A 72,089-nucleotide genomic window follows, 5' to 3' on the forward strand; every position below is an offset into this window, starting at 1 on the left:
AGACATGCCCCCTGCACTCTTACACGCTCCATGTAAGATTAAGAGCACAAGCAGCGTGCCTCATTAATATGTATGGCATGCTGCTATCAAGACATGCCCCTTGCACTCTTACACGCTCCATGTAAGATTAAGAGCACAAGCAGCGTGCCTCATTAATATGTATGGCATGCTGCTATCAAGACACGCCCCTTGCACTCTTACACGCTCCATGTAAGATTAAGAGCACAAGCAGCACGCCATCACTAATATGCATGCCACACTGCTCTCAGACACACCCCCTGCACTCTTACACGCTCCATGTAAGATTAAGAGCACAAGCAGCGTGCCTCATTAATATGCATGGCACGCTGCTATCAAGACACGCCCCTTGCACTCTTACATGCTCCATGTAAGATTAAGAGCACAAGCAGCGTGCCTCATTAATATGCATGGCACGCTGCTATCAAGACACGCCCCTTGCACTCTTACATGCTCCATGTAAGATTAAGAGCACAAGCAGCGTGCCTTCATTAATATGCATGGCGCACTGCTGTCATACTCCTAAATGGCCACTTTCATGCAGGATTAAGCTAGTCCTGCACAGAAGAATAGTAAATCTGAGGGCATATGTTCAAAGTCTTAAAATTTCGAAACTCTGAACGAGGATCGGCATACACTGCAGACTGGGAGATTTCCCTTGTCCTTGCTGTAGTACGATCTCAGAGTTGGTATATTTAAGTTGCGGGGAGTGTGGGGGGTGAAGGGGGGCTTGCCCCCCGCTATACACTGTTTATTTTTTGTTGTTTGTGTTTTGCAGGTCTATTGTACATTTTCAAACATTCAAATGTTCGATCATATGGTCTCGGCCATATGGAATTCGAACATTTGAACGTTCGATCATGTGAAGTAGACTCATAGAGAGAGAGATGGGAATAGAAGAGACACCATCTGAAAAGGGGGAATACGGGTGGTCCAGTGAACAGTAACACTTTCTTTGAGATGTTTTTTATTCTGCAGCTGCAAAGGCAATTGTCTTCTGTTTCATCTGTCAAATGCTTGGTGATGCTTATCATCCCTGTTTCCTCTCTTTTTTATATGTAGAAACATATGGGTCTGCCATTGCATGACCACCTGCATGTGGTAAGCACACCTTCTGTGTTTGTATTAATACCAAAATGGTAGATGTATGTGTAAATTAAAGTTATCTGATTTCATTGCATTAGCATCTTTTAAGATGTAAGACATGTTTCACATAACAGGTTTGATCATTGTTTATTCTCATTTTTTTGTTTGCTTATTTGTTTTCATAACTGATCCTGACAGTGGCACTTTGGTACTCCCAATGCCTAATGTCAGGTGGTGATGAAGAAGCACAGCCTGGGGGTGCAAAGAGTCAGTCTAACATTGAATTTGTGCTGCCAACATCTCCTGCCCATATTTCCGACACAGTCAGTATGTCTGCGCATATCCATGATACAGACACCTCAGATATTAGACAGGTTGAGGGTGACACAGTTGATCAGGGTAGTGTGCCGACTCCAGTTGCAAAACTGGTTGATTCACCCAGTAGCCATCATGAAGGTGAGGTGCCACACGGGAGAATTCATAGAGGTGCTTGGAGGAGACCTGCTGTCCACCCTGCTCTGGATGTTAGTGTGTTAATAGACACTGCATGGTGTATGCACAGGGCCAACATGGAGGCACAGGCACATTATACAATGACCTCAGAAGACATAGTGCGAGTACTAAACATCATGCATTCTGACATGTGGGACTGCCTGAACCATGTGGGTGACTCCTTTAACAGGATGAATGACACAATGGATCGGCAACATCTGCTGGTTTATGGTCAGCATCCATGTAGCCCTAAAGATGATAATCATCCAGTCTAAGCCAACATGACCATGCAAGATCCCACTCTCATAGTGAAACTACTTCCTCTGCTCAGTCAGTGATTGTGATGTCCATGGCCAGATGTGGTAGGCCACAGAATCATGGTTCTGGACATGGCTGTGAGGAGAGGTCATTCAGAAGACATCACTCACATTCAGGTAACACCCTGTCTGCTAGCCAGAGCTATGGAACTAGCAGTGTAACTCCTGGCAGAGCTGGGTTTCATGTTTGGAGGTGACAGTGCTGAACTCACTAGTCCAACATGCATGGGCCACACATGTCCAAGATTCCAAGATGTAGGGCATGCATAGCTCACACATGTCCAATATGCCAGGATGTAGGGCATGCATGGCTCATACATGACCAAGATGCCAGGATGTAGGCCTATCACAATGTTGATTGTGTTCATGCAGACACACACATTTAAGAAATACTTTACACATACTGTCTACTTATTTATTTAATTAATTAATTTATTTATTTAACATTTGTTTATCAGGAAAGTCCAATTTGGTACTGTTGACTACTAAAGAGATCTTGCTACTGGTCATGCAAATTTGAGTCGTATGGAATTAATTTTTGTTAGCCTTGCTCTAATGTTCCCCTTCATCCTTCTGTTATCCCCACCACACACACCCACACACATAAACATCCTCTGCAAGTGATAACTGTGGTCTGCCCTTTGCACTTTTCTTTGTGACTTTGAGTTACTTATATGTCTAATGCACAAAGTAGGTAGCTAATTCCTGTTTACTCTGAACCATCCTTTAATGAAAATGTATTGCAGAATAAATACTTTATTCAAATAAGTTGTGAATAATTGCTTCTGTAATTGCTGACTCTCACTGTATTTTTTATAGTTTTTAATCATGCAGTCAAAGAAGATATTTAAGTTTTGATTGCTGTTATACTTGTGCAAACAATGCTACTCTTGACCTACTTACTGGTTTATATACAGTGGCCAAATTAAATATGTGATGCATGTTAGTAAGCAAAATCTATAGCTGTGTGTTGCAAACATCAGTCATAAGGTATTATTGACATGTGACTGTAGATCTGAGACATATAGCACCTTAAGGTCATGTGAGAATCTGCATAACACATATATCTGTACAAATGTATTGTGTCTTATATACATGTTCCACACTTATCTATGTAATAATGTAGATATGAGAAGTTTTCTTGGGGGTTGCCTGGGTCTGATCTAACTGAATACAATTATTGTCTGGTTATATAAAGGTTGCATTTTGTCAGGCATCATTTTAATATCTGTATGTGGAAAGCTATCTAGGTATTCTGAGTGTGTGTGTGTGTGTGTGTGTGTGTGTGTGTGTGTGTGTGTGTGTGTGTGTGTGTGTGTGTGTGTGTGTGTGTCTGCGCTATCCTTTGCCTCTTAACCATCACCATGACCACTGTGCATGCCTATGTCTGCAGCTGGTGGTTCACCCTCAGACTCCTCATCTTTATTTTCTACAGTTGCTGGCCCTGCCTGTGGTATAGGAAACTGTGGTCCTGCTGCTAGTTGTCCTTGTTGAAGCTATCTCCTGAGAATGATTTTATGCAACATGGAACAGACAGTATTTTGGCAGAGGTGGCTGGGTTGTACTGTAGGACACCTCATGAGGTGTCTAGATACCAGAAGCTTGTTCTGTGACACCTTTAGTTTGAGCATGGGCATCATTGTATCCTTGCTCTGTGTGGTTGTGTGCATTTTGTATAGGTGTCATGAGCTATGGTCCCATGACATAACCTGCATCTCACACTAGATGCCCTTGTTGAAAGTCACTGCTAGCATACCTTGTCTACAGCTCACAGATGTACCATATATAAATATATACCTTGACAAAAATGAACACAAACACATGGAGTGTTCAGAATAGCGAGAAATAACATCGCAAGATGAAACATCGGCTATTCTGAATGTCGGCAGTTGACACGTTGAAATTCGATGCCACCCAACCAAATACTGGACCTGCACCCCCCTTAGGACCCATGGTAGCACTTGTTCCTGGGTCCAGAGCAGTAGGGAATTCCGGTGCGTTTACGTGCTGGATTTGTTATGCAGGTCAGTTCGATACTATGTGTTTGTGGGGTTGTATGTCACTGTTGTGAGTGTGTCCTTATTAGTTTTCGAAAATTTGTTGTTCGCACATACATCGTGCGACTATTTATAGATAAACATATATATATATATATATATATATATATATATATATATATATATATATATATATATATATATATATATATATATATATATATACATATATATATATATATATGTATATATATATATATATATATCTATAAGCCATGAAAATTGCCCGGGTTACCTGTAGAGACATTATAGAAGATCACTTGGGCATTACAGGCAACCTGACAGTTTATAGAGGGGTATCTTTTTTTGAGGCTGTCCCTCCTTCCTTGCTCAGTGGGTAGGGATTTTATTCCTATATTTTGTGCAATCTATAGCCCCCAAACCTTCAGTGAAGTGTGACATTGTTGAAAATGTTTGCATGGCTCCTGCATGGCTCCTGCATGGCTCCTCCATGGTTCCTGCATGGCTCCTGCATGGTTCCTGCATGGCTCCTGCATGGTTCCTGCATGGCTCCTGCATGGCTCCTGCATGGTTCCTGCATGGCTCCTGCATGGTTCCTGCATGGTTCCTGCATGGCTCCTGCATGGTTGCTGCATGGCTCCTGCATGGCTCCTGCATGGCTCCTGCATGGTTCCTGCATGGGAAATGGAGATGCTCTCTTGCATGTTCTGACATTGCATTTAGAAACTAATGTAATATTCTGGACTCTGAGGCCTATGAAACCCCTAATATATCCCCTGTGGGTCTCTGAAATATACCTGTATACATAATGCTACACATGCCTTTGTTTTCACTGGGATGGATTCACCACAATTTTCCTGGGGCCTCAGTTGGGTGTGGCAGAGGTTGCATATTTCCTCTAGTGTTTCTCTGTCCACCCAGTATCACTCTATAATTTCTGTATCATGAAGTCCATGATAAGTCAAATAGGGTTTAAACACTCCCTCCTTCATCTTGACTAAGACCTAACTGCAGCACATTGAAGTAAAGCCTTTTGTACACACAGCTGAATGATGACAGCAGCAACTGATAGCATGTTTTTTTTTCTGAGTGGAATCGTTGCTGTAATCCAAAAAGTTATGGATTTTAGGGCAAATGGCTACACCGAGATTACACAGTTGATTTATAGATTCCTGAATAGCTGTGCCATGTTGGCTTGGTTAGTTAGCACGTAGTTCAGCTACCTATGCTATCATAGTCTGCCATTCACCTTTGTTTAGCTGCTGGACACTTAGTGTAGGACTGCTTAATGCATACTAAATACCGCGTGACTGTGGGCCTGCAGCACTGCGCTGCCTACATGATAGCTGTACTCTGTGTGGGTGTGAATGAATACCAATCATTATTTGTTACAATGTCGGTATTGTGGAAAAGAAAGCATGAAGGTTTATTGCATAACAAAAACAGAAGGAATGAGGATGTATTGGCTGAAATAAAAAAATGTTGGTAGAAAAAGCATTGGTGATAACATGAAAATGAAAGAAACTGGAATGGAAGAAGTATGTACTAACACTGTATTACTGATGAAGATATTTTAAATCATTTAGCAATGATATATATTTTATAATACTTGGTTGTCTATTGGAATTAAATGAAGAAAGTGGGAAGAAGTAAACGGAGCATCTGTTGAGTGTGATGACATCATTGCGCATGCACAAAGGTGCTGCAATGACGACGAACACACTTTTTCATTTCTAACATTTCTAACTTTTGGAAATGGAATATAACACAATGAGGGTGTAATATAAGTATATCTTAAGTGGAACACACTCACTGAACAAGTTTAATAGTTGACAATGTGATGGGAAGAACAGTCATAAACATATAAGATCCACAGTAGTTAACCACGGCACTCAACCTCTGGAACCACATGTCAATAAAAACCATGGGCACAAACCAAAACAGTGGTTCAACGCTTCGTAGATTCACACTTCAATAAAGTGAATTCTGTATAAAATCCCACTGACGCGGACTTCTGAAAGCAGTCCAAGTTTAATAAAAGTTAGCGCTTTCACCTTACAGGCTTCATCAGACATCAAGTGAACAAATCTAACTCATCAACTTAAATAGTACATAAACCATGCCCATAGGTTAAAACACTTGTGACATCATGTAGAAAATCATTAAACTAATTACAAATATCCATGTTAGAAACCATCCATATAAAAACAAATTATGAAAATACAATATATAAACATAAAATGCAATATATAAAAACACATGTATAATATAAATATATATATAAAATGCCTGCTAAAACACTAACCTCACAAAGCTTATGACTGAACATTCCTTATAGTATTAGTTCTTCTCCTATTAGCGGATAGTCTCCTACCCTTTAAAATGGGTTTAAGTGGTACCTTGTCACTGAGCCCAGGAGAAATGTCCGCTCTGAACCTTATAATCCACTTTCTGTGTCCCTAAGTCTCTTATCAGATTTTCGGTGTTTAGTGTACTGCCACCTATGTGGTAATTCATGGATACATGTTTTTTTCCAAAAGGGGAATACTATACATTTCTTGGCATTGAGCTTGAGCCCATGGCTCTGGCACCAAGCATCTGTTTCTGTGAGGCCCTTTTGTAGAGTATCCACATCATTTGGGGATTCAATAATGGCTCCCAGTTTGCAGTCATCTGCAAGCTTTGTTAGCCAGAGTCCCTTAGTGTTAGCCTGTACTTCAGAAAAGTAGATGCCAAACAAGAGAGGTCCCAGGACTGAACCCTGAGGTACTCCACTTGTCACTTGTCGGGAGCTGGATTTGGAGTCAGCTACTTTTATAGTGTGGGTTCTGTCAGTAAGCCAGTTGGCAACCCATCGAGTGACATAGGGATTAATGCCCAGCTTAGTAAGTTTATCTATGATTCCAGATATATAAAAGACTGGCTGTGCTCCTGCTACTCCCCAGGTTAATCTTTTTTTCCCACTCCTGTTCCACCTCTCTCACCTTACCTTCTAACTTTATCCTACCTACTATCAAGTGTTTTTGCTTATCTGCACTGTAATTGTACAGACCTACAGATGGTATTGTGTCTTCTGCCACTGGCTATTACTGTAACAATAACTGTTTAGTTCTACTGATTGTATTATATTTAATGATACCTGATTGTGTCGTACAACTGATGGTGTTGTACTACTATGGATTTTTTTTCTCCCTGGGTCTTCAGTATTTAACAAGACCTTGCATTTTACTTTTTCTTGATGCTGTAAATAATTGTACTGTACTAATGTTTGCTGTTACTACATTTTTATTTGCTGTGATGTATTACTGTGGAGCTTTTCTCCCCGTGTCTCTGCTGAAAACAGTCCTTTGGCCTAGATGAACATACCCAGTCAACAAATGTAATAAATAAATAAATAATTACATTGTAGTCTTGCTACAGTTCATGATTCCTTTTTTGGTTTTAAGGAGGGTCAGACATCAACTTCAATGCTCAAGAAGCACCAGGTTTCTCTGTGGTTTAAATTGTATTTTATATATATGCATATCTGCATATATGGATAAATATATAGGTATATATATATATATATATATATATATATATATATATATATATATATATGTACACATGGGTGCACTATAGAATCCCGAAATACTAAACCCCGAATTTCAGTATTTCGAAATTCTGTAGTCAAAACCTTTAAATACCGAAACCCCATAACTGCGAAATTTAAAATTGCGAACCTACAGTACGAATACAGCACACACATACACATACACACATTCTCCCCCCACAATCAAACAAATGATCCTACACTATGTACAAGCAGGGGGGCAAGCCCCCCCTACACCCCCCATGTGGGGGGCTGTGCCCCTCAACACACACACACACAAACACACACACACACACACACACACACACACACACACACACACACACACACTCACACACGCACACACACATATATACTAACTCCGAGATCGCAAAACCACACACACAAAGGTAACTCACACACCCATGTCACAGGCCCTTGCACACACACATCACAGCCAAAACACACACTAACATACAATAAAGCTCATTACCAAGACACTCATACGTACTTACCTACACATACACCTATGCATTCACACACTGCAACACCAGAAGCTCCGAACTTCGTCATTTTGAATTTCTCGCTTCTGGTGTTTTGGAATTTCAAGGCTTTCGTATTATAATTTCTAAATACTGAAATTCAGGATTTCAGTATTTTGAAATTATAAAGCAAACATATATGTATATATATATATATATATATATATATATATATATATATATATATATATATATATATATATATATATACAATCCCAAAGAAACAATAAGGTGCGCGGAGCCAAAATTAGGTGCCCGGACTGAAAAATATATTCCACAATCGTTCCAGCACTCAAAAAATGATGAAAACTATAACAGCAGGAAAGTTCAACTGTTTATTGGCAAATCTGCCCACAAAATACACAGACCGGTGGCCGGTTTCGCTCGCAGCGTCTTCAGTGTGCGAAATATCCTTGCAAAAGCCCGGATTATATACGTTAGTTGCTGCATATATTTAAAGGAGCAGCAACTGTTCTTAAACCACATATTGTGTATCTATCTGGATATCAAGTGCTGTGCCCAAGAATAAAACTAAAAGAACTTTTAAACTTTAAACTACCCTAATATACAAACCATAGGTGTAAGTAAATATCAACCCAAACTAATGCTACTATAATGTGAATACATAATTATTAGTGAATCTATTACCGATGTATGGCCCCTAATGTTACCAATAAACTAAACTATTGAATTTATGACAATAGGGATGAATAAATGACCATAAAAACCAATTAGTGTCAATTTGTTAACTAAAATAATTACCAATGGTCATTTAAACCTGGCTTAAACAAAGCCCCTAGGTTTACTATCCACCTTCTTTCCTTTTGTGTCAAAATAACATGTCTCCTGTGATCACTAATACTTGGTATATCCACCATATCCAGTCCTATAAAAATAAAGTGTGCAGTTGCATGTACTAATTTATGTTTGTATAGCGCACTCCTAGTGCGTTCACACTTAATATCGCTGATATGTAGGGCAATTCTTTGTTTGAATGAACAAGAAGTTTGCCCCACATAAAAAGCGCCACATTTGCATACTGCCATATATATTAACCAAGTACTGTTGCAAGTGATGAAGTAACGTATATCAAACACTCGTTTCGTATTTACTGAAGTGAAAGACTTTGTTTTTGCCATGACTTTGCAATATTTGCACATTCCACAAAAAGTGCTCCCCACAGTGACTGTGTTTTTAACTTTGTTTGATTCACCTTTCTTAAATGTAGAAAAGTACTGCCCCAGATTTTTACCTCTTCTATATCCATAATGGCATTCCTTATCCACAAATCTGCTAAAAAACCCATCAGATTTTAAAATATGCCAATGTTGAGCCAATATATTTTTAATATGGAATGTGTTACTACCATATGTTGTTATAAATCTTACATATTGGCTGTTGTCCCTAGGTTCTCTATCCATCAATAACATGGTCCTGTCCATAGATGTTACTTCCATATAAGCCTGTTGTATTTGTCTGTTGCCATATCCCCTCTTTTGGAATCTCCTCTGCTTGTCTATGGTATTGACTGTCTAAAGAGCAGATTTTTCTTGCTCTTTGAAATTGGGATTTGGGTATGTTTTGGATAGTGTGGGGTGGGTGACAGCTACTTGCATGAAGAAGTCCATTCTTGGAAAATGGTTTTCTGTATAAATCAGTATACATAGTTCCATCATCTGTTTTTCTGACTGTAACATCCAAGAATTGAACCTCATTGGTATGTATACCACCTGAAAACTTAATATCATATCTATTGGAATTTAAATATTCCACAAATAACTGCCAATTTTGTTCAACCCCTCCCCACACTATCCAACAGTCATCCAAATATCTCCGCCACATTACCAGTTGGTCCTTGAAACAATCAGGGATAGTATATATGTATTGTACTTCCAGATACCCCATAAAGAGGTCAGCATATGTGGGGGCAAATGTTGCCCCCATAGCTGTACCCTTTACCTGTATATACCAAACATTATTAAATGTAAAGGTATTATGTTCCAGGACTATCTGTAATATTTTAATCAAAAATTCCTGTTCTTGTATAGAAAACAGACCTGACTGTGACATCCAATAATGTACTGCCTCAATACCACCCTTATGTGGTATAGATGTATACAACGACTGTACATCCAAAGTACCTAAATATTGTTCTTCTGTTACTACTATATCGTCAATCAATGCCAAGAATTGTTGCGTGTCTCGTATACGTGCTGTTACATATGGCAACAGCTTTTTTAACTTATATTCTAAATATTCAGAAAGGGGTTCTGTCAAAGATCCCCTACCTGCCACTATTGGACGACCTGGTGGATTAATAACATTTTTATGTACTTTTGGGACCATGTAGAAGTATTGTGTTGTGGGGTATTCCACTGTTAACTGTCTCAATATTGACTGATTAATGATGTGTAGTTGACAAGCTTCTGCTAAATAAACATCGATCAGTTGTTTATGTTCCTTGATCGGATCTGTTGCTAAGCTCTCATAAAATTCCTTATTGGACAACTGCCTACTAGCCTCTTTTAGATAATGTTCACGTTCCCAAATCACCACTGCTCCTCCTTTATCTGCCCCTACTATCACTATATCAGGATTATTCATCAAAGATGTTAAAGCCTGTCTCTCCTCTGTATTCAAATTTTGAAAACCTGTGGTAAAAATATCTGATTGCTTAAGATGTAAATCTTTGAGGATAACCTGTTCAAATGTTTTGATAGTACTGTGATAGGGTGGCATGAATTGGGATTTTTTGAACTTAAAGCCAGTTGATTCTCCCATAACATTAGAAGAATCTTTATGTGCATAAAAATATTTTAAATTCAACTGTCTACAAAAGCTTTTGACATCATTAACTATATCATAATGTGAGACAAAGAACGAAGGTATATATCCAAGACCTTTATTTAACACACTGAATTCACTGGAGGAGAACTCATAGTTAGTTAGATTAATGACCAAATTGTTAACATCATGTAAAAGTTCTATATTGCTTTGTCCATCTAAGTCTATAACAGTAACATGTTGTCTTGAAATCTCTGTTGCACCACTGCGTCCACATCTGCGATGTTTTCTCCCTGCCCTTCTAAAGGGGTTTTATATCTTTTATTGACAGGTGATGATGCTTCAGGTAATTCGACCATCTCTGATTCAGTATCTGTATTAGACATGCTAGATGAATATTCAGAGCCACTTATTGTCGCATCTCTCCTCCTTAATATGGATTTAACCCTTTTTCTTTTGGGCCTAGGGACCTGTTTATCTTCGGTAAATCTCACTCCTTTCTTTTGTTTTTTCCAAGTATACATTGTTGCTTGCTGAAAATCTACTACATCTCTCTGGTATTTTTGCATCTTCCTTTTGGCTAGCTCTTGATTATATCTCTCAATGTCAGCTAGATATTTAGCATGTAAATTGTTATATTCAGAAGTATTAATAAATTTCTGCGTGTTATCAAAACATTGCTCAAGTTTAACCAGTAACTCAGGCAGTTGGTTTTCATAATACTCAACTAATAGCTGTATAAACATTGTCGAAGCTGTTGCTTGTATTGTCCTCCATTTTTTCATAAAACCAACATCATTGTTCCCCAAGCCTGGTTCTACATAAACACGTAAGCCCCTTGGTATTATTTTAGCAGACAAATAGGCTTTCAACAATTTACAATGCCATACACAAGAGCGTACTCGTTTAGAAGCTTCTGTTAAAGTCATAAAGCTCTCAACCGCTTCTGCCGGTTTGTTAACAGAAACATTTGGAGCTATGTTTGTATTCTTAGCGCCTATAAAACACGCACTGTCATCCTTATCAGCTGTTAGGTTTTTAATGTAATTTAAAAAATCCGTACCTTGTGCCATATCAGGGCTGATGTAAAAAATAGTTGCCACTGTCGTCGTTTCCGCTGTTATATGAATCCTGTGTTGCAACCAGGAAAATAATCCTTCTAACACAATGCTCAATGTTTTACAAACAGTCCCCAGGCCCACACTGTTGTAAGAATCCTCGGGAAAAGGTTCCAGCACCCATACATACAGTCCCAAAGAAACAAATAGTTGCCACTGTCGTCGTTTCAGCTGTTGTATAAATCCTGTGTTGCAACCAGGAAAATAATCCTTCTAAAACAATACTCAATGTTTTACAAACGGTCCCCAGGCCCTCACTGTTGTAAGAATCCTCGAGAAAAGGTTCCAGCACCCATACATACAATCCCAAAGAAACAATAAGGTGCGCGGAGCCAAAATTAGGTGCCCGGACTAAAAAATATATTCCACAATCGTTCCAGCACTCAAAAAATGATGAAAACTATAGCAGCAGGAAAGTTCAACTGTTTATTGGCAAATCTGCCCACAAAATACACAATATGTGGTTTAAGAACAGTTGCTGCTTCTTTAAATATATGCAGCAACTAACGTATATAATCCGGGCTTTTGCAAGGATATTTCTCACACTGAAGACGCTGCGAGCGAAACCGGCCACCGGTCTGTGTATTTTGTGGGCAGATTTGCCAATAAACAGTTGAACTTTCCTGCTGCTATAGTTTTCATCATTTTTTGAGTGCTGGAACGATTGTGGAATATATATATATATATATATATATGGGTCTATATTAAAATCTCGAAGTCTGACAATATCAAATACGATATTGTCGACAAAAGAATACCGAAAGTGAACTACATTGAACGTTTAAATGGAAAATATCCGTAGGGGCAGATTTCCGTTTACTTCAATGCAGTGCGTTCTTGGAGTTGGTACATTTAAGTAGGGGGGTGTGCGGGGTGCAGGGGGGCGTGACCCCTGCCTACACACTATTTATTTTTTATTTTTTTAATTTAGTATTTTTTTTTGGTTTCATTGGTTTAAGACTTCGATCACTAAAGTTCGATCTTTAGTGATTCGAAGTTTTAAACCTTTGAGATTATAATATAGACCCATATATATATATATATATATATATATATATATATATATATATATATATATTTAGACACATGTGCATGTATACACACACATACACACACACACACACACACACACAAACAATTTGTACTTTAAGTGGCAACTAGGTGGCAGCAGAGAACTACTGGTGAGGACAAACTTTTTTCCCCAAGATGAAAAAAAAATGAGAAAGCAGGCTGAAAATAGTATTTTGCAGAATAATGAAATAGCATTAACAGATTCTGGAGGAGATTGTTGTTACAGAGATAGTGGAAGGAGGTCTAGAAAATTCTGTGTTGATGGAGATGATGGACCGAGATAAGTGTAGTGAGCTGGAGTACTATGGCGAATGGCATGCTGGGAGGAGCTGGAGTACTATGGTGAATGGCATGCTGGGAGGAGCTGGAGTACTATGGTGAATGGCATGCTGGGAGGAGCTGGAGTACTATGGTGAATGGCATGCTGGGAGGGGTAACAAGGAAGGCACTGCCAGGCAAATAAGGAAATGGTGCTAGATTAACAGTGGGTTTTGGGGTAATGCTTGGTGAGTGGAGTAGTTGGTTTAAAAGCATGAGCTTTCAACAAGGTGTTATTGTGAGGAGTAAGAACACATTTGCATATGCAGGAATGCTAAACCAAGGAAAGGAGGATGCTATGAAGGAAGCTGTAAGAAGACAAGGGCTGGTGCAAGAACAAAAAAACTCCGAGAGAAGAATCAAAACAAGGCACAGTGGCACAGTGATCAAACCAAGTGCTGCTCAGCATTATTATACCTTGGGGTTAAAAACACAGATAAGCATTGATACACACTGCACACAGCACCTCTGCCATGTTACTTTTGAAACACTAGTTGAAAATTTATGAATGTAGTTTAGAAAAAATAAGTCATTTCCACCATGGAAGGAGTATCTTTTTACAACGTAGAACTAAAGTAAAGAAAGAAAATGACTAATCAGCTGAAAACATCTAGCACATGGGAAGTTCAGGTAAAGAGCTGTTTCAGTGTGTTTGTAATAAGGTGCATTAGATTAAAGCAACGTATGATGAAAGAAATGTTTGAACATACTCAGCTGAAAACATCTAGAACATGGGAACTTGGGAACTTCAAGTAAAGACCTGTTTCAGTGTGTTTGTAATAAGGTGCATTAGAATAAAACAACATATAATAAAAGAAATGTTTGGACATACGTGGCTGAAAACATCTAGCGCACGGGAACACGGGAACTTCAGGTAAAGACCTGTTTCATTCTGTTTCTAATAAGGTGCATTAGATTAAAACAATGTATGATGAAAGAAATGTTTAGAAGTACGCGGCTGAAATCCTCTAGCACATGGGAACTTCAGGTAAAGACCTGTTTCAGTCTGTTTGTAATATGGTGCATTAGATTAAAACAATGTATGATGAAAGAAATGTTTGGACATACGCAGCTGAAAACATCTAGCACATGGGAACTTCAGGTAAAGACCTGTTTCAGTGTATTTGTAATAAGGTGCATTAGAATAAAACAACATATGATGAAAGAAATGTTTGGACATACGCAGTTGAAAACATCTAGTGCACGGGAACACGGGAACTTCAGGTAAAGACCTGTTTCAGTCTGTTTGTAATAAGGTGCTTTAGATTAAAACAATGTATGATGAAAGAAATGTTTGGACATACGCAGCTGAAAACATCTAGCACATGGGAATTTCAGGTAAAGACCTGTTTCAGTCTGTTTGTAATAAGGTGCATTAGAATAAAACAACATATAATGAAAGAAATGTTTGGACATACGCAGCTGAAAACATCTCGCACATGCGAACTTGGGAACTTCAGGTAAAGACCTGTTTCAGTGTGTTTGTAATAAGGGGCATTAGATTAAAACAATGTATAATGAAAGAAAAGTTTGGACATACAAAGCTGAAAGCATCTTGCACATGGGAACAATGGAACTTCAGGTAAAGACCTGTTTCAGTCTGTTTGTAATAAGGGGCATTAGATTAAAACAACGTATAATGAAAGAAATGTTTGGACATACGCAGTTGAAAACATCTAGCACATGGGAAGTTCAGGTAAAGACTTGTTTCAGTCTGTAGTAACGTGCATTAGATTAAAACAATGTATGATGAAATAAATGTTGGGACATACGCAGCTGAAAACATCTAGCACATGGGAACATGGGAACTTCAGGTAAAGACCTTTTTGAGTGTGTTTGTAATATGGTGCAATAGATTAAAACAATGCATGATTAAAGAAATGTTTGGACATACGCAGCTGAAAACATCTAGCACAGCGGAACTTCAGGTAAAGCCTGTTTCAGTCTGTTTGTAATAAGGTGCATTGGATTAAAGCAACGTATGATGAAAGAAATGTTTGGACATACACAGTTGAAAACCTAAAGCAGATGGGATCTTCAGGTAAAGCCTGTTTCAGTCTGTTTGTAATAAGGTACATTAGATTAAAACAACGTATGATGAAAGAAATGTTTGGACATATGTGGCTGAAAACATCTAGCACATGGGAACATGGGAACTTCAGCTAAAGACCTGTTTCAGTCTGTAATAAGGTGCATTAGAATTAAACAACGTATGATGAAAGAAATGTTTGGAAATACGCAGCTGAAAACATCTAGCACACGGGAACTTAAGAACGTCAGGTAAAGACCTGTTTCAGTCTGTTTGTAACAAGGTGCATTAGATTAAAACAACGTGTGATGAAAGAAATGTTTGGACATATGCAGTTGAAAACATCTAGCACATGGGAACTTCAGGTAAACACCTGTTTCAATCTGTTTGTAATAAGGTGCATTAGAATGAAACAATGTATAATGAAAGAAATGTTTGGACATACGCAGCTGAAAACATCTGGAACACAGAAACTTCAAGTAAAGTTCTGTTTCAGTCAGTTTGTAATATGGTGCATTAGGTTAAAACAACGTATGATGAGAGAAATGTTTGGACATACGCAGCTGAAAACATCTAGCACAATGGAACTTGGAAACTTCAGGTAAAGACCTATTTCAGTGTGTTTGTAATAACGTGCATTAGGTTAAAACAACATATGATGAATGAAATGTTGGGACATATGCAGTTGAAAACGTCTAGCACATGGTAACTTGGGAACTTCAGGTAAAGCCTGTTTCAGTCTGTTTGTAATAAGGTGCATTAGATTAAAACAATGTATGATGAAAGAAATGTTTGGGCATACGTAGTTGAAAACCTATACCACATGAGAAGTTCAGGTAAAGACTTGTTTCAGTCTGCCTGTAATAAGGTGCATTAGATTAAAGTAATGTATGTTGAAAGAAATGTTTGGACATACGCAGCTGAAAACATCTAGCACATGGGAACTTCAGGTAAAGTCCTGTTTCAATCTGTTTGTAATAAGGTGCATTAGAATAAAACAACATATAATGAAAGAAATGTTTGGACATACGCAGCTGAAAACATCTAGCACATGGGAACTTGAGAAAGTACAATTGTGTACACCTACCATAAATGTAGATGTTCGAGTGACTTCACTGTTGCAGTCATAACTGTGGGCTGTTCCTGCCGGCAGGCAGCCCGAGGTCGGCCAGAATTCCAAAGTCTGGGTCCGGCTTCGGCTGTTCCAGCATGTACCCTGACGTCAGAACGCAGAGGTATAAAGCCGACAGCCGACACCATCTTCTCCAGCCTTTCTTGCCCCAGATGTCAGAAGTCCCCAGTGAACCAAAAGGTGTCCAAAAAGGAAACACAAATACACCACAAAAGAAGTGGAAGAGGAAACAAACAAGAATAAGAGGGGATAGGTGGGAGGGAAACACCGACTGCAACAGTGAAGACACTCGAACATCTACATTTATGGTAGGTGTACACAACTGTACTATGTTCTTCGTGTTTCACTGTTGCAGTCATAACTGTAGGGTGGAATCCCAAAGCAGTGAAAGAGGACGGAGGCTATGCAGAAGTAGGGGCAGAAAGAAGACCCTGCAAAACAGCAGAGGCAAAGCCTGCCCTAGACTTAGAATACAGAGGGAAGTTATAGTGCTTGGAAAAAGTATGCACTGAACTCCAAGTGGCAGCTTCCAAAATATCTTTGGTAGGAACTCCTCTGAGAAAAGCTGCTGAAGTGGCAGCTGCTCTGTTAGAATGACTCCTAACAGTACCTAGTATCTGTTTCCCATAGTAAGAGTAACAAAACCTTATTCCATGAGCAATCCATTTGGAAATAGTTTGTTTAGAAATAGCCTTACCTAGAGAACTGGAGGCATAAGAAATAAGTAATTGATCAGTTTTCCTGAAATCTTTAGTTTTGTCCAGGTAAAATTGTAGCTGTCTGTGTACATCCAATGAATGTAAAATCCTTTCCTTTTTATTTTGAGGATTAGGAAAGAAAGTAAAAAGGTGAATAGTCTGATTTAGAGCCACTTTCGAAATCACCTTAGGCATAAATGTAGGATTGGTCCTCAAGGAAACTCTGTCTTGGTGGAAGATAATATATGGTTCCACAGCCATGAGAGCTTGCAACTCTGAAACCCTTCTGGCAGAAGTCAATGCTAACAAAATAGCTGTCTTCCAGGATAAAAACTTGATATCTGAAGCCGCAGCAGGCTTAAAAGGAGGCAAAGTAAGTTTCTCCAAGACATAATTAAGATCCCAAGCAGGAACAGGGGGAGTTCTGGGAGATCTTAAATTCTTAGCCCCTCTCAAAAATTGTCTCACCAATTGGTGAGAAAAGATGGGAGGATCAGTGTTGAAATGTGCTGAGATAGCAGAAGCATGAATTTTGATGGATGAAAAAGAGAGGCCTTTAAGCAAAAGGTCTGAGAGGTAAAGTAAAATAGAGGAAATATCAGGCACAATAGGGTTAGAACCTCGGTCCTGCATCCAAATACAAAATCTTTTCCATTTAGAAGCATAAGATTTCCTAGTGCTAGGCCGCCTAGCTTCTAAAAGAACATCCAAAACTTGTTTAGGAAGAGCAGAAGGAATCAAAGGCCCTTGAAGAGCCAAGCTGCCAGGCATAGGGTCTTGAGTTGAGGGTGTAGCATCTGACCCTGATGCTGGGACAAAAGAGAAGGGTTCAGAGGTAGAATCCAAGGAGGTTCCAAGAACAGATGTTTTAAGGTTGGATACCAAAACTGCCGAGGCCAATTTGGAGCTATCAGAATGATTATCTTGGGCTTGTCCTGTTTTATTTTCAGTAATACTCGAGGAAGAAGAGGAAGAGGAGGGAAGGCATATCCCGAAAGGTTCCTCCAGCTGAATGACAGGGCATCCACTTTCCAAGCTGTTTTGTGGAAGGACCTGGTGCAAAAGAGAGGCAGCTGATGATTGAGATGGGATGCAAACAGATCTATCTGAGGACAACCCCAAACTGCGGTAATCTTGCTGAATAAGCTGGGGTCCAGCATCCATTCGTGAGGATCCAAAAGGTTTCTGCTTAGACTGTCTGCTAAGAGATTCTGTTTTCCTGGAATGAATTGGGCTTGAAGATGTAGATTCAGATTTAAAGCCGTGTCCCAAAAATTCATGGCTAGTCTGCAGAGGGGGTAAGAATGAGAGCCCCCTTGCTTGTTTATGTACCACATGACTGTGGTATTGTCTGTACGAATCAGAAGAGGCCCCGGATTTAGATGTTTTCAGAAGGCTAGAAGAGCATTTTGAACTGCCAACATTTCCTTCAAGTTGATGTGCCAGGCTAGATGTTTCTTTGTCCAAGAGCCCTGCTGGCAAAGATTTTGAAAATGAGCTCCCCAAGCATAATCCGAGGCATCCATGGTTATGGTCTGAGAAGGTTGAGGCAGACGGAAGGGATTCCCTTCGTTTAAAGCACAAGCCCTGGACCACCAAAGGAACTCCTTCTGGAGGCAGGGAATCAGTGGGATCATTGTTTCCAGACTGTGGTAATGCTGTGACCACACACTCTTTAGGTACCATTGAAGTTTTCTCATGTGAAGCCTTGCATTTGGAATCAACAGGATGCAAGAAGCCATGTAGCCCAATGCCTGCAGGAATTTCCTTGCAGTGAGCTGAGTCAGAGTAGCCAAGGTTTTGAAAATTGAGGCCAGCTGTAACTGTTTTTTCTGGAGTGAGGAAGGCCCTTTGCAAGTTTGTGTCCAGAAAAGCTCCCAAAAAGATCATTTGCTGAGAGGGGATCAAATGTGACTTTTTTGTGTTCACTGAAATTCCCAGTATAATGAGAAGACGTTGAACAAAATGCAGATGCTGAAGTAAAAGGTCTTTGCTGTCCGCCTGAATCAGGCAGTCATCCAGGTAGGGGTAAATTTGAATCCCTTGGAGTCTGCAATAAGCCACTACTGGAGCCAGGCACTTGGTAAAGACTCTGGGTGCAGTAGATAAACCAAAGGGCAATACAGAGAATTGAAAGTGCCTCGAACCTGCCTTGAACCTGAGGTATTTCCTGCATTCCTGCCTGATTGGAATGTGTAGGTAGGCTTCTTTCAAGTCCAATGTCACCATCCAGGCATCCTGGGAGAGCATTGGAAGAAGTTGTTGTAAAGTAAGCATCTTGAATTTTGGAATTTCCAGGAAGGTGTTTAGTACTGAAAGGTCCAGAATCGGTCTCCATGTGTTTTGTTTTCTTGGAACCAGAAATAGTCTTGAGTAAAAACCTTTTCCCATCTCTGAAAGTGGAACAGGCTCTATGGCTCTCATGGCCAGTAAGGCGTCCACTAGATTTAAGGCCTCTGACCACTGATGTTTTGGCAGATCTGGCCAACCGATAGACCTTGGTAGAGTATGAAAGTTGAATTTGTAACCTTTTAAAATCACGTCTAAAACCCATTTGTCCTGGGTAATATGAGTCCAATTTTGGTAGAAAAGAGAAAGTTTTCCTCCGAGAGGGGCTTCCAGGCAAAGAGGACCTGTAGCCCAGCCGAGGGAGTCATTGGGTCTGTTTCCTTTGTGACTGAGATCTGTCTTCACCCCTTCTAAGTGATGAAGCAGTCCATTGTCTGGACCTATAAGAGGCCTGTGCCTGAGCTCGACCTCTGGGGCGTCTATATCTTCCCCTTTGAGGCCTGTCAGACGTGGGAAAGGACCAATTTTTAGAGGGCCAATTCCTTGAAAATCTAGGAGGCTGAACCTGTAAGAATTCTTTCACAGTCTGCATAGATTTTGCTTTTTCTTCCATCTTTTTAATAACCTCCTCAGCCTTGGATCCAAATAGAACATCAGGCTGAACAGGGGCATCTAACAGTTTAGCTTTAACCTGCTCAGGTAAATTCTGCTCACGAAGCCAAGCATGTCTCCTGATAACAGTACCAGAGGCTGCGGCCCTGCAAGAAGCTTCCAAGGCATCAAAACCACAATGTAAACTATGTTTGCTAACTTGTTCAGTTGCATGCAATACATCCTGTAATTCCTTGTCCTCTGCACATGCAGGAAAGGTAGAAAGCCTTTGCTTTAAAACAGACAAAAGAAATTGTTGATACTTGAACATGTGAAACTGGCAATTTAAAGCTCTAATAGAAAGAGTAGCAGAAGTATAAACCTTTTTGCCCCACCTGTCCAAGGCACGAGAATCCTTCTCAGAGGGAATAGGATTTTTGGATGAAGCGGCCTTAGCAGCCTTAGAACCCTGAGAAATAGTTTCAGGATCTGCAGAAGGGTTCTTGAATAAGAATTGATGGGAATCAGGGACTCTGTAAAATCTATCAGGCTTAGAAGGAGCAGGCGGCAAGGAATCAGGATTCAGGTTAGCTTCAGAGAAAGCATCATCCACAATATCAAGTACAGGAGGAATAGCCAAAGGCCTGTGTCGAGGGAGAAGGAGAAATTCCCTAAGTCTCTTCTTGGAAGCAGAGTAATCCTGACCTTCCCAATGAAAATGCTCTCTCATCTCATGTAAGGTTTCCCCAAAAGAGAAATCTTCAGGGGGAGAAGCAGAGGGAATAGAGTCCTCTGCATCAGAATCCTCATAAGGAGGAAAAGAATAATCCTGTTCAGAGGAAGAAACAGAAGACACAGAAGCCTGATCAGAGGAATCATAAGGTAAATCCTGTCTAGGCCTTTTTTCAGGAGGAGGGTGAGAACCCCTAATCATTATAAGCAAATCCTCAGCCATCCGTAGTAATTGCTTCTGGGACTTGGGAGCTGTATCCGAAGCAGCATGAGAAGAAACCCTTGGTTTAACTGGAGTCTTTGACTTTGCATTTGTAGAAATAGTGATATGAGAAGGCCTGAAAACTCCCTCAGAAGCCGGTACCTGCACAGCGGTTCCGGACCCATCTGAAGGAGCGACGTCCGAAGGTCCTGCAGCAGCTAAAATACTAGGCCTAGATGGCTCCCCATGGGAGTCCGAATCGGCCATCGGTTCTGAAGTGGTGGACAACAGGGGCTGCAAAAGCGCCTCACTGATGACCACCGAACCCGAAGCTGGCTCCGGCTGCAAAGTATCCTGTTTGGACCTCGGAGGCCTATCCTTGTCCTTGCGTTTCTTTTGAATTCCGGTTGTCGGTAAGGTATCCGATGACATCCTGTAACTGAATCGTCTACCGAAATAATTCAAGGCCCAATCATACCTACGCTTGATAGTGCGAGAATTAAACCTGGCACAGAACCAACAGCAAGAAACGTCGTGGTCAGGGCCTAAGCAAGGTAGACAGTAAGAGTGGAAATCTTTATGAGGTATTTGTTTTCCACACAATATACAATTATTAACTTTTTCTGACATCGGAGGAGCAAGAAAAAGATTCCCCAATGGGGTACTTAGCTTGAGAAGAGAAGTAAAACTTCGACCGACGACAATCAAAGCACATTGTCCTGAATGTGCCAACCAACGACTTGCGAGCTGCTTTCCACCGCACGGCAAGAAAGACTGGAGAAGATGGAGTCGGCTGTCGGCTTTATACCTCTGCGTTCTGATGTCAGGGTACATGCTGGAACAGCCGACGCCGGACCCAGACTTTGGAATTCTGTCCGACCTTGGGCTGCCTGCCAGCAGGAACACCCCACAGTTATGACTGCAACAGTGAAACACGAAGAACATCTTCAGGTGAAGACCTGTTTCAGTCTGTTTGTAATAAGGTGCATTAGATTAAAACAACGTATGATGAAAGAAATGTTTGAACATACGCAGCTGAAAACATCTAACACATGGGAACTTGAGAACTTCAGGTAAAGACCTGTTTCACTCTGTAATAAGGTGCATTAGATTAAAACAATGTATGATGAAAGAAATGTTTGGACATATGCAGCTAAAAAACACTAGCACATGGGAACTTCAGGTAAAGACCTGTTTCAGTCTGTTTGTAATAAGGTGCTTTAGATTAAAACAACATATGATGAAAGAAATGTTTGGACATAAGCAACTGAAAACATCTAGCACATGGGAACTTGGGAACTTCAGGTAAAGACCTGTTTCGGTCTGTTTGTAGTAAGGTGCATTAGATTAAAACAACGCATGATGAAGGAAATGTTTGGACATACGCAGCTGAAAACATCTAGCACAAGGGAACTTGGAAACTTCAGGTAAAGACCTGTTTCAGTGTGTTTGTATTAAGGAGCATTAGATTAAAACAACGTATGATGAAAGAAATGTTTGGACATATGCAGCTAAAAACCACTAGCACATGGGAACTTCATGTAAAGACCTGTTTCAGTCTGTTTGTAATAAGCTGCATAGATTAAAACAACATATGATGAATTAAATGTTTGGACATACGCAGCTGAAAACAGCTAGCACATGGGAACTTCAGGTAAAGAACTGTTTCAGTCTTTTTGTAATAACGTGCATTAGATTAAAACAACATATGACGAATGACATGTTTGGACATACACAGCTGAAAACATGTTGCACATGGTAACTTGGCAACTTCAAGTAAACACCTGTTTCCTTCTGTTTGTAATAATGTACATTAGATTAAAACAACTGATGAAAGAAATGTTTGGACATATGCAGCTGAAAACATCTAGCACATGGGAACTTCAGGTTAAGACCTGTTTCAGTCTGTTTGTAATAAGGTGCTTTAGATTAAAACAACGTATGATGAAAGAAATGTTTGAACATACGCAGCTAAAAACATCTAGCACATGGGTACTTGGGAACTTCAGGTAAAGCCCTGTTTCAGTCTATTTGTAATAAGGGGCATTACATTAAAACAATGTATGGTGAAAGAAAATTTTGGACATGTGTTACACAGCTGAAAACATCTTGCACATAGGAACATGGGAACTTCATGTAAAGACCTGTTTTAGTCTGTTTGTAATAAGGTGCATTAGATTAAAACAACGTATAATGAAAGAAATGTTTGGCCATACGCAGCTGAAAATATCTAGCACACAGGAACTAACAACGTCAGGTAAAGACCTGTTTCAGTCTGTTTGTAATAAAATGCATTAGATTAAAACAACGTAATGAAAGAAATATTTGGATGTACGCAGCTGAAAACATCTAGCACATGGGAACTTCAGGTAAAGACCTGTTTCATTGTGTTTGTAATATGGTGCATTAGATTAAAACAACGTATGTTGAAATAAATGTTTGGACATACGCAGCTGAAAACATCTAGCACACGGGAAGTTCAGACAAAGACCTGTTTCAGTGTGTTTGTAATAAGGTGCTTTAGATTAAAACAACGTATGATGAAAGAAATGTTTGGACATATGTGGCTGAAAACATCTAGCACATGGGAACTTGGGAACTTCAGGTAAAGACCTGTTTCAGTCTGCCTGTAATAAGGTGCATTAGATTAAAGCAACGTATGATGAAAGAAATGTTTGGACATACGCAGCTGAAAACATCTGGCAGATGGGAACTTGAGAACTTCAGGTAAAGACCTGTTTCAGTCTCTTTGTAATATGGTGCATTAGATTAAAACAACATATGATGAAAGAAATGTTTGGAAATATGCAGCTGAAAACATCTAGCGCATGGGAACTTCAGGAAAAGACCTGTTTCAGTCTCTTTGTAATAAGGTGCTTAGATTAAAACAACATATGATGAAAGAAATGTTTAGACATAAGCAACTGAAAACATCTAGCACATGGGATCTTCAAGTAAAGACCTGTTTCAGTCTGTTTGTAATTAGGTGCATTAGATTAAAGCAACGTCTGAAGAAAGAAATATTTGGACATACGCAGCTGAAAACGTCTAGCTCATGGGAACTTCAGGTAAAGACCTGTTTCAATCTGTTTGTAATAAGGTGCATTAGATTAAAACAATGAATGGTGAAAGAAATGTTTAGACATAAGCAGCTGAAAATATCTAGCATATGGGAATTTCAGGTAAAGACCTGTTTCAGTCTGTAGTAAGGTGCATTAGATTAAAACAATGTATGATGAAGAAATGTTGGGACATACGCAGCTGAAAACATCTAGCACATGGGAACTTCAGGTAAAGACCTGTTTCAGTCTGTTTGTAATAAGGTGCATTAGATTAAAACAACATATGATGAAAGAAATGTTTTGACATACGCAGCTAAAAACATCTAGCACATGGGAACTTGGCAACTTTAGGTAAAGACCTATTTCCATCTGTTTGTAATAAGGTGCATTAGATTAAAACAACGTATGATGGTTTTAACCTATATCTAGAACCCCTATTTTTATATAGCAAGCAAAATTTGTATCATAATGCACCAATAATTTATAGGAATAAAATATTAATGTCAGCATTCGCCGATGATCTTATTATTTATTGTACAACCCCAATTTCGGACAGTGAAAAGATATTAAAGCTCATAAACAAATTTTCGGTAGTTTCTAATTATAAAATTAACTTACAGAAAACGAATATCTTCCCGTTAAGAACCCCAAAACCTTTTTCATTAATGGCCCTGATGGGGAAGTTAACTTGTAAAGAAAATATTAAATATTTGGGTATCAACTTCTCTACGGATAATAAGGACTTTTATAACAATAATGTTAAACGAGTATGGGAACACATAATAGCTGATTGTTACAGATGGAAGAATTTAAAACAACCGGTATTAGCAAAAGTATCAATAGTGAAAATTTATATACTACCACGAATGTTATACATATTTAGGTCTGCCCAATTATCAATTTCAAAAACAGTTTTTAAACAAATGCATAAAGATCTCGCTAAATTTATCTGGAACCCAAAAAGAACTAGAATATCTTATGAGAAATTAATGACCCCTAAAACAAGAGGGGGACTTGAGCTACCAAACTTTGAAGCATATTATTTGATTGTAAATGCTAATCAAATTTTAAGAATTGCTAATTATGATGTAACGAATACAAAATGGATACCAACTTGGGTGGTCTTGAATCATAAGCATATTTTGGATAGGAAAATAAATCCTAAAGCATTACCCTTTATGGACAAAATTAGTCTGATAAAATATGGGGTCATGGACCACATAATAACCTGTGTCTCATCTTTGCAAACTTTATTTCAGTCCGTAGATTTATTGCAATATATGATGGTTCTTCAACCTTTCCACAGGAATCCTAATTTTAAACTAAATAATCAGCTGATCGATCTCAGCAAATTTCCATTAATAGTTAATCTGACTCTATTTGATGTTTTTAATAAACTTGACTTATCGGCTTTACAAATTAGACAGGAAATGAATCTACCTAGAAGTTACATTGTTATAATGAGACAAGTTAAAGAACTTGCCTTGAGCTATTTTAGGAACTTTAAACCTGCAGCCGGATTTGTGGATAAGTGCTCTGAATTGTGGCAAGCTATCCAACAAGACACTAAATTTATAGCAACTGCATACAAATTAATTAAGGATTTGAAATTTCAGGACAAAATTTTGCTTTCAGAGTATTGGGTAAACAAAGTAACAGTAACAGACAATCAGATATTAAAAGCAATTGATATAACTAGGAAATCAGTTTCTTTTCAAAAACTGATGTTCACGCAATTGATGATTTGGAACAATGCATATTACACACATCTTAGATTACATAAATTTAACCCTAGGAACTCTCCAATTTGTCCATACTGTGCAGATCAAACAGCGGATCTTCTTCATATGTTCTGGAGTTGTAAATGCGTATATAAACTTTGGAACTCTCTTAAAGTACAACTGCAAAAGATAGGTTATCAAAGTTCTACACTGTCATGGGAATTTATGATTCTACACATTCCTCCAAGAGAGCTTTCCAGATCGCAAACTATTATTTGTATGAATATTTTTGCTGATGAAACTCTATATAGCCACAAATTGGCTAGAACCACATAAGACATCATGGAATAATTTTAAGCTTGTGGCTATAAAACATATACTAGCAAATAAATTACTTCTGAAACAAACTAACAAAAATATTAATAACCCGAAAATATGGGAAAAGGTCTTCAATATTATATTAGCATGATACTGATTTTAGGAATATATTAAATATAGGAAGCATTTCATGTAGATATTGTATAAATGGTTTGTAGTAGTTATAGTGTATTATGTGTGTGATGTTTATTGTATTTTTGTAATGTTTTTGGAAAATATATTTCAATAAAAATTTATTATGGAAAAAAAAAACAACGTATGGTGAGAGAAATGTTTGGACGCTAAAAACATCTAGCACACATTAACTTCAGGTAAAGACCTGTTTCAGTCTGTTTGTAATAAGGTTCATTAGATTAAAACAACATATGAAGAAATAAATTTTTGGACTTACGCAGCTGAAAACATCTAGCACATGGGAAGTTGAGAACTTCAGGTAAAGACCTGTTTCAGTCTGTTTGTAATAAGGGGCATTAGATTAAAACAATGTAATGAAAGAAATGTTTGGACGTACCAGCTGAAAACATCTAGCACTCGGGAACTTCAGGTAACGACCTTTTTCAATGTGTTTGTAATAAGATGCATTCGATTAAAACAATGTATGATGATTGAAATATTTGGACATAAGCAGCTGAAAACATCTAGCACATGGGAACTTGGGAACTTCAGGTAAAGACCTGTTTCAGTCTGTTTGTAATAAGGTGCATTAGATTGAAACAACGTATGATGAAAGAAATCTATGGACATACACAGCTGAAAACATCTAGCACATGGGAACATGGGAACTTTAGGTAAAGACCTGTTTCAGTCTGTAGTAAGGTGCATTAGATTGAAACAACGTATGATGAAAGAAATGTATGGACATACGCAGCTGAAACATCTAGCACACGGGAAGTTCAAGTAAAGATATGTTTCAGTGTGTTTGTAATAAGCTGCATTAGGTTAAAACAACATATGATGAATGAAATGTTTGGACATACGCAGCTGAAAACATCAAGCACATGGTAACTTGGAAACTTCAGGTAAAGACCTGATTCACTCTGTAATAAGGTGCATTAGATTAAAACAATGTATGATGAGAGAAATGTTTCGTGATACGCACCTGAAAACATCTAGCACATGGGAACTTCAGGTAAAGACCTGTTTCAGTCTGTTTGTAATAAGGTGCATTAGATTAAAGCAACGTATGATGAAAGAAATGTTTGGACATACACAGCTGAAAACGTCTAGAACATGGTAACTTGGCAACTTCACATGAACACCTGTTTCAGTCTGTAGTAATGTGCATTAGATTAAAACAACGTATGATGAAAGAAATGTTCGGACATACGCAGCTGAAAACATTTAGCACATTGGAACTTCAGGTACAGACCTGTTTCAGTCTGCCTGTAATAAGGTGCATTAGATTAAAGCAACGTATGATGAAAGAAATGTTTGGACATAAGCAACTGAAAACATCTAGCACATGGGAACTTGGCAACTTCATGTAAAGACTTGTTTTTTTCTGTTTGTAATAAGGTGTATTAGATTAAAACAACGTATGATGAAAAAAATGTTTGTACATACGCAGCTGAAAACATCTAGAACACGTGAACTTGAGAACTTCAGGTAAAAACCTGTTTCAGTCTGTTTGTAATAAGGTGCATTAGATTAAAACAATCTATGATGAAAGAAATGTGTGGACATACGCAGCTGAAAACATCTTGCACATGGGAACTTGGGAACTTCAGGTAAAGACCTGTTTCAGTCTCTTTGCAATAAGGTGCATTAGATTAAAACAATGTATGATGAGAAAAATGTTGGGACATACGCAACTGAAAACATCTAGCACATGGGAACTTCATGTAAAGACCTGTTTAAGTCTGTTTGTAATAAGGTGCATTAGACTAAAACAACGTATGATGAAAGAAACGTTGGGACATTTTCAGCTAAAACATCTAGCTCATGGGAATTTAAAGACCTGTTTCAGTCTGTTTGTAATAAGGTGCATTTGGTTAAAACAACTTATGCTGATCACCCACTTTCATTTCAGAAATCCATTATCAAGGGAAGGACTATCGAAAAACGGATTACATTATTAAAGTATTTGAATTAATATGCACCCAAATTCTTGGACCTATGGGTAACTCCCCAAATAAAGAGGATCTACAATCTTTCTTTAATAATCTAACTTTCCCTAAACTAACTGTGACCCAAAACCAACTTCTAGATAGAGAAATCTCAATTCAGGAAATCACCGAGGCCATCAACAGTCTTAAACCTAACAAATCTCCTGGCCCAGATGAATTTTATAAATCAGTTATTGTAAAAATTTCTAAGGCATTGCTTTTGTTGTTTAATCATATCATTCTTCATGGATTTAAGGATATTCATTTGAATGCTTCTAGAACCATCTTTATTTCAAAACATAATACTGATCCCAAAAACCCTTTGAATTATAGACCCATTTCTATAGGTAACATCGACATGAAAATTTTGGCCACAGTCTTGGCCAATAGGTTGAAAGCTGTCATCCCTTCTATAGTATCAAAGGAACAATCTGGCTTTATTCCTGGCAGACAAACTAATGAGCACACTCTATCCTTAGAAGCTATGATCTATCTCCCTTCTATTAAGAAATCCGCTAGGTATGCTTTTGCTGTTGACGTGTCCAAGGCCTTTGATCGTATCAGTACAGAATTTGCTTTTGCTGTTGACGCGTCCAAGGCCTTTGATCGTATCAGTACAGAATTTGCTTTTGCTGTTGATGCTTCCAAGGCCTTTGATCGTATCAGTACAGAATTTGCTTTTGCTGTTGACGCGTCCAAGGCCTTTGATCGTATCAGTATAGAATTTGCTTTTGCTGTTGACGCGTCCAAGGCCTTTGATTGTATCAGTACAGAATTTGCTTTTGCTGTTGACGCGTCCAAGGCCTTTGATCGTATCAGTACAGAATTTGCTTTTGCTGTTGACGCGTCCAAAGCCTTTGATCGTATCAGTACAGAATTTGCTTTTGCTGTTGACGCATCCAAGGCCTTTGATCGTAACAGTACAGAATTAGCTTTTGCTGTTGATGCATCCAAGGCCTTTGAACGTATCAGTACAGAATTTGCTTTTGCTGTTGACGCGTCCAAAGCCTTTGATCGTATCAGTACAGAATTTGCTTTTGCTGTTGACGCATCCAAGGCCTTTGATCGTATCAGTACAGAATTTTCTTTTGCTGTTGATGCGTCCAAGGCCTTTGATCGTATCAGTGCAGAATTTGCTTTTGCTGTTGACACGTCCAAGGCCTTTGATCGTATCAGTACAGAATTTGCTTTTGCTGTTGACGCATCCAAGGCCTTTGATCGTATCAGTACAGAATTTGCTTTTGCTTTTGATGCATCCAAGGCCTTTGATCGTATCAGTACAGAATTTGCTTTTGCTGTTGACGCGTCCAAGGCCTTTGATCGTATCAGTACAGAATTTGCATTTGCTGTTGACGCGTCCAAGGCCTTTGATCGTATCAGTACAGAATTTGCTTTTGCTGTTGACGCGTCCAAGGCCTTTGATCGTATCAGTACAGAATTTGCTTTTGCTGTTGACGCGTCCAATGCCTTTGAACGTATCAGTACAGAATTTGCTTTTGCTGTTGACGCGTCCAAGGCCTTTGATCATATCAGTACAGAATTTGCTTTTGCTGTTGACGCGTCCAATGCCTTTGAACGTATCAGTACAGAATTTGCTTTTGCTGTTGACGCGTCCAAGGCCTTTGATCGTATCACTACAGAATTTGCTTTTGCTGTTGACGCATCCGAGGCCTTTGAACGTATCAGTACAGAATTTGCTTTTGCTGTTGACGCGTCCAAGGCCTTTGATCATATCAGTACAGAATTTGCTTTTGCTGTTGACGCGTCCAATGCCTTTGAACGTATCAGTACAGAATTTGCTTTTGCTGTTGACGCGTCCAAGGCCTTTGATCGTATCAGTACAGAATTTGCTTTTGCTGTTGACGCGTCCGAGGCCTTTGATCTTATCAGTACAGAATTTGCTTTTGCTGTTGACGCGTCCAAGGCCTTTGATCGTATCAGTACATAATTTGCTTTTGCTGTTGACGCGTCTGACATACGGATGGACATACGCATCTGAAAATATCTAGCACATGGGAACTTTAGGTAAAGACCTGTTTCAGTCTATTTGTAATTAGGTGCATTAGATGAAAACAATGTATGATGAAAGAAATGTTTGGAAATACACAGCTGAAAACATCTAGCACATGGGAACTTCAGGTAAAGACCTGTTTCAGTTTATTTGTAATAAGGTGCATTAGATTAAAACAACATATGATGAAAGAAATGTTTGGGCATACGCAGCTGAAAACAACTAGCACATGGGAACTTGAGAACTCCAGGTAAAGACCTGTTTCAGTCTGTTTGTAATAAGGTGCATAAGATTAAAACAATGTATGATTAAAGAAATGCTTGGACATATGCAGCTGTAAACATCTAGCACATGGGACCTTAGGACTTGAGGTAAAGACCTGTTATACTGTTTGTAATAAGATGCATTAGATTAAAACAACATATGATGAAAGAAATGTTTGGACATATGCAGCTGAAAACATCTAGCACATGGGAACTTCCAGTAAAGACCTGTTTCAGTGTGTTTGCAATAAGGTGCATTAGATTAAAACAACGTACGATGAAAGAAATGTTTAGACATACGCAGCTGAAAACCTCTAGCACATGGGATCTTCAGGTAAAGACCCATTTCAGTCTGTTTGTAATAAGGTGCATTAGATTAAAACAAGATATGATGAAAGAAATATTTGGACATACGCGGCTGAAAACATCTAGCGCATGGGAACTTTGGAACTTCAGGTAAAGACCTGTTTCGGTGTTTGTAATAAGGGGCATTAGATTAAAACAACATATGATGAAAGAAATGTTTGGACATACGCATCTGAAAATATCTAGCACATGGGAACTTTAGGTAAAGACCTGTTTCAGTCTATTTGTAATAATGTGCATTAGATTAAAACAACGTATGATGAAAGAAATGTTTGGACATTCCAAGCTGAAAATGTCTAGCACATGGGAACATGGGAACTTCAGGTAAAGACCTGTTTCAGTGTTTGTAATAAGGTGCATTAGATTAAAACAACGTATGATGAAAGAAATGTTTGGACATTCCAAGCTGAAAATGTCTAGCACATGGGAACATGGGAACTTCAGGTAAAGACCTGTTTCAGTGTTTGTAATAAGGTGCATTAGATTAAAACAATGTATGATAAAAGAAATGTTTGGGCATACGTGGCTGAAAACATCTAGCACATTGGAACTTGGGAACTTCAGGTAAAAACGTGTTTCAGTCTATTTGTAATAATGTGCATTAGATTAAAACAACGTATGATGAAATTAATGTTTGGACATACGCAGCTGAAAACATCCAGCACGTGGGAACTTGGGAACTTCAGGTAAAGAACTGTTTCAGTGTTTGTAACAAGGTGCATTAGATTAAAACAATGTATGATGAGAGAAATGTTTGGACATACGCAGCTGAAAACATCTAGCACATGGGAACTTGGGAACTTCAGGTGAAGACCTGTTTCAGTCTGTTTGTAATAACGTGCATTAGATTAAAACAACGTATGATGAAAGAAATGTTTGGACATACGCAGCTGAAAACATCTAGCGCATGGGAACATGGGAACTTCAGGTAAAGACTTGTTTCAGTCTGTTTGTAATAAGGTGCATTAGATTAAAACAACGTATGTTGCTCAGCTGAAAAGCTCTAGCACATGGGAACTTTAGGTAAAGACATGTTTCAGTCTGTAATAAAGTGCAGATTAAAACAACGAATGATGAAAGAAATGCTGGGACAGGTGAAATATGGATGACACCGGATGTTATAACTGTTAATGGGAAATTGGGAACAGTGAGGGATAGGTGTCAACGAAAACCATTTTCTTTGGGGATGAGAAGTAATTGGCAAAAGACTGTAGAAAAAGATGTGGTCAATGTGGGGTTAGGGGACATAGAACAAAAATGTAGGCCTTAATTTGGAGAATGCTGAGTATACTTGGATATTTTTCATTTGGCTGTCTTTTTACTAGAAAAGGAAGGGAAAGGTTAGAAGAAGCATTTCAGAGGAAAGACAACCTAATGATAACATAACTGATGATATTGGTAGAGAAATTATTATGGGGCAGATAACTGAAGAAGAAATTGTAACTAGTATGGAGAAGTATTGTGAGAATGAGGTAAGAAATGTTTTACAAAACAAGATGCAAGATAAAAAAATGGACATGCTGCACGAGGTAGTGAAGATGGGGAAGAGGGAGAATTTGAGAGAGGAGAAAAACAAAAACAAAAAATAATAAATTAACTGTGGGATGGGGAGAATAAGGAAACTGAAAAATGGTATTAAGAAAGACACAAAAAGTGACTACACTAAATGTAAACAACATTCAAACTGATATTACATGCGTACCAGTGAATGAAAGGTGAAAACATAATAAAGACACAAAAAGGGATGGGGTAACACTAAATGTAAACAACATTCAAACTGATATTAGATGTGCGCCAGTGAATGAAAGGTGAAAACATAAAAAAGACACAAAAAGGGACGGAGTAACACTAAATGTAAACAACATTCAAACTGATATTAGATGTGCGCCAGTGAATGAAAGGTGAAAACATAAGAAAGACACAAAAAGGGACGGGGTAACACTAAATGTAAACAACATTCAAACTGATATTAGATGTGCGCCAGTGAATGAAAGATGAAAACATAAGAAAGACACAAAAAGGGATGGGTAACACTAAATGTAAACAACATTCAAACTAATATTAGATGTGCGCCAGTGAATGAAAGGTGAAAACATAAGAAAGACACAAAAAGGGACAGGGTAACACTAAATGTAAACAACATTCAAACTGATATTACATGCGTACCAGTGAATGAAAGGTGAAAACATAAGAAACACACAAAAAGGGATGGAGTAACACAAAATGTAAACAACATTCAAACTGATATTAGATGTGCGCCAGTGAATGAAAGGTGAAAACATAAGAAAGACACAAAAAGGGATGGAGTAACACTAAATGTAAACAACATTCAAACTAATATTAGATGTGCGCCAGTGAATGAAAGGTGAAAACATAAGAAAGACACAAAAAGGGACGGGGTAACACTAAATGTAAACAACATTCAAACTGATATTAGATGTGCGCCAGTGAATGAAAGGTGAAAACATAAGAAAGACACAAAAAGGGACAGGGTAACACTAAATGTAAACAACATTCAAACTGATATTACATGCGTACCAGTGAATGAAAGGTGAAAACATAATAAAGACACAAAAAGGATGGAGTAACACTAAATGTAAACAACATTCAAACTGATATTAGATGTGTGCCAGTGAATGAAAGGTGAAAACATAAGAAAGACACAAAAAGGGACGGGGTAACACTAAATGTAAACAACATTCAAACTGATATTAGATGTGCGCCAGTGAATGAAAGGTGAAAACATAAGAAAGACACAAAAAGGGACGGGGTAACACTAAATGTAAACAACATTCAAACTGATATTGCATGTGTACCAGTGAATGAAAGGTGAAAACATAAGAAAGACACAAAAAGGGATGGGGTAACACTAAATGTAAACAACATTCAAACTGATATTACATGCGTACCAGTGAATGAAAGGTGAAAACATAAGAAAGACACAAAAAGGGACGGGGTAACACTAAATGTAAACAACATTCAAACTGATATTAGATGTGCACCAGTGAATGAAAGGTGAAAACATAAGAAAGACACAAAAAGGGACGGGGTAACACTAAATGTAAACAACATTCAAACTGATATTAGATGTGCACCAGTGAATGAAAGGTGAAAACATAAGAAAGACACAAAAAGGGACGGGGTAACACTAAATGTAAACAACATTCAAACTGATATTGCATGTGTACCAGTGAATGAAAGGTGAAAACATAAGAAAGACACAAAAAGGGATGGGGTAACACTAAATGTAAACAACATTCAAACTGATATTACATGCGTACCAGTGAATGAAAGGTGAAAACATAAGAAAGACACAAAAAGGGACGGGGTAACACTAAACGTAAACAACATTCAAACTGATATTACATGCGTACCAGTGAATGAAAGGTGAAAACATAAGAAAGACACAAAAAGGGATGGGGTAATACTAAATGTAAACAACATTCAAACTGATATTAGATGTGCACCAGTGAACGAAAGGTGAAAACATAAGAAAGACACAAAAAGGGACGGGGTAACACTAAATGTAAACAACATTCAAACTGATATTACATGCGTACCAGTGAATGAAAGGTGAAAACATAAGAAAGACACAAAAAGGGATGGGATAACACTAAATGTAAACAACATTCAAACTGATATTAGATGTGCACCAGTGAATGAAAGGTGAAAACATAAGAAAGACACAAAAAGGGACGGGGTAACACTAAATGTAAACAACATTCAAACTGATATTAGATGTGCGACAGTGAATGAAAGGTGAAAACATAAGAAAGACACAAAAAGGGACGGGGTAACACTAAATGTAAACAACATTCAAACTGATATTAGATGTGCGACAGTGAATGAAAGGTGAAAACATAAGAAAGACACAAAAAGGGATGGGGTAACGCAAAATGTAAACAACATTCAAACTGATATTACATGCGTACCAGTGAATGAAAGGTGAAAACATAAGAAAGACACAAAGAGGGACAGGGTAACACTAAATGTAAACAACATTCAAACAGATATTACATGCGTACCAGTGAATGAAAGGTGAAAACATAAGAAAGACACAAAAAGGGATGGGGTAATACTAAATGTAAACAACATTCAAACTGATATTGCATGTGTACCAGTGAATGTAAGGGGAAAATATAAGAAAGACACAAAAAGGGATGGGGTAACACTAAATGTAAACAACATTCAAACTGATATTACATGCGTACCAGTGAATGAAAGGTGAAAACATAAGAAAGACACAAAGAGGGACAGGGTAACACTAAATGTAAACAACATTCAAACAGATATTACATGCGTACCAGTGAATGAAAGGTGAAAACATAAGAAAGACACAAAAAGGGATGGGGTAATACTAAATGTAAACAACATTCAAACTGATATTGCATGTGTACCAGTGAATGTAAGGGGAAAACATAAGAAAGACACAAAAAGGGACGGGGTAACACTAAATGTAAACAACATTCAAACTGATATTAGATGTGCGACAGTGAATGAAAGGTGAAAACATAAGAAAGACACAAAAAGGGACGGGGTAACACTAAATGTAAACAACATTCAAACTGATATTAGATGTGCGACAGTGAATGAAAGGTGAAAACATAAGAAAGACACAAAAAGGGATGGGGTAACACAAAATGTAAACAACATTCAAACTGATATTACATGCGTACCAGTGAATGAAAGGTGAAAACATAAGAAAGACACAAAGAGGGACAGGGTAACACTAAATGTAAACAACATTCAAACAGATATTACATGCGTACCAGTGAATGAAAGGTGAAAACATAAGAAAGACACAAAAAGGGATGGGGTAATACTAAATGTAAACAACATTCAAACTGATATTGCATGTGTACCAGTGAATGTAAGGGGAAAACATAAGAAAGACACAAAAAGGGATGGGGTAACACTAAATGTAAACAACATTCAAACTGATATTAGATGTGCACCAGTGAATGAAAGGTGAAAACATAAGAAAGACACAGAAAGGGACGGGGTAACACTAAATGTAAACAACATTCAAATTGATATTAGATGTGTGCCAGTGAATGAAAGGTGAAAACATAAGAAAGTCACAAAAAGGGATGGGGTAACACTAAATGTAAGCAACATTCAAACTGATATTACATGCGTACCAGTGAATGAAAGGTGAAAACATAAGAAAGACACAAAGAGGGACAGGGTAACACTAAATGTAAACAATATTCAAACTGATATTAGATGGGCACCAGTGAATGAAAGGAGAAAACATAAGAAAGACACAAAATGGGATGGAGTAACACTAAATGTAAACAACATTCAAACTGATATTACATGCGTACCAGTGAATGAAAGGTGAAAACATAAGAAAGACACAAAATGGGACGGGGTAACACTAAATGTAAACAACATTCAAACTGATATTACATGCGTACCAGTGAATGAAAGGTGAAAACATAAGAAAAACACAAAAAGGGATGGGGTAACACTAAATGTAAACAACATTCAAACTGATATTACATGCACACCAGTGAATGAAAGGTGAAAACATAAGAAACACACAAAAAGGGATGGAGTAACACTAAATGTAAACAACATTCAAACTGATATTACATGCGTACCAGTGAATGAAAGGTGAAAACATAAGAAAGACACAAAAGGGGATGGGGTAATACTAAATGTAAACAACATTCAAACTGATATTGCATGTGTACCAGTGAATGTAAGGGGAAAACATAAGAAAGACACAAAAAGGGATGGGGTAACACTAAATGTAAACAACATTCAAACTGATATTACATGCGTACCAGTGAATGAAAGGTGAAAACATAAGAAAGGCACAAAAAGGGACGGGGTAACACTAAATGTAAACAACATTCAAACTGATATTAGATGTGCACCAGTGAATGAAAGGTGAAAACATAAGAAAGACACAAAAAGGGATGGGGTGACACTAAATGTAAACAACATTCAAACTGATATTACATGCGTACCAGTGAATGAAAGGTGAAAACATAAGAAAGACACAAAAAGGGATGGAGTAACACTAAATGTAAACAACATTCAAACTAATATTAGATGTGCGACAGTGAATGAAAGGTGAAAACATAAGAAAGACACAAAGAGGGACAGGGTAACACTAAATGTAAACAACATTCAAACTGATATTACATGCGTACCAGTGAATGAAAGGTGAAAACATAAGAAACACACAAAAAGGGATGGAGTAACACTAAATGTAAACAACATTCAAACTGATATTACATGCGTACCAGTGAATGAAAGGTGAAAACATAAGAAAGACACAAAAGGGGATGGGGTAACACTAAATGTAAACAACATTCAAACTGATATTAGATGTGCACCAGTGAATGAAAGGTGAAAACATAAGAAAGACACAAAAAGGGATGGGGTAACACAAAATGTAAACAACATTCAAACTGATATTACATGCGTACCAGTGAATGAAAGGTGAAAACATAATAAAGACACAAAAAGGATGGAGTAACACTAAATGTAAACAACATTCAAACTGATATTACATGCGTACCAGTGAATGAAAGGTGAAAACATAAGAAAGACACAAAAAGGGATGGAGTAACACTAAATGTAAACAACATTCAAACTAATATTAGATGTGCGACAGTGAATGAAAGGTGAAAACATAAGAAAGACACAAAGAGGGACAGGGTAACACTAAATGTAAACAACATTCAAACTGATATTACATGCGTACCAGTGAATGAAAGGTGAAAACATAAGAAACACACAAAAAGGGATGGAGTAACACTAAATGTAAACAACATTCAAACTGATATTACATGCGTACCAGTGAATGAAAGGTGAAAACATAAGAAAGACACAAAAGGGATGGAGTAACACTAAATGTAAACAACATTCAAACTGATATTACATGCGTACCAGTGAATGAAAGGTGAAAACATAAGAAAGACACAAAAAGGGATGGGGTAATACTAAATGTAAACAACATTCAAACTGATATTGCATGTGTACCAGTGAATGTAAGGGGAAAACATAAGAAAGACACAAAAAGGGATGGGGTAACACTAAATGCAAACAACATTTAAACTGATATTACATGTGTACCAGTGAATGAAAGGTGAAAATATAAGAAAGGCACAAACATGGATGGGGTAACACTAAATGTAAACAACATTCAAACTGATATTAGATGTGCACCAGTGAATGAAAGGTGAAAACATAAGTATGGAATTATATGTTTATTAGATGTGAGATATACGTATGAAAAAAAGAAAGGAATTGACATAATAGGGGGTAAAAAGATTACATGGTTAATGTGGAGGGACATTTCTTTGGAAAAAGATTTTTTTTTTTGTTTTAAAAAATAAGGAAGTTTGGAATACCAGAAAAAGAAGACTGTTAAAAAATATGGTGTAAAATGGCATGAAAACTATGATAACTGGAGAAGGACAAGCAAATTAAGAGGTAAACAATGGTGTCCATTAAGCACGTTTGTCTGTCCTGGTAATGAATGCAATAAGTCAAACCTGTATGTGCGAGATAAAAGAAGCAAACTGGGAGATGGGAAAGGGGTTGTAATACCAATTTGTCATATGCAGATGATTTAGTGGGTGTGGCTAAACATAAGATGCGGATATGTGAAGTGGTGGTACTAGTGGAGGGATTGTTATATAAATCAAAGCAATGGTTAAATAAGGCAAAAAGCAAAAGGTTTGTTGAAATCTAGAAAATAAGTGGAATATATTATACTAGGAAGGAAATAACTGCATTGAGTGAAATTTAGAGAGTACATAAATGTAGCAGAAAAGTAGAAAATGTGGTTGGAAGAAATCAAAAAATACTATTATTGTGGAGAAATTTTAATCTATTGTTTAATAAAATGTTTATATATTAAAAATGACTTATAAGGAGAACTAGCATATTTGAATGTATGTTTCCAACTTAAATGTAAGGTGGGAAGTTGGCATAATGGTTAAGGTGCTCACCTTATAGACACAAGGGGTGCGGTTTAGTTCTCACATGGGGTAGTTGGTTAGGCTTAAAGCACCCCACAAGGGTGGTTACCCTAGTACTAATCTATGAACAAAAGTTTCTATATTAAAAATTATTTATAAGGCAAACTAACATGTTTGAGTGTATGTTTTGAACTTAAATCAAGAAAGAGATATTAGAAATAATTGTTATTTTTATTTAGGGATCAAAACTGAATCCAGTGATATGATGTGTGATATACCATGAAAAAGAAAAAGGAGGTTTGAATCTCAGCAATCCTATAGTATATTTAACATCTATATATTTTTTGTCCAGGTAATACAAGTAAAGAGTTGCTGTTAATGGGGGGGGGGGTATGAAAACATGATGGTGAGAAACATGGTAAAGAAGAAAATGTGCAAGGAAAACAATGAAAATAAAACTATGGAAGGTAAAAACAAATGAGACAAAAACAGAAATGTATGGTGTAACGATATTATAGAGAAATGCTACCTGGGATTCATTAACAGCTGCGTAGGAGACATGCTAAGTCAATATGATTTAAGCTCTTTAATGTGTCCAGCAGCAGCACTAATCGGTTATGCATGCTGTCCATCGCACCTACATGTTGGTCATTAATGTGCCCAGCAGCAGCACTAATCGGTTATGCATGCTGTCCATCGCACCTACATGTTGGTCATTAATGTGCCCAGCAGCAGCACTAATCGGTTATGCATGCTGTCCATCGCACCTACATGTTGGTCATTAATGTGTCCAGCAGCAGCACTAATCGGTTATGCATGCTGTCCATCGCACCTACATGTTGGTCATTAATGTGCCCAGCAGCAGCACTAATCGGTTATGCATGCTGTCCATCGCACCTACATGTTGGTCATTAATGTGCCCAGCAGCAGCACTAATCGGTTATGCATGCTGTCCATCGCACCTACATGTTGGTCATTAATGTGTCCAGCAGCAGCACTAATCGGTTATGCATGCTGTCCATCGCACCTACATGTTGGTCATTAATGTGTCCCAGCAGCAGCACTAATCGGTTATGCATGCTGTCCATCGCACCTACATGTTGGTCATTAATGTGTCCAGCAGCAGCACTAATCGGTTATGCATGCTGTCCATCGCACCTACATGTTGGTCATTAATGTGTCCAGCAGCAGCACTAATCGGTTATGCATGCTGTCCATCGCACCTACATGTTGGTCATTAATGTGCCCAGCAGCAGCACTAATCGGTTATGCATGCTGTCCATCGCACCTACATGTTGGTCATTAATGTGTCCAGCAGCAGCACTAATCGGTTATGCATGCTGTCCATCGCACCTACATGTTGGTCATTAATGTGTCCAGCAGCAGCACTAATCGGTTATGCATGCTGTCCATCGCACCTACATGTTGGTCATTAATGTGTCCAGCAGCAGCACTAATCGGTTATGCATGCTGTCCATCGCACCTACATGTTGGTCATTAATGTGTCCCAGCAGCAGCACTAATCGGTTATGCATGCTGTCCATCGCACCTACATGTTGGTCATTAATGTGTCCAGCAGCAGCACTAATCGGTTATGCATGCTGTCCATCGCACCTACATGTTGGTCATTAATGTGCCCAGCAGCAGCACTAATCGGTTATGCATGCTGTCCATCGCACCTACATGTTGGTCATTAATGTGTCCCAGCAGCAGCACTAATCGGTTATGCATGCTGTCCATCGCACCTACATGTTGGTCATTAATGTGCCCAGCAGCAGCACTAATCGGTTATGCATGCTGTCCATCGCACCTACATGTTGGTCATTAATGTGCCCAGCAGCAGCACTAATCGGTTATGCATGCTGTCCATCGCACCTACATGTTGGTCATTAATGTGTCCAGCAGCAGCACTAATCGGTTATGCATGCTGTCCATCGCACCTACATGTTGGTCATTAATGTGCCCAGCAGCAGCACTAATCGGTTATGCATGCTGTCCATCGCACCTACATGTTGGTCATTAATGTGTCCAGCAGCAGCACTAATCGGTTATGCATGCTGTCCATCGCACCTACATGTTGGTCATTAATGTGCCCAGCAGCAGCACTAATCGGTTATGCATGCTGTCCATCGCACCTACATGTTGGTCATTAATGTGCCCAGCAGCAGCACTAATCGGTTATGCATGCTGTCCATCGCACCTACATGTTGGTCATTAATGTGTCCAGCAGCAGCACTAATCGGTTATGCATGCTGTCCATCGCACCTACATGTTGGTCATTAATGTGTCCAGCAGCAGCACTAATCGGTTATGCATGCTGTCCATCGCACCTACATGTTGGTCATTAATGTGCCCAGCAGCAGCACTAATCGGTTATGCATGCTGTCCATCGCACCTACATGTTGGTCATTAATGTGTCCAGCAGCAGCACTAATCGGTTATGCATGCTGTCCATCGCACCTACATGTTGGTCATTAATGTGTCCAGCAGCAGCACTAATCGGTTATGCATGCTGTCCATCGCACCTACATGTTGGTCATTAATGTGCCCAGCAGCAGCACTAATCGGTTATGCATGCTGTCCATCGCACCTACATGTTGGTCATTAATGTGCCCAGCAGCAGCACTAATCGGTTATGCATGCTGTCCATCGCACCTACATGTTGGTCATTAATGTGTCCAGCAGCAGCACTAATCGGTTATGCATGCTGTCCATCGCACCTACATGTTGGTCATTAATGTGCCCAGCAGCAGCACTAATCGGTTATGCATGCTGTCCATCGCACCTACATGTTGGTCATTAATGTGTCCAGCAGCAGCACTAATCGGTTATGCATGCTGTCCATCGCACCTACATGTTGGTCATTAATGTGCCCAGCAGCAGCACTAATCGGTTATGCATGCTGTCCATCGCACCTACATGTTGGTCATTAATGTGTCCAGCAGCAGCACTAATCGGTTATGCATGCTGTCCATCGCACCTACATGTTGGTCATTAATGTGTCCAGCAGCAGCACTAATCGGTTATGCATGCTGTCCATCGCACCTACATGTTGGTCATTAATGTGTCCAGCAGCAGCACTAATCGGTTATGCATGCTGTCCATCGCACCTACATGTTGGTCATTAATGTGCCCAGCAGCAGCACTAATCGGTTATGCATGCTGTCCATCGCACCTACATGTTGGTCATTAATGTGCCCAGCAGCAGCACTAATCGGTTATGCATGCTGTCCATCGCACCTACATGTTGGTCATTAATGTGTCCAGCAGCAGCACTAATCGGTTATGCATGCTGTCCATCGCACCTACATGTTGGTCATTAATGTGCCCAGCAGCAGCACTAATCGGTTATGCATGCTGTCCATCGCACCTACATGTTGGTCATTAATGTGTCCAGCAGCAGCACTAATCGGTTATGCATGCTGTCCATCGCACCTACATGTTGGTCATTAATGTGTCCAGCAGCAGCACTAATCGGTTATGCATGCTGTCCATCGCACCTACATGTTGGTCATTAATGTGCCCAGCAGCAGCACTAATCGGTTATGCATGCTGTCCATCGCACCTACATGTTGGTCATTAATGTGTCCAGCAGCAGCAGCACTAATCGGTTATGCATGCTGTCCATCGCACCTACATGTTGGTCATTAATGTGCCCAGCAGCAGCACTAATCGGTTATGCATGCTGTCCATCGCACCTACATGTTGGTCATTAATGTGTCCAGCAGCAGCACTAATCGGTTATGCATGCTGTCCATCGCACCTACATGTTGGTCATTAATGTGCCCAGCAGCAGCACTAATCGGTTATGCATGCTGTCCATCGCACCTACATGTTGGTCATTAATGTGCCCAGCAGCAGCACTAATCGGTTATGCATGCTGTCCATCGCACCTACATGTTGGTCATTAATGTGTCCAGCAGCAGCACTAATCGGTTATGCATGCTGTCCATCGCACCTACATGTTGGTCATTAATATGCCAGCAGCAGCACTAATCGGTTATGCATGCTGTCCATCGCACCTACATGTTGGTCATTAATGTGTCCAGCAGCAGCACTAATCGGTTATGCATGCTGTCCATCGCACCTACATGTTGGTCATTAATGTGTCCAGCAGCAGCACTAATCGGTTATGCATGCTGTCCATCGCACCTACATGTTGGTCATTAATGTGCCCAGCAGCAGCACTAATCGGTTATGCATGCTGTCCATCGCACCTACATGTTGGTCATTAATGTGTCCAGCAGCAGCACTAATCGGTTATGCATGCTGTCCATCGCACCTACATGTTGGTCATTAATGTGTCCAGCAGCAGCACTAATCGGTTATGCATGCTGTCCATCGCACCTACATGTTGGTCATTAATGTGTCCAGCAGCAGCACTAATCGGTTATGCATGCTGTCCATCGCACCTACATGTTGGTCATTAATGTGTCCAGCAGCAGCACTAATCGGTTATGCATGCTGTCCATCGCACCTACATGTTGGTCATTAATGTGTCCAGCAGCAGCACTAATCGGTTATGCATGCTGTCCATCGCACCTACATGTTGGTCATTAATGTGTCCAGCAGCAGCACTAATCGGTTATGCATGCTGTCCATCGCACCTACATGTTGGTCATTAATGTGCCCAGCAGCAGCACTAATCGGTTATGCATGCTGTCCATCGCACCTACATGTTGGTCATTAATGTGTCCAGCAGCAGCACTAATCGGTTATGCATGCTGTCCATCGCACCTACATGTTGGTCATTAATGTGTCCAGCAGCAGCACTAATCGGTTATGCATGCTGTCCATCGCACCTACATGTTGGTCATTAATGTGTCCAGCAGCAGCACTAATCGGTTATGCATGCTGTCCATCGCACCTACATGTTGGTCATTAATGTGTCCAGCAGCAGCACTAATCGGTTATGCATGCTGTCCATCGCACCTACATGTTGGTCATTAATGTGTCCAGCAGCAGCACTAATCGGTTATGCATGCTGTCCATCGCACCTACATGTTGGTCATTAATGTGTCCAGCAGCAGCACTAATCGGTTATGCATGCTGTCCATCGCACCTACATGTTGGTCATTAATGTGTCCAGCAGCAGCACTAATCGGTTATGCATGCTGTCCATCGCACCTACATGTTGGTCATTAATGTGCCCAGCAGCAGCACTAATCGGTTATGCATGCTGTCCATCGCACCTACATGTTGGTCATTAATGTGTCCAGCAGCAGCACTAATCGGTTATGCATGCTGTCCATCGCACCTACATGTTGGTCATTAATGTGTCCAGCAGCAGCACTAATCGGTTATGCATGCTGTCCATCGCACCTACATGTTGGTCATTAATGTGTCCAGCAGCAGCACTAATCGGTTATGCATGCTGTCCATCGCACCTACATGTTGGTCATTAATGTGTCCAGCAGCAGCACTAATCGGTTATGCATGCTGTCCATCGCACCTACATGTTGGTCATTAATGTGTCCAGCAGCAGCACTAATCGGTTATGCATGCTGTCCATCGCACCTACATGTTGGTCATTAATGTGTCCAGCAGCAGCACTAATCGGTTATGCATGCTGTCCATCGCACCTACATGTTGGTCATTAATGTGCCCAGCAGCAGCACTAATCGGTTATGCATGCTGTCCATCGCACCTACATGTTGGTCATTAATGTGTCCAGCAGCAGCAGCACTAATCGGTTATGCATGCTGTCCATCGCACCTACATGTTGGTCATTAATGTGTCCAGCAGCAGCACTAATCGGTTATGCATGCTGTCCATCGCACCTACATGTTGGTCATTAATGTGTCCAGCAGCAGCACTAATCGGTTATGCATGCTGTCCATCGCACCTACATGTTGGTCATTAATGTGCCCAGCAGCAGCACTAATCGGTTATGCATGCTGTCCATCGCACCTACATGTTGGTCATTAATGTGCCCAGCAGCAGCACTAATCGGTTATGCATGCTGTCCATCGCACCTACATGTTGGTCATTAATGTGCCCAGCAGCAGCACTAATCGGTTATGCATGCTGTCCATCGCACCTACATGTTGGTCATTAATGTGTCCAGCAGCAGCACTAATCGGTTATGCATGCTGTCCATCGCACCTACATGTTGGTCATTAATGTGTCCAGCAGCAGCACTAATCGGTTATGCATGCTGTCCATCGCACCTACATGTTGGTCATTAATGTGCCCAGCAGCAGCACTAATCGGTTATGCATGCTGTCCATCGCACCTACATGTTGGTCATTAATGTGTCCAGCAGCAGCACTAATCGGTTATGCATGCTGTCCATCGCACCTACATGTTGGTCATTAATGTGCCCAGCAGCAGCACTAATCGGTTATGCATGCTGTCCATCGCACCTACATGTTGGTCATTAATGTGCCCAGCAGCAGCACTAATCGGTTATGCATGCTGTCCATCGCACCTACATGTTGGTCATTAATGTGCCCAGCAGCAGCACTAATCGGTTATGCATGCTGTCCATCGCACCTACATGTTGGTCATTAATGTGCCCAGCAGCAGCACTAATCGGTTATGCATGCTGTCCATCGCACCTACATGTTGGTCATTAATGTGCCCAGCAGCAGCACTAATCGGTTATGCATGCTGTCCATCGCACCTACATGTTGGTCATTAATGTGTCCAGCAGCAGCACTAATCGGTTATGCATGCTGTCCATCGCACCTACATGTTGGTCATTAATGTGTCCAGCAGCAGCACTAATCGGTTATGCATGCTGTCCATCGCACCTACATGTTGGTCATTAATGTGTCCAGCAGCAGCACTAATCGGTTATGCATGCTGTCCATCGCACCTACATGTTGGTCATTAATGTGTCCAGCAGCAGCACTAATCGGTTATGCATGCTGTCCATCGCACCTACATGTTGGTCATTAATGTGCCCAGCAGCAGCACTAATCGGTTATGCATGCTGTCCATCGCACCTACATGTTGGTCATTAATGTGTCCAGCAGCAGCACTAATCGGTTATGCATGCTGTCCATCGCACCTACATGTTGGTCATTAATGTGTCCAGCAGCAGCACTAATCGGTTATGCATGCTGTCCATCGCACCTACATGTTGGTCATTAATGTGCCCAGCAGCAGCACTAATCGGTTATGCATGCTGTCCATCGCACCTACATGTTGGTCATTAATGTGTCCAGCAGCAGCACTAATCGGTTATGCATGCTGTCCATCGCACCTACATGTTGGTCATTAATGTGTCCAGCAGCAGCACTAATCGGTTATGCATGCTGTCCATCGCACCTACATGTTGGTCATTAATGTGTCCAGCAGCAGCACTAATCGGTTATGCATGCTGTCCATCGCACCTACATGTTGGTCATTAATGTGTCCAGCAGCAGCACTAATCGGTTATGCATGCTGTCCATCGCACCTACATGTTGGTCATTAATGTGTCCAGCAGCAGCACTAATCGGTTATGCATGCTGTCCATCGCACCTACATGTTGGTCATTAATGTGCCCAGCAGCAGCACTAATCGGTTATGCATGCTGTCCATCGCACCTACATGTTGGTCATTAATGTGTCCAGCAGCAGCACTAATCGGTTATGCATGCTGTCCATCGCACCTACATGTTGGTCATTAATGTGCCCAGCAGCAGCACTAATCGGTTATGCATGCTGTCCATCGCACCTACATGTTGGTCATTAATGTGTCCAGCAGCAGCACTAATCGGTTATGCATGCTGTCCATCGCACCTACATGTTGGTCATTAATGTGCCCAGCAGCAGCACTAATCGGTTATGCATGCTGTCCATCGCACCTACATGTTGGTCATTAATGTGTCCAGCAGCAGCACTAATCGGTTATGCATGCTGTCCATCGCACCTACATGTTGGTCATTAATGTGCCCAGCAGCAGCACTAATCGGTTATGCATGCTGTCCATCGCACCTACATGTTGGTCATTAATGTGTCCCAGCAGCAGCAGCACTAATCGGTTATGCATGCTGTCCATCGCACCTACATGTTGGTCATTAATGTGTCCAGCAGCAGCACTAATCGGTTATGCATGCTGTCCATCGCACCTACATGTTGGTCATTAATGTGCCCAGCAGCAGCACTAATCGGTTATGCATGCTGTCCATCGCACCTACATGTTGGTCATTAATGTGTCCAGCAGCAGCACTAATCGGTTATGCATGCTGTCCATCGCACCTACATGTTGGTCATTAATGTGTCCAGCAGCAGCACTAATCGGTTATGCATGCTGTCCATCGCACCTACATGTTGGTCATTAATGTGTCCAGCAGCAGCACTAATCGGTTATGCATGCTGTCCATCGCACCTACATGTTGGTCATTAATGTGTCCAGCAGCAGCACTAATCGGTTATGCATGCTGTCCATCGCACCTACATGTTGGTCATTAATGTGCCCAGCAGCAGCACTAATCGGTTATGCATGCTGTCCATCGCACCTACATGTTGGTCATTAATGTGCCCAGCAGCAGCACTAATCGGTTATGCATGCTGTCCATCGCACCTACATGTTGGTCATTAATGTGTCCAGCAGCAGCACTAATCGGTTATGCATGCTGTCCATCGCACCTACATGTTGGTCATTAATGTGTCCAGCAGCAGCACTAATCGGTTATGCATGCTGTCCATCGCACCTACATGTTGGTCATTAATGTGTCCAGCAGCAGCACTAATCGGTTATGCATGCTGTCCATCGCACCTACATGTTGGTCATTAATGTGTCCAGCAGCAGCACTAATCGGTTATGCATGCTGTCCATCGCACCTACATGTTGGTCATTAATGTGTCCAGCAGCAGCACTAATCGGTTATGCATGCTGTCCATCGCACCTACATGTTGGTCATTAATGTGCCCAGCAGCAGCACTAATCGGTTATGCATGCTGTCCATCGCACCTACATGTTGGTCATTAATGTGCCCAGCAGCAGCACTAATCGGTTATGCATGCTGTCCATCGCACCTACATGTTGGTCATTAATGTGTCCAGCAGCAGCACTAATCGGTTATGCATGCTGTCCATCGCACCTACATGTTGGTCATTAATGTGTCCAGCAGCAGCACTAATCGGTTATGCATGCTGTCCATCGCACCTACATGTTGGTCATTAATGTGCCCAGCAGCAGCACTAATCGGTTATGCATGCTGTCCATCGCACCTACATGTTGGTCATTAATGTGTCCAGCAGCAGCACTAATCGGTTATGCATGCTGTCCATCGCACCTACATGTTGGTCATTAATGTGTCCAGCAGCAGCACTAATCGGTTATGCATGCTGTCCATCGCACCTACATGTTGGTCATTAATGTGCCCAGCAGCAGCACTAATCGGTTATGCATGCTGTCCATCGCACCTACATGTTGGTCATTAATGTGTCCAGCAGCAGCACTAATCGGTTATGCATGCTGTCCATCGCACCTACATGTTGGTCATTAATGTGCCCAGCAGCAGCACTAATCGGTTATGCATGCTGTCCATCGCACCTACATGTTGGTCATTAATGTGTCCAGCAGCAGCACTAATCGGTTATGCATGCTGTCCATCGCACCTACATGTTGGTCATTAATGTGTCCAGCAGCAGCACTAATCGGTTATGCATGCTGTCCATCGCACCTACATGTTGGTCATTAATGTGTCCAGCAGCAGCACTAATCGGTTATGCATGCTGTCCATCGCACCTACATGTTGGTCATTAATGTGTCCAGCAGCAGCACTAATCGGTTATGCATGCTGTCCATCGCACCTACATGTTGGTCATTAATGTGTCCAGCAGCAGCACTAATCGGTTATGCATGCTGTCCATCGCACCTACATGTTGGTCATTAATGTGCCCAGCAGCAGCACTAATCGGTTATGCATGCTGTCCATCGCACCTACATGTTGGTCATTAATGTGTCCAGCAGCAGCACTAATCGGTTATGCATGCTGTCCATCGCACCTACATGTTGGTCATTAATGTGTCCAGCAGCAGCACTAATCGGTTATGCATGCTGTCCATCGCACCTACATGTTGGTCATTAATGTGCCCAGCAGCAGCACTAATCGGTTATGCATGCTGTCCATCGCACCTACATGTTGGTCATTAATGTGTCCAGCAGCAGCACTAATCGGTTATGCATGCTGTCCATCGCACCTACATGTTGGTCATTAATGTGTCCAGCAGCAGCACTAATCGGTTATGCATGCTGTCCATCGCACCTACATGTTGGTCATTAATGTGCCCAGCAGCAGCACTAATCGGTTATGCATGCTGTCCATCGCACCTACATGTTGGTCATTAATGTGTCCAGCAGCAGCACTAATCGGTTATGCATGCTGTCCATCGCACCTACATGTTGGTCATTAATGTGTCCAGCAGCAGCACTAATCGGTTATGCATGCTGTCCATCGCACCTACATGTTGGTCATTAATGTGTCCAGCAGCAGCACTAATCGGTTATGCATGCTGTCCATCGCACCTACATGTTGGTCATTAATGTGTCCAGCAGCAGCACTAATCGGTTATGCATGCTGTCCATCGCACCTACATGTTGGTCATTAATGTGTCCAGCAGCAGCACTAATCGGTTATGCATGCTGTCCATCGCACCTACATGTTGGTCATTAATGTGTCCAGCCCAGCAGCAGCACTAATCGGTTATGCATGCTGTCCATCGCACCTACATGTTGGTCATTAATGTGTCCAGCAGCAGCACTAATCGGTTATGCATGCTGTCCATCGCACCTACATGTTGGTCATTAATGTGCCCAGCAGCAGCACTAATCGGTTATGCATGCTGTCCATCGCACCTACATGTTGGTCATTAATGTGCCCAGCAGCAGCACTAATCGGTTATGCATGCTGTCCATCGCACCTACATGTTGGTCATTAATGTGTCCAGCAGCAGCACTAATCGGTTATGCATGCTGTCCATCGCACCTACATGTTGGTCATTAATGTGTCCAGCAGCAGCACTAATCGGTTATGCATGCTGTCCATCGCACCTACATGTTGGTCATTAATGTGTCCAGCAGCAGCACTAATCGGTTATGCATGCTGTCCATCGCACCTACATGTTGGTCATTAATGTGCCCAGCAGCAGCACTAATCGGTTATGCATGCTGTCCATCGCACCTACATGTTGGTCATTAATGTGTCCAGCAGCAGCACTAATCGGTTATGCATGCTGTCCATCGCACCTACATGTTGGTCATTAATGTGTCCAGCAGCAGCACTAATCGGTTATGCATGCTGTCCATCGCACCTACATGTTGGTCATTAATGTGTCCAGCAGCAGCACTAATCGGTTATGCATGCTGTCCATCGCACCTACATGTTGGTCATTAATGTGTCCAGCAGCAGCACTAATCGGTTATGCATGCTGTCCATCGCACCTACATGTTGGTCATTAATGTGTCCAGCAGCAGCACTAATCGGTTATGCATGCTGTCCATCGCACCTACATGTTGGTCATTAATGTGTCCAGCAGCAGCACTAATCGGTTATGCATGCTGTCCATCGCACCTACATGTTGGTCATTAATGTGCCCAGCAGCAGCACTAATCGGTTATGCATGCTGTCCATCGCACCTACATGTTGGTCATTAATGTGTCCAGCAGCAGCACTAATCGGTTATGCATGCTGTCCATCGCACCTACATGTTGGTCATTAATGTGTCCAGCAGCAGCACTAATCGGTTATGCATGCTGTCCATCGCACCTACATGTTGGTCATTAATGTGCCCAGCAGCAGCACTAATCGGTTATGCATGCTGTCCATCGCACCTACATGTTGGTCATTAATGTGTCCAGCAGCAGCACTAATCGGTTATGCATGCTGTCCATCGCACCTACATGTTGGTCATTAATGTGCCCAGCAGCAGCACTAATCGGTTATGCATGCTGTCCATCGCACCTACATGTTGGTCATTAATGTGTCCAGCAGCAGCACTAATCGGTTATGCATGCTGTCCATCGCACCTACATGTTGGTCATTAATGTGTCCAGCAGCAGCACTAATCGGTTATGCATGCTGTCCATCGCACCTACATGTTGGTCATTAATGTGCCCAGCAGCAGCACTAATCGGTTATGCATGCTGTCCATCGCACCTACATGTTGGTCATTAATGTGCCCAGCAGCAGCACTAATCGGTTATGCATGCTGTCCATCGCACCTACATGTTGGTCATTAATGTGCCCAGCAGCAGCACTAATCGGTTATGCATGCTGTCCATCGCACCTACATGTTGGTCATTAATGTGTCCAGCAGCAGCACTAATCGGTTATGCATGCTGTCCATCGCACCTACATGTTGGTCATTAATGTGCCCAGCAGCAGCACTAATCGGTTATGCATGCTGTCCATCGCACCTACATGTTGGTCATTAATGTGCCCAGCAGCAGCACTAATCGGTTATGCATGCTGTCCATCGCACCTACATGTTGGTCATTAATGTGTCCAGCAGCAGCACTAATCGGTTATGCATGCTGTCCATCGCACCTACATGTTGGTCATTAATGTGCCCAGCAGCAGCACTAATCGGTTATGCATGCTGTCCATCGCACCTACATGTTGGTCATTAATGTGCCCAGCAGCAGCACTAATCGGTTATGCATGCTGTCCATCGCACCTACATGTTGGTCATTAATGTGCCCAGCAGCAGCACTAATCGGTTATGCATGCTGTCCATCGCACCTACATGTTGGTCATTAATGTGCCCAGCAGCAGCACTAATCGGTTATGCATGCTGTCCATCGCACCTACATGTTGGTCATTAATGTGCCCAGCAGCAGCACTAATCGGTTATGCATGCTGTCCATCGCACCTACATGTTGGTCATTAATGTGCCCAGCAGCAGCACTAATCGGTTATGCATGCTGTCCATCGCACCTACATGTTGGTCATTAATGTGCCCAGCAGCAGCACTAATCGGTTATGCATGCTGTCCATCGCACCTACATGTTGGTCATTAATGTGTCCAGCAGCAGCACTAATCGGTTATGCATGCTGTCCATCGCACCTACATGTTGGTCATTAATGTGTCCAGCAGCAGCACTAATCGGTTATGCATGCTGTCCATCGCACCTACATGTTGGTCATTAATGTGTCCAGCAGCAGCACTAATCGGTTATGCATGCTGTCCATCGCACCTACATGTTGGTCATTAATGTGTCCAGCAGCAGCACTAATCGGTTATGCATGCTGTCCATCGCACCTACATGTTGGTCATTAATGTGCCCAGCAGCAGCACTAATCGGTTATGCATGCTGTCCATCGCACCTACATGTTGGTCATTAATGTGTCCAGCAGCAGCACTAATCGGTTATGCATGCTGTCCATCGCACCTACATGTTGGTCATTAATGTGCCCAGCAGCAGCACTAATCGGTTATGCATGCTGTCCATCGCACCTACATGTTGGTCATTAATGTGTCCAGCAGCAGCACTAATCGGTTATGCATGCTGTCCATCGCACCTACATGTTGGTCATTAATGTGCCCAGCAGCAGCACTAATCGGTTATGCATGCTGTCCATCGCACCTACATGTTGGTCATTAATGTGCCCAGCAGCAGCACTAATCGGTTATGCATGCTGTCCATCGCACCTACATGTTGGTCATTAATGTGCCCAGCAGCAGCACTAATCGGTTATGCATGCTGTCCATCGCACCTACATGTTGGTCATTAATGTGCCCAGCAGCAGCACTAATCGGTTATGCATGCTGTCCATCGCACCTACATGTTGGTCATTAATGTGCCCAGCAGCAGCACTAATCGGTTATGCATGCTGTCCATCGCACCTACATGTTGGTCATTAATGTGTCCAGCAGCAGCACTAATCGGTTATGCATGCTGTCCATCGCACCTACATGTTGGTCATTAATGTGTCCAGCAGCAGCACTAATCGGTTATGCATGCTGTCCATCGCACCTACATGTTGGTCATTAATGTGCCCAGCAGCAGCACTAATCGGTTATGCATGCTGTCCATCGCACCTACATGTTGGTCATTAATGTGCCCAGCAGCAGCACTAATCGGTTATGCATGCTGTCCATCGCACCTACATGTTGGTCATTAATGTGTCCAGCAGCAGCACTAATCGCTTATGCATGCTGTCCATCGCACCTACATGTTGGTCATTAATGTGCCCAGCAGCAGCACTAATCGCTTATGCATGCTGTCCATCGCACCTACATGTTGGCAAACCCCCTTTTGCAGCCAGCAATGGTGTTTGTGACCATGCAAGGTGTTTGCAAGCACCAGCGCAGAATGTAAACAAATTGACTTTCCTGTAGGCAAACCTAATATGTGAGCATGAACTATAACCTAGAAACACTAAGGGCAACTACAGCGAATTAATTCTGAAGGAGCGAAAGTGAAATTGAGGGAAATGTGCACAAATAACAGCAGAATAATTATCAAGGGGGGGGGACATACTCAGGCAAATGTGCTGAAATGTCCACATTTGTAACATAAATACTGCCATACTGATATAATGACAATTAATCTCAATGACAGTACATATACACATAAATAAAAACTGATATGCTAACAAAGGATGTGAGAGGGACATAAAGCTATAATGTAACGATGGAGAGTTAATGCAAAAAATATGTTATTAAAATGCAGAGTTCAGGTAGCACTCAGCAGTGACAGTGGATACCTTATGGAATAAGTGCATAGACTATAGCTATTGGATATTATATATATATATATATCTATAGGGGTCTACTTCATATGATCAAAAGCTCATATGATTGATACTCATTTCACCGACACCAACATACCTAAAGCTAAAAACACTGAAAACTCATTTGATCAAAACTCATAACATCAACAAATGTAAGTCACAGCATTATGCCCTTTCCCCACTGTAGTATGACTCTGGAGTTAGAATAAATAGGGTGTGTGGGGGGGTGAAGACCCCCACAATATTTAGATAAAAATTGTCATTTTTGTTATAACGATCCACATGTATGTTTAAAATGTATTATGTATGTGGAGGGGTTTCGCCCCCACACCCCCCAGTGTGGGTGGCTGTGCCCCCCACCCCCCTATGTATTTATTCTACGTCCAGGGTCATGCTACAGTGGGGAAAGGGCATAATGCTGTGAATTTCATGTGTCGATGTTATGAGTTTTGACCAAATGAGTTTTCGGTGTTTTGAGCTTTAGGTGTTTTGGTCTGTCTGAAAAGTTTGTTGATCATATGAGCTTTTGATCATATGAAGTAGACCCATATATATATATATATATATATATATATATATATATATATATATATATATATATATATATACATACATATATATATATATATACACACACACACACATACATAATTTAGGTATGGTAAATGACACTACTGCTGTATTCTCCACTTCATGTATGCGCAATAAGAAATTAACCTTACAGCTGTAATTTTATGTACATCATAAAGAGACATGTTTTTGCAAATAAGTGTTATTGGCAGCCATAGAAAGAGGGTTATTACCTATAAACATGTAATAGACAAACATGTTGTATAGCCGTGTAAATACTACAAGGAAATATAATAACACTCAACATACATAAGTGACAAATGACAACGCATCTGATGACATTTCATAATTAAGTTTTCCATTGGTAAATGTCAACACATCTCATATGTCATCACTCTGGGCATACTCAGAAGGAATTACAGGGGAACAGTAACATAATAGAAATTCAGCAGCATCAACACTGAAGAAAGTCTCATAACAGATGCCCCACAACACGTTCTGATGATTTAGTAGCATGCCATAGAGTAAGAAACTTTTTATGGAAGCTCGCATTTACCATAAAGCTATACAGTGTGAAGGAAAGAATTGCAGTGGTAAAGAAATGTTTTGATGAAGACATGCAATGCAGACCATAATTATTTTGGAAATAAGTAATGTCTGTGAGCAATGAATGACATAATAAACATGCATCTTGTCATTTTCAAACACATGCCATGACAGATATTAGGGAGATGCATATCATTCATGGATGCCACAAAAATATGCATATCAGTGGTGTCATTAAGAACACCCTTGAAGGGCTTACAGCTCTTTTCTATCATAAGGGGGTATAAATACTCTACCTTGTAGGACATGGTATGAAAAAGGTGCCGTTTGACTGTGCCATAACTATTTTCTGTGTACAAGCTACTGGTGTTTGACAGTTGTCTGACAGATAGAAGTTACCAGACTCAGTCTCCTGCCTCTGATGCTAGGTTCTCTACAAACCTCTGTATTGACTGTGTGTGCCACAAGAGATAGCAAAGGAGGCTATCACAAATAACTAAAATCAATGAGTGAAGTATTGAAGAAGTTACAGATATAATTTCAACAATCTGATTTAGTCAGAATGCTGAAAAGGATCCATGCATATTACTGTCCACACAGCAGTCAGCAGCACAATATCAATGCTTCTTTGCCAAGGAAACTGTTTCCATTTCATAGTACACACCCTGTCCCAGAATTGAACCACAGTCTGTCTGTGTAGGTATGCTGTACAAGCCAGTACTCAATGCATGTGCCAGAGGAATGTTGACAGCATGACATGAGGCAAATAGTGATTTCACTACCACACAATCACAACCTTTGAGGATTTATCATTGTTCAACATAAACATGGATAAGAATAACTAGCCATGGTGGTATTTATATAACATCTGCACATTCCATGTAATGCTGCCTTTTTGTGGAATTGAACAGCAGGCTATGTAAGTTACTGACTTAATAACATGTGGATGAACCACAAGCACCACTGTGGAGGTCTTAACACAAGTGTAACACTCCATCTATGCTAAGTCATGACATCATATCATTGTGTTGCAAACAATGTCTTGGAGATAAAATGGCTGGTGGAGGCCTCTCCCACTGTAAATGAATGCATTATAACTGTGGTGGTTAATTATTATATAAGGCCACACAATGCTATCACTGAATGTGGATTTGGAACACATGAACATTTGACTACAGAAAATACATAATATTGTAGAGAATGAATGCGCCACAGTAACATTTGACTACAGAAAATACATAATATTGTAGAGAATGAATGTGCCACAGTAAAAGTGTCACTACAATTGTGAGATGTGTCAGTATATCAAGGTATTACACCATGTTATTGCTGCAAGGGATATGTGTGTCATTAATTGCAGTGCTAAGGCAACATACAGAATGTCGTCTCATTCCGTCGTATCAGAGGCTAATGCTTTCTACTTATGTTATGTAAGGAAAATGTAATTAGATGCCATCATTACTCTGAATAAAAGCATTGCTGTATGAGAAATCATTATAATTTGTTGTTAAGAGGAATCAACTTCTATACGTGTACACAGCAGATGTGTTTGACAACAGTGTTACCAACATGTACAGTTACAATAACACCGAGACAATGTAGTCTGAGCAGATATAGCTGGATCTTAAATAAGTACTCAAGATTTCAAGCTAAACATTAGTGCCTGAATCACAACTGCCATACAACATGTTGCTGTCCAAACGTGACAGTGCACAGTCAAACGGATGACATCACCACTGTTTATTAACTGGATGTTTAGGCTAAAAAGTGGTGAAAGTTTAGAATAACACTGTACAGCTACACATCATATATATATTTCAACAATAGTATACACAGTATGAGGGTGAATGATGCACTCGCAGTTAGCCTCAAATATCCTACCTATGTAGTTATGCAATGTACAAAGAGCAATATCAAAGTCACACAACCCAGGATAATTCACACTCCAACTGTGAGATACTGCAGTTATGTAAGGATTATGTAATGATTTAGTTTTCCTGGGGATACTAGAATTTGATAGTTTAACAATCTGCCACTGTAAATCCATATCATAAGTGGACGTATACATAATGGTGGTTTTGAGGTAGGCAGCAGTATATGTCAGTAATCACTGTTACACTATTTGAGCAGTGATGGACTCAAGCCACCTACCTCTCTAGTTACACAATGTATAGACCATGGTATCAGCAGCCAGCATCACAGTTAGTACAGATGAGGTGTAGGTTCATAGGTTGATACTAGGCTATCTGCTCTAGGGCATTTATAAGCCTAGCGAGAGTGTGTTTGGCTTTTACCACCCTTTTAGATTAGTTGACTGCGCCTCTGTATTTAGATGCATCTATGAAGGGATGACATCGACAGTGTATTACCAAGGAGATGTGTGTGCTAACATTACTTTAAGTGCCATGTAGGGTTGTAAATGTTGGTACTACAGTTGTGTGTAAAACAAACCTGAACCCTTTACAGTCACACATACACTCTTAGAAGGGGATCATTGTTGTACTCTAACCTCCTGCCTGTCTAGTCACAAGTGCTAAAACCAAAACTAAGAGGCATAGAATAACAGTTACAATGTAATCAGGCTACTAACAAGCAGTAATAAATGCATCAGAATAAAAGCACTTGAACACTTAATACTGCAAGAGGGTGTCACAGCAACAAATGACTTGTGCCAAAGTCATGGCCTTATTTTAAACATGAAAAATGTATTATCATACCATTCGGCAAGAACATGGCCCCTACTGATTACCACATCAACGGCAACCACCTAAGAACACAACCTGTGGTGAGAGAACTAGGTACACAGTGTGATGTCCCAACATTGGCCCAGTAATCAAGGAGCCTCAATCCTTACCACTGGCAACAGTGAGGAATGTACACACTGGGAGGATGATGAGTACACACACAGTAAAGTGCAATTTCCCTTAAGAGCTGGTGGTCTCCTTGTGCTGTTGGTGCTGTTTTTTTGGTTTACTTTAAAGACCTTAACAAAGGGTGTCCAATTATACTGTGTAACCTTACTATTAATCCAAACAGTAATTTGACCAAAAGCAAGGTTATTAGGAGTGGCCTGCACAATGTCACCAAACAGATATGTAAGTACACTAACAGCTGAAACTATGTCTCACAAATATCGGCCACAATGAAAGGTTTGAATATATTTAATAATAAATAATAAAAGAACAAGAAAATACTCAGTAAATAATCACAGTAACTTCAGAGTTTAAAATCACAAGAAATATTTAAAACAACATTGCAGGACAGTCTCAAATAAATATAGAAAACATCTGAACTAATGTTTACTATATTCCTAACTATATCTAAAAGAATTATCACGGCTTAGAAACTTACTATTACAGCAAGACAAGTGTGGTGATTGGATCTTCTAGCTGATGCTGTTGTCAGGTCAAAGAGAAATACAAATGCACAGTCACTCTCTCAGAGAGTTCTTAAATTAACATCAAATATTACTGCTGGGTTAGCTTGCAGGATGACACCACTTTTTGTCACCTTACTTCAGTTCCCAGGCTCAACAACCATTGCTAGAAACTGCCAGTATTTAGCATCTCCCTGTAAAAAATAGATAGTCCTTAGATCTTTGCAGCTACAGGCAGGCAGAAAACATTAAAACACTTACAAAACAATGCAGAAGGCTCCCTAGTATTAGACTGTCTCTTTGCTGCACTGAAACTGAAAGATAACATCTCTTTTATGGCACAGTTATAAAACAGTTTAATTCCAGGTATTTTACTGACGTTTTGCAATTTAACCTTCTGTGTGCCAGTTTCCACTGTTAAAACATATACATTTACACAATTCAAATAGTTTATATACATTTCTCTTCTTTTCCAGTAGGGTACACTGTGAATACATCTTTAAGCTCAGTACTGTACAAACCCTTTTCACACACTCTTCTGTACCAGCAGTTTGATATACACATAACATACACTTCTAATACATTTGTAACACAAGCATATGAATCATGTTGACATTGACAACTGACATATAATCATTTACAAAATTCCAGACATCTGTGCTGGAAGCAAATCCCTCTGTCACAGTTCTATATTAATCATATTAATATTCACAAATGACATATAATTATTTACAAAATTCCAGATAGCTGGGCTGGCAAAAGCTCCTTTTGTGACATACCCCCGAAAAACCCAAGCCAGCTTTTCAAGTGACCTTTGAGAAATGTTGCTTCAGAGGGTTGGGCCTATATGGGAATACCTTACCCCATACCCTGTCTTGAGATTCCAGCTGCCTTGGCATTTCTGACCCTAGTACTGTGCTGCACTGTCCCATCATATGCCTGCAACCCTAGGCTCCACCATAGTAATTCAGTATTTTCCTATCTGGCTCCCTATAGCCATAGATCCCCTTTGGACTCCTCCTGCCTCCTACTGTCAATAGTTAGCACAAGGGCCTCCCTATCATGGTAAGGTTTCATCATGTTAACATGGCACAAGTTGTGCCCCTGCCTCCAGCCTAGCAGTTCTGCCATGTAGTTAACATCACTGACCTTCCTTACTACTTTAAATGGTCCCTTTCAAGTTGCCTGCAGCTTGATGTGTCTGACAGGAATGAGAACCATTACCTGCTGCCCTACAGCATACTCTCTAGCTCGAGCATTCCTGTCATACCAGACCTTTTTCTGCTCTTGGGCTTCTGCCAGGTTCTTCTGGGCCAGGTCCATGAGTTCCCTGAACCTTGTCCTGAGGTTTCAGACATACACCACCACAGACTTCCTGTGGGATTCACACTCACCGTCCCCTCCCACTCATCTTGAATCAAATCTAGAGGTCCCCCTCACCCTATGCCAATACAGTAACTCAAAGGGTGGAAAAAATGTGGATTCCTTGGACACCTCCCTGTAATCAAACAACAGATGTGGCAAATATTTGTTATACTCCCTCTCCCTGTAGCATGGCCTTTAGTGTCAAGTTTAAACTCTCAACCAGACTATTAGTCTGGAGATGGTAGGAGCTGGTCTTTAGGTGCTCCAGCCCACAGCACTCCCACAGACAAGTCAGCAGGTCTGACATAAAACTGGCACCTCTGTCAGTCAATATTTCTTCTGGGAAACCTTCCCTGCTGAAAATCTCTAACAACGCATTTGCCACCTTTTCTACCTCAGTGGAGGACAGAGCCACCACCTCAGGGTATCTGGTAGAATAATCTACTACCACTGGAACTTGGGGCACTCAAAGGCCCCACAATATCATTGGCTACCTTCTGAAATGGCTCCTTAATCATATGCAAAGGCATCAAATGAGCTTTCACCTTGTATCTTGCCTTGCCTACCTTTTGGCACTGCTCACAGGTCCTGCAGTACCCTGTTACATCTCTGCAAATCCCAGGCTAATAAAAGTTCTGCAAAATACATCTCTTTGTATCATTTATGCCCTTATGAACTATGAAGGGAACATCATGGGCTGTGGCTAGAAGTGCCAGATGGTAGGCTCTAGGCACTACCAACTGCTGTATTCTCTCACCTTCTAGCCCTCCCTCAGGGGTCCACTCTCTATACAGTAACCCTTTGTCCCAGTATACAGATTCTCCTTTTCCTTGAGAATCAGGTGCCTCACTGGCTATCTCCCTCAGGTCTTGTAATGTAGGGTCTGAGACCTGAGCCTGTCTCAACTCTCTCCTTGTAACCTATCCTAGCTCCCCTTCCACAGGAAGTCTGGTATTCTCTGACAGCAGTGCCTCACTGTCAGTCTGGCTACTACTAGTCACCTCTGTCCTTGTAGTCAATCTGCCCAAGGAAACATCAGTACCTACAAGCAGCTGTGGCTCACCTTCAGTCTCACTGCTACAGGGTAGCTCCCCCTCTGAAGTAACCACCACACCAGCCCTGGCTTCAATTATGTGGTCTGTCTGGGTCTTCCCCAGGCTACCAGACCCACATGCTTGTCTCCAAGCCTGACTGTGGGTTGCTGCATGCACATAAGGTACTGCATTATCAAAATCATCCCCTATCAGGACATCTACAAGGATACCCTCAAACACACCTACTTGCTGGTTTCTATTTCCACCCTCCCTGTCCCTCCTAAAGCTCTGACTGGAGTAGACTGCCCAAGCACATAATTCTCTTCACAATGATTAGGTCAGAGGCTGTGTCTGTCTTATCAGTGGCCTCTTTTCCATTCACTAAGACAGGATATAACATCTTGTGGTAGGTTAGTGCCCTTGTTGTCTCTAGACCTCTGTCTTATCAGTGGCCTCTTTTCCATTCACTAAGACAGGATATCACATCTTGTGGTAGGTTAGTGCCCTTGATGTCTCTAGACCTCTGTCTTATCAGTGGCCTCTTTTCCATTCACTAAGACAGGATATCACATCTTGTGGTAGGTTAGTGCCCTTGTTGTCTCTAGACCATTTACTGCTGGCATTCCCACTTACCGTCTCTCCTATCTTTTACTCCTCATATTGCCCCCATGGACATCTATATGCTACATGGCCCCACTGGTTGCATTTGAAACATTTAACCCTTGGTCCTAGATGTGTACCTGGACTAGTGGCTTCCCCTGCTACTATTAAACTCTGTTCTGGCAGTTTAGACTGCCCACCATGGGTTCCCTTAGACCCATGAGCAATACTGGGCATCTCTTTCCTGTGCAGTGATGTCCTGCTTGCTAGGTATAGGTATCCCTTCTTCCCCAACTCATCTGCAGTATTGCATTACCTATCTACCAACCAGATTCTCATGTCCTCAGGCAAAGTGCTAAGGGCTTATTCCCTCACAAAAGGGTCTGCCAGCCCTTCAAAAGTAGTGACCTGACATGCACTTGCCCAACTGTGAAAATATGTGCTTAGTTCAGTAATATATTCACACACAATTTCATCTGCCTCTTGTCTATGCTCATGAAACATTTTCCTATAAGCTTCAGTTGTTATCTTAAAACACTCTAAAAGACAATTTTTAACAGTATTATAAAGTAAACAATCAGTATCAGACAATTTAGAAATACCAGCTACAGGTTTACCATAGAGTGAGGGGGTCAGGAACCATACCCAGAGCCCTTGGTCAACATTATACTGTTTACATACCCTTTCAAACATATAAATGAAACTATTAAAATTATCCCCCTCTATAAATTATGGAAGAAATTTACTAACCTTTTTTTGCTTCTGGGATTCGGTTACTCCCTTCCCCATTACCTCCATGACCTTGGTGAAGAGTCAGCATCCCCTTCTCATGTTGCCTCTGCCTTTCATTCTTCTCAGCTTCCAGACATTACATTTTCTCATTTTATTCAGCCTCCAGACATCTCAGTCTTTCTGCTGGTTCTAGTTCCAAATGTTTGGCCTTCAGTTCAAGTCTCTTTAACTTCAGATGGATTTTAAGTCCTCTATGGAAAGGTTGAACTGTCCATTTCTGAAACCTGTACCTCCCCAAGGCCAGTCTGATTGTCCTCCTGGTTGCTATTCTGTGATGCAGCTGTGACTAAAGCTGCAATCATCTCTGCTTTAGCCAGTTTGGCATGCACCAGTCCTTTAGCCTGGCACACATAAGCCATTTGGCTCCTTGTCAGCCTGCCATATTCCTCTGCTGACATCCTTGTCTGCTCTCCCTGACTAACTAGGCAAAAAAAAAAAACAAAACAAAACAAAACAATTGTGATATGAAACTTGGAATGCTCACCGTGTGGCTGATTGAGAGAAAAAATACCTTCCCTAGTGATCACTCTTTACAGGATACAGGAATTAAATATCCACACCACTGCATACATAGTAATACGTGAGGTGGCTAACTCACCACTGTCAACCAATTAATATGTGATGTGGATATCCCACCACTGCTCACCAATTAATATGTGATGCCCCAACACTGGCCCAGTAATCAAGGAACCTCAGTCCTCGCCACTGGCAACAGTGGGGAATGAATGTACAGACTGGGAGGATGACAAGTACACACAAAGTAAAGTGCAATTTCCCTTAAGACCTGGTGGTCTCTTTGTGCTGTTTTGGTTTACTTTAAGGACCTTAACAAAGGGTGTCCAATTCTACTGTGTAATGTTACTATTAATCCAAACAGTAGTTTGACCAAAAGCGAGGTTATTAGGAGGGCCTGCATGATGTCAACAAAGAGATATGCAAGTACACTACGAGCTGAAATTATTTCTCACAAATATCGGCCACAATGAAAGGTTTAAATATATTTAATAATACATAATAAAAGAACAAGAAAATACTCTGTAAATAATCACAGTAACTTCAGAGTTTAAAATCACAGGAAATATTTAAAACAACATTGCAGGACAGTCTCAAATAAATACAGAAAACATCTGAACTAATGTTTACTGTATTCCTAACTATATCTAAAAGAATTATCTAAAAGAATTATCATGGCCAAGAAAGTTTTCTTTTCACGCTGGGGACGCCTGGATGTTAGTGCTTCTTCATCATTCCTTCTTTGGATATTGCCCTTTTGATCCTTTTTTTGGACATTTGCGGTTCATTTTGGCAAGATTTTGGCTTTCGAATTCTACTCACACTGATAGATCCATTTTTTGTGGAGTTTGGTCGCGGATGTGTTTGGGCTCATTTTATTATTTTTTAAGACATCTTGTGGGGCTTGGACATTGAATTACACATGAGGTTTTGAGTTGGCGGCCTCATTCTATGATCGGAAGGTTCGGAAATTACTGTTTGGCAATAATCTCCGTTGTCCAGTTTTGATCGAACAGCCCATGGGAATATATGCTTATTTTTACAAGGTACTGTTGGGAACTATTTCATTCTAAAATTTTGAGGAGCTTTTTGTCTTTTTACAGTTCCTTACCGACAAGAAAATTATAAATATTCCATATTGTATGTCATTATTGGCATCGGGATACTCTTCAAGCATTTCGATCTCAGACTGGACTATTTAAACGTGTATTTTCAAACTGGAGACATTTGTGTAACAACAGTTCCTTTTGTATTCTGAGGAGCGGTGGCCATTTTGACTTTCTTGGTTGTTCTTTCATGGACAAATTTATATTAATATAATGTGTTTATTGTGAATATATGTATGTTACATTATTGCAGATAGGTTTTTTCATATTCTGGGCAGGTGCTTCATAGGGGAATTAGGTCTTGCATATATGATATGAGGGAGTTATACTCATGTTACAAGGTTTATTCATGTCGCATGGGTTTAAACAGATGTTCATTATGACGGTTTGCGTTTGTGGGGAATGATTATTACGATCGGTCTACTGTTTTGTAACAGTGTTAGGGCCGGTCAGTGAAACTTTGCGGTTGTGGGGAATGACCATTACGATCGGTCTACTGTTTTGTAACAGTGGTAAGGGCCGGTCAGTGAAACTTTCAGGATTACAGATCATTTAAACTAGGGAATTGCAGGTCTTGGACACTATTTATTCACTATACAGTGTTATTACATAGTGTATTATATAGACCCAGTTTCTTTTGGGTTTTATTAGATACAGGTGGTAGGAAGTACACTGTTCGAAACTGTTCTTTAGATATCAACTGGCATTATTGGCTGAGACACACTGATTGCATTTTCTATTGGATTCAATCTTTCTGGAACATTTTCAGCAGTAAATATTTGGGCACAAAATTTATTATATTTGTTTGATTATGTGTGGTTAAAATATGTTTAACCTTGCATTTACCACATTTTGAGATCAGAATAAGGAGACTCAAATAATTTTGTTGGGGGGCAATATTGTCTAATATAATACCAGATGAGATGAAGGTCGTTCTGGTTTAACACCCTTTATGGCTCACTTGAATTTTGTTTAACATGGACTATATCAGTACCAGATGAGACGAAGGTCATTCTGGTTTGTAACAATTATTCTTACCTTTTTGAAGTTGGAAGTCATTTTAATACCAGAGGAGATGAAGGTCGATCTGGTTTAAAAATTTAAATAATATAATTTAAAAAATTATAATCAATCTGGCTCATTTCAATCTGGTCTAACATAGGTTATATCAGTACCAGATGAGACGAAGGTCATTCTGGTTTATTTTTATATTATTTTTGTCTCTTTGAACGTGTCAAACCAGTTATATTTTCTATTAGGATATTGGTTTACTTTTAGGTTGTGTCCCATTTATTAGTATTTGTTAGTATTACGATACTGGTGGAGTCTATGATTATTGTCAGAGATATCCATGTACCTTTTGTCTCATATAATAATATGGGTTCTCATTATGGTGCATAGTGGATGTTTTGGTTTTTGGTTTGGACCATAATATTCTAAAAAGGTCTATAGAACATTTCTTCTAACAATGGATAGATCCCCCTTTTTTCTGTCTGTGATTGTTTCAAAAAATTGTTTTCTGTCTGTGACTGTTTCAGAAATTTTATAATATTGGGGTTTTTTCATCACATTGGTTTTTTTTCATCACATTGGCTTTTTTGAACTATTCCAAAATGGATTTAAATGATATCTTACATGGATTGGCAGCTGATAAGGACAATTTGGAGGTGTTTGGCCTGACCACTAATGCCAGTTCAAATATTACTGAATCTATAACCAATGACGAACAAAAATGTAGTTATACATTTACTAAATTGGGGAGACAGATGAAAATCTTACGAACGAATGTTTGGCACATGAAGCTGTTCAAGGCTTATCAAGCCAAGAACATAACACCAAGGGGGTTGAGGGTACGGCTACAACCTTTGGTGGCACACATTGATGAGGAGTTATCTAAAGATTGGGCAGAAGCACAACACTCAGCATCCATGCTTTTTGTAGGTTGTTTGTTAAAATATTATGACAGAATTATTTCTACTAATCTGTCAGATATTCAATGTTTGTGCTTGGAGGCCGAACAATTCAACAAGCAGCAGTATTATTCTCAGCATATCTCCAATTTGGCTAAAGATTTGTCTATTCTTGAAAAACAACTGATGAAAAGAAAGATCAATAAATTTCAGCGTGATCTCATGGACTATGAAAAAGGGAAGCCTTTTATTAGTCAGAAAACAGTTAGATTCAGTGAACCTAAGATTACTCAGAGGGGTAATAACAATAAGAAAAGACCTAGGTCAATTCTTAGATATCCACATACCTCCTCAGATTTTACTTCTGAGGAAGAAACTTATTCCACCTCAGATGGAGAAGTGTCCTCACGTCAGGCATCCCCAGTGGCGAAAAGAAGACAGATGCCCCCTTTAGATCAAAGGGTAGGAGGAGGGGGGGGCAGAAAACACAGATCTAGGTTCAAATACTCCAACTCTACAGAATCTGTTGCAACAAATGATACAGTAATTAATAATGTTCATAACATCTCTTCTACTGTTCTTTCCCCTGCTCAGATTACACTTTTGAATAAAGGATTGAACTTTGTTCCAAGTTCTGTGGTTCCGGAACATGATTTATTAAATGATGTTAACAATTTTTGTAGATTACTTAATCTGAAAATATTTTTTTCAGATAAGAATGATTTTCAAAGATCTACTGAATTTAGATTCAGAAAATCCACTTTTGTTGCTCCAATGAACAAACATGTCTCCATATTCAGGGAATGTATCATGAAGGAGTTACACTATGCCAATGTATATCAACCACAATTTAATAATTTATGCCATATGGAAAGACAGGCTTTATTAGATCTTAAAAACAATCATCAGCTAGTTATTACAATGGCTGATAAAGGAGGTGCCATAGTGGTAATGGACTATCAAGCATATACTAATGAAGCTCTTCGACAATTATCTGACTCTAGCTATTACAAACAGCTAAAGTTGGATCCTACTTTACGTTTCAAGGCTGAAATAGACAAGTTTTTGGAAGTGTCTACTATTCAGGGGGTGATTACGGAAAAGGTAGCTAAGGAATTACAGGTGGAGGAACCTATCCCCCAATACCTGTATCTGTTACCTAAAATCCACAAGGATGCAAAAAACCCCCCAGGCAGACCCATTGTTTCTGGGCGTGGTTCTTTAACTGAACCTCTATCCAGCTTCCTTACTGTATATTTAAAACCATTATTGAAACAGATTCGATCGCGTATACAGGACACAACGGAGTTTCTTAATATAGTTCAAGACTCACAATTGGAATCCTCGTGGTGGTTGTGTACCCTTGATGTGGCCTCATTATATACCAGCATACCACATGAATTAGGCATTCTAGCTGTTTCATATTGGCTTTATAAATCAAAATTATATTCTACAGAATTTAACAATTTTCTGACCAAATTGACCGAATTTGTGTTATGTAAAAACATTTTTCATTACAACGGCCAAGTTTATTGGCAAGTCAATGGAACAGCAATGGGGGCGTCTTTTGCCCCCATATATGCCGATCTGTTCATGGGTTACTTTGAGGCCACATATATATATGATACACATCACAATTCCTTTTTGTCACATCTTGATATTTGGAGAAGATATCTGGATGATTGTTGGATGGTGTGGCGTGGAACCAAGGAACAACTTTCCAATTTTGTGGACTATTTAAATGACAACAGTTTTGGAATTCGATTTTCAGCCAATATAGAACATGGTAGCATTGTGTTTTTGGATGTTTTGGTTACCAGACTTCAGGACCATACTTTAGCTACGTCGGTCTATAGGAAATTTCCTCAGTACAACACTCTGCTACATGCGGATAGTTGTCATCCACGCCACATCATCCACAACATCCCCAAATCTCAATTTATGAGGATGAAAAGAATATGTTCTTCTCCAGAGGATGGCTCTAATTCTTGTGATGACCTTGTTAATAGATTTGTTGATCGTGGATATCAAAAACATATCATTTTTAAATCTTTGAAAACAGTTAACAATTCATCACGTTCTGATTTACTACAATATAAATCTAAACAACAGCTCAGGTCTGGGTCACGGAACAATTCCACTTTGAGGCTAGTCACCACATATGGGGCTAACACTAATCGATTTGTTGACATAATTAATCAACATTGGGACATTTTACGTTCCCATGAAATCCTGAACCGTATATTACCTCAACAATGTTCCTTTTCTTACCGCAGAGGCAGAAATTTAAATTCTTTTCTAACTCACTATAAGAGACATAGTTCACATAACCCATTACAGACCACTTTGGAGGAAAGAACATTGAAGGGCAGTTTTCCATGTGGTCATTGTTTATTTTGCAAACATATGCCCAAAACTAGTGAGTTTTCTAGTAGAAATACATCCCAGGTTTTTGAGATTAGGATGTTTTCTAATTGTAGTTCGGACTGGGCTATATACTTGGCCACTTGTAACTGCTCCGCATTTTATGTGGGACAGACCTCCAGGCCTGTTAAACTTAGGGTTTGTGAACATATTAGTGCGATTAGAAATAAACGTATGACCAACGCTCTGTATAAACACACCCTTGAACACCCTTCTGCTCATTTTACATTTATTATTATAGATAGAATTACTTTACATAGAAAAATAAAAGCAGGATGGCACAAGAAACTCAATGATATGGAGTACAAATGGATTATCAGGTTAGGGGGTCTTTTCAGACCAGGATTGAATACATTGGAACCAACTTAGCAGGTTGCATACATATGTTCATTTCTATTTTTAATGTTGCATATAACCAGGCTATATGTATTTTCAATGTATTCATTATGGGTGGTCTCATGTGTTTATAGCAAACTATATATTCCAGCCTTATATGCATTGTGTTATATATTCATAATGGCAGGTTATTTGCTTGGGGTTACACTTGTTATATTTGTTGTATTTATTATACAACATTATAAGTTTGAGTATAGGTTTATATCTGCCTGAATTTCCTGGACGACATATATTTATACTCTAATTAATTTTTTTGTTTAAATATATAATGGATTTTTGAACATGTGGGGTAGATTATGTGTATATTTGAATTTAGTGAGTACATTTTATTCATTTACAATGGGCAATATCTCTTTAAGAGAGGGACTATAAGTATGTCTCAAAATGGTGATGTTTTATTTTCATGGATATTTGGCATTGAGAAAGGCTAACATTAGCCGAAACCGGTTTGCTTATTCAGCATGGTTTTGACCATTGCTGATACATGGATTTATTGAAGCAATAAACTATTACTATCATTTTACATCCTACATGCTGGCCCGTTTTGGTTTTTTCAAGAAAGTTACTATTACAGGTCAAAGACAAATACAAATGCACAGTCACTCTCTCAGAGAAGTCTTAAATTAACATCAAATATTACTGCTGGGTTAGCTTACAGGATGACACCACTTTTTGTCACCTTACTTCAGTTCCCAGGCTCTACAACCATTGCTAGAAACTGCCAGCATTTAGCATCTCCCTGTAAAAATTAGATAGTCCTTAGATCTTTGCAGCTGCAGGAAGACATAAAACATTAAAACACTTACAAAACAATGCAGACGCCTCCCTAGTATTAGATATCCTGTCTCCTTGCTGTCCTGAAACTGAAAGATAACATCTCTTTTATGGCACAGTTATAAAACAATTTAATTTCAGCTATTGCAATTTAACCTTCTATGTGCCAGTTCCCACTGTTAAAACATATACATTTACACAATTGCAAAATTTTATATACATTTCTCTTCTTTTCCAGTGACATTGTGCTCTGTAGTGAGAGTAGGGAACAGGTGGAGGAGACCCTGGAGAGGTGGAGATATGCTCTAGAGAGAAGAGGAATGAAGGTCAGCAGGACTTAGACAGAATATATGTGTGTGAATGAGAGGGAGGATAAAGGAATGGTGAGGATGCAGGGAGTAGAGGTGGCAAAGGTGGATGAGTTTAAATACTTGGGATCAACAGTTCAGAGTAATGGTGAGTGTGGAAGAGAGGTGAAGAAGAGAGTACAGGCAGGATGGAGTGGGTGGAGAAGAGTGTCAGGGGTGATTTGTGACAGATGAGTACCAGTAAGAGTGAAAGGGAAGGTCTACAAGAGGGTAGTGAGACCAGCTATGTTATATGGGTTGGAGACAGTGGCATTGACAAAAAGGCAGGAGTCAGAGCTTGAAGGGGCAGAGTTGAAGATGTTTAGATTTGCACTGGGTGTGACTAGGATGGACAGTATTAGGAATACGTATATTAGAGGGTCAGCCCAGGTTGGAAGGTTTGGAGACAAAGCCAGAGAGGCAAGATTACGTTGGTTTGGACATGTGCTGAGGATGGATGCAGAGTATATTGGGAAAAAGATGCTAAGGATGAAGCTGCCAGGTAACAGGAAAAGAGGAAGGCCTAAAATAAGGTTTATGGATGTGGTGAGAGAGGACATGCAGGTGGCTGGTCTGACAGAGCAAGATGCAGAGGACAGGAAGAAATGCAAACAGTTGATCTGCTGTGACAACCCCTGACAGGAGCAGCCGAAAGAAGAAGAAGAAGGCACTGTGGATACATCTTTAAGCTCAGTACTGTACAAACCCTTTTCACATACTCTTCTGTACCAGCAGTTTGATATACACATAACATAGAGTTCTAATACATTTGTAACACAAGCATATGAATCATGTTGACATTGACAACTGACATATAATCACTTACAAAATTCCAGACATCTGTGCTGGCAGTATCTCTCTACATCACCCTTTTATATAAATCATATTACTATTCTCAAATGACATATAATTATTTACAAAATTCCAAATACTGTAGCTAGGCTGCCAATAGCTCCTTTTGTGACCCTCAAGTTGACAACAATCTCTCATTCAACCATAATATGGTGGCAGTGGTCAGAAAATCCTTTTACTTGGTTTATCTCATATGTAAAGGGATTGCATCCAGAAAAAGGAGGTTATTACCTCTCTATAGTCCTCGCTCATTAGGCCAATAATTGAGTATAACTCCCCATTTGGTATATACCTCTCCAAACACCTGCACTAACTGGAAAGACTCACAAAGAGAATCCATGGCCTGCAACATCTGTCCTATGCAGACAGGCTCAAATCACTATCACTCTACTTGATATCATACAGATTGCTCAGAAGTGATCTGTGTCTTACCTACAAGGCTATATTGGATCCTGCCATACTAGAGATAATCCATATCCTTAAGTCTAACTCTTCATTCATTACCCAATCAATAGGCCTAAATCTAATGTGCGGCATCAACAAAACCTGATGGAGAGACAGGCTTGTCTCCCAGAGGCTGCCCCGTCTCTGGAATAGACTTCCCATATATGTCAAAAAGAATACTTTGCTGACCCTCTTCCAGTACAAACTTGATGAGTGGATAGGAAACCACAAATTTGTCCCAAAGGTTCCACCTGTGTCCCTCATTGACAGGGGTGACAAATGCTGACTGAGGTTTCTTTTTTGAGGATAAACTCTTGGCTAGGTTTGTAATGGCCTCGGGGTCATTAGCCCAGTAACCTCCTATGATCCTATGATCATAGTTACATATTCAAAATAACAGCGTAAAAACCACAAGCACCACAGGAGAAATCTGACTTTTAAGGTGCGAGTGCACTTTAGAAAGAATGACATCATCAGTATGCTGCGGACATGTTATGAAAAGCAGGATAAGTAGATGGGACTTATCTACCTGTCAAAAGGTTTTACCATGTGGAAGTGAATTGCTTTCAGCTGTTGGGAAGTTATACCTACCTGATTCTACAACCTCACACAGACATGCTCATCAGTGTGAGATTTGAACATCCTACCTATCTAGTTACATAATCTTCAGGCCATTGCATTAAATGCACATGCCACAGTAGAAGTCTGACTACAAGTAAAACATACTGCTTCTTTGAGGGGTGACATCACCACTTTGTTGTAGAAACATTGTTATGGTTAAAACTCAGTATATTGATGCTAGATGATGGTTCTAGATAAAGCGTGTTACTTGAATGGAATGCTGCACAATGCAATTGTGAGAGAAAGCATTCCAGTTTTTTATAAGCTCTACCCAAACATGGTTGTCAGTGCTGTATTAAAACCACCTACCTGACTAGTTTCAGATTCTAGAGATCACCAGATGAACTACAAATACCACAGGAGAAGTCTGAATTCAGTTGTGTGAGAGCTCACTTTAGAAAGAGTAACCTCATCAGTGCATTGCAGACAAGTTGTTATTGAGAAAGATGGGATAACAGGATGGTGGAGTCATCTATTAGTTTAAATGTTTCTCCAGAGTGGTAGTTGACAGACCATAGCTATGTCAGAGAACATGCTCATCTGTCCCTAAACACCACCTATTGATCTTTCTCACTCACAATTTCCATGCTAAGCATCAAAGACCCTACTTATCTAGTTACACAATCTAGAGAGCACAGTATTAGTTGCAAGGGCTACAGAAGAAGTCTGACTCTTAAGGGGAGAGAGTGCACTTTTGGCAAGATGAGCTCATCCTTGTGTTGCAGATAGGATTTTTTTTAAGTAGGATAAAGTGCAGAGAGAAATCATTGCAAAGTTAAATGTATTCTCTCAAAGAGAAGTGGACACAGCAACTTTGACACCGAAGAGCTACTTACCTGTTACTATGCCCCCCCCAAGACTCACACATACATGTACAGACACACACAC

This window comes from Protopterus annectens, chromosome 9.part0 (genome assembly GCF_019279795.1).
Source record: "Protopterus annectens isolate FY-2018-M chromosome 9.part0, PAN1.0, whole genome shotgun sequence".
NCBI classification, from domain to species: domain Eukaryota; kingdom Metazoa; phylum Chordata; order Ceratodontiformes; family Protopteridae; genus Protopterus; species Protopterus annectens.